The sequence below is a fragment of the Amblyomma americanum genome, chromosome 5 (assembly GCF_052857255.1).
Source record: "Amblyomma americanum isolate KBUSLIRL-KWMA chromosome 5, ASM5285725v1, whole genome shotgun sequence".
Classification (NCBI taxonomy): Eukaryota; Metazoa; Arthropoda; class Arachnida; order Ixodida; family Ixodidae; genus Amblyomma; species Amblyomma americanum.
In genome coordinates, this window is record NC_135501.1 from 167,302,026 (window position 1) to 167,374,114 (window position 72,089).

The 72,089-nt window shown below is 46.3% G+C and overlaps 2 protein-coding genes across 5 annotated transcripts in view; both read right to left on the reverse strand.

The window, feature by feature from the left end:
* Positions 1-6,563: 6,563 nt before the first annotated feature.
* LOC144132993 (long-chain-fatty-acid--CoA ligase 4-like) lies at positions 6,564-31,286 on the reverse strand. The gene is made up of 3 exons (XM_077665770.1): positions 30,549-31,286; positions 25,487-25,504; positions 6,564-8,181 (listed from the first exon to the last, which is right to left on the reverse strand). The coding sequence occupies exons 1-3, from the start codon at positions 31,269-31,271 to the stop codon at positions 6,742-6,744; spliced, it is 2,181 nt and encodes a 726-aa protein (XP_077521896.1). The 5' UTR covers positions 31,272-31,286; the 3' UTR covers positions 6,564-6,741.
* A 30,829-nt stretch (positions 31,287-62,115) lies between these two features.
* The window catches only part of LOC144132995 (long-chain-fatty-acid--CoA ligase 4-like), a 25,316-nt gene continuing 15,342 nt past the window's right edge, over positions 62,116-72,089 (reverse strand). For 3 of the 4 annotated variants that reach the window (XM_077665774.1, XM_077665775.1, XM_077665773.1), the window contains 2 exons: positions 64,619-65,470; positions 62,116-63,736 (listed from right to left, as the gene is read on the reverse strand). In XM_077665774.1, coding sequence (XP_077521900.1) covers positions 62,303-63,736; positions 64,619-65,335 — 2,151 coding nt within the window. In that variant the 5' untranslated portion in view covers positions 65,336-65,470 and the 3' untranslated portion in view covers positions 62,116-62,302. Of the gene's footprint in view, positions 63,737-64,618; positions 65,471-66,016; positions 66,304-72,089 lie in introns of those variants that run through there. The other variant, XM_077665776.1, reaches the window with a different exon arrangement.

Consider the following 72,089-nt stretch of genomic DNA (forward strand, 5'->3'; position numbering starts at 1 on the left):
TCAATTATCACACGGTAATTTCTCGCCGTTCCAACGACTACTTCCACAGCGTTTTCTTTACGTCAGAGCAATATGCTTTGAGTGCTACATGTGCTTACCTCTCTGAAGCGAATTTTATTTCAAACAAAGGTGTGTTTTCTAAGCTCCAGAACTTTGAAACTAAAACGACTTCCGGACCTGATGCATGATATTCCAAAAATGTTTCCAAGTTTCATGTCATTGTGTCTCATACATCTCTGTTATATGCTTAAGGCCAAAGTGAATGGATGACAGCCTGAATTGGGACTATTTTTAAACAAGGTTACCGAGTGGTATTAAAAGGCTGCCGCCCGATATCATTAATTTCGTCCTGTTACAAAATTGTGGAGCATGCATGTTATCGCCACTCGCATTCACGAATTTTTAGAGCACAATTTGGACCTAACAAATTACCTATACGGTTTCCAGTAAGGCTGCTCTGCTGTAGTTCACTCGTTGGATTTAGTAATCGACTGTTACGGTCAAACTGGCGCAATCGTTTTAGGTTTCAGCAAAACGTTTAATATTCTTCCTCACAGCAGCCCGATACTCAAACTAAAATATATTGGTCTCCTGCAGGCTCTTATTTCTTGGATAAGTGGTTATTGACGTCACTGAAAACAATACGTCGTTCTCGGCTGACAACAATCCGGCTCTCTTCCTGTCACGTCTGGTGTGGTAAGTGCCCAAGAAAGTGACCATTGCGGTTTTTGTTATATATTAATGACATTGTCCTAAAAAATTATCTGGCATCCAGATTAGATTGTACGCCGAATTTTGTGTATTATTTCGCTTAATAAGTGGTGCTCAACATCAAGGCGACCTTAATGCTACCCTGGCTAGCATAGTAAATTGGTGCAGTCATTGAGGCATTGTTCTAAGTGCGGATGAAACTGTTTCTGTCTGCGTCAGTAGTAAAAAGGATCCTACAAAAATGCATATAAGCTCGTGTCTTCACTCCTAAAACAAGTCTGTGTGGTGAAATGCTTATGTGGGACAATTACTCGTGATCTGGCTTAATTGAACTCACACATTGACAACGTCTGTTCATCAGCCTTCAGAAAACAGTGCTTCTTGAGGCACAAACTTCTTAATTATCCTCTAACGTAAAACTTCTAAGTTACTTTTCTTTGATCAGGCCAAAACTCGAGTAGCCGTCCATTATTTCGGATCCGCGAGACCAGCTCGAATATAAACAAGATTGAAAAAATACAAAGGAAAGCTGCCGGTTTGAGTAATGCAAGTTTTCAACACCTGACTCATCCTGCGAAATAATGCAAGCTAACAATATCCCACCCCTTGAGTGTCGACGAAAAAAATCCCGTTTAGATAATCTCTCCTTACTACTCAATCGATTCTCTCCATATTAAACTTCCTTATGTCGGCTACCTTGCGCTTATTTATTAAATTTGATAGCTCCGTTAGTTCTATTCTATCGGTAGTGTTAGATGCCTTCATGTTTTGGCGCTTCTTACAACAGCATAATCTTACCGGTACTCACCTATGGGGCAGAAACGTGGAGGCTAACGAAAAGAGTTCAGCTTAAGTTAAGGACAACGCAGCGAGCCATGGAAAGAAAAATGATAGGTGTAACGTTAAGAGATCGGAAGCGGGCAGAGTGGGTGAGGGAACAAACACGGGTTAATGACATGCTAGTCGAAATCAAGAGAAAGAAATGGGCTTGGGCAGGGCATGTAATGCGAAGGCAAGATAACCGCTGGTCTTTAAGGGTAACGGAGTGGGTTCCAAGAGAAAGTAAGCGTAGCAGGGGGCGGCAGAAGGTTAGATGGGCGGATGAGATTAAGAAGTTTGCAGGCAAAGGGTGGATGCAGCTGGCAAAGGATAGGGTTAATTGGAGAGACATGGGAGAGGCCTTTGCCCTGCAGTGGGTGTAGTAGGGCTGATGATGATGATGACTACTCAATCACAAGCTGGGACTTGATCTGTCTTTATATCTATTCCGTCAGTCTGCAAGAAGCACTCCACGTTACCGCGCCGGTTCATTATCACCGCATTTTGCACCCACGAGTGTATAATTTTTATAAGTACCCCACCCCTCTCTCTCTCAAACACACACACACACACACACACACACACACACACACACACACACACACACACACACACACACACACACACACACACACACACACACACACACACACACACACACACACACACACACACACACACGCACACGCACGCACACACACACACACACACACACACACACACACACACACACACACACACACGCACGCACGCACGCACGCACGCACGCACACGAACGAACTGGAACTGTTTGCCTAAACCAAATACCCTACCCTTCCCTCCCTACCGACTAAGACTGACTTACTTTGCATGTGACAGGTGTCACGGCTTGTAGCTCACTATATTACGTAACTGCCTTTTAAGTTGCAATAATAATAATAATAATAATAATAATAATAATAATAATAATAATTGGGGGAAGGAGATGGCGCAGTATCTGTCTCGTATATCGTTGGACGCCTGAACCGCGCCGTAAGGGAAGGGATAAAGGAGGGAGTGAAAGAATAAAGGAAGAAAGAGGTGCCGTAGTGGAGGGCTCCGGAATAATTTCGACCACCTGGGGATCTTTAACGTGCACTGACATCGCACAGCACACAGGCGCCTTAGCGTTTTTTTTTTCCATAGAAACGCAGCCGCCGCGATCGGGTTCGAACCCGGGAACTCCGGATCAGTAGCCGAGCGCCCTATCCAAGTTGCAACTTGCCATGCAGTTTTTGCGCACTCTTTCTTCACTATATTATAAAGTGCCCTTCGTGCTTGCTCCTAACCATGGCCTGCAGTAGGTACATAAGTAAAATAAAATAGGTGGAACATGCTACCGGAATCGTCACAACACCTATCTCCCCGAGAAAGGAGGGCGGTTTGAAAGAATATGAAAACTACACGGGTAAAGTATGGAGGAACTAGTTAACTGTGATTATATTTTTGCATACCCCTTCATCAGACCACACTGCATCAAACCGCACCAAAACACCAACTAGACGGGCAAGAAAACGCCATGACGGAGTGGTGGGTCCGCGACAGAAGGAGAAACAGTAAAGCAACAGCGCTCGCCATAGAAAACTGAAAACACGTACCTGGGCAGGCTTGTCTAAAAGCGCTGCAGCAGTGAGCGGGGAAAAGAACGGAGCTGAATCTGGCTGCAGCTGTTCTGTTTGGGGCCCAGTGTTCGTACGTACCTTTGTCGCTTCTACATCCATGCAGCTGCGTCCGAGAGCAAAAGCGCTGGGAGCGATACCAGGCACCTTCCTTTGCCACTCACGGCAGCGCTCGAGCGCTATGAACAAGCCTGCTGTCGTAACACAGCGGGATTACCCACTGCAGAGAGAAAGATGACAGCTGACGAGTATACGATCTAGGAGCGTGGAAACATTAATAATGCGAGCATTAATAGGCTATGTCGGCGCCGGAAGTGGGCGCAGAATGTGTCGCCGGATGTGACGTCACCAGCTGATGGCGTTATCAGTCATGGTCTGAAGGGTGGTGTGGTGAAGTATATAATTCAATTATTAAACAATATCGTGTCAGTGTCATTAGTCATCTGTCATTAACATTAGCGATTAATCAACGACAGTGACTAATTATCACAATTAATGACACTGACTACCTACTATAATTAGTGATGATAATTGATTAGAGCACCAATTTGTTACATCGATGGGGTTAATATTGATGAGACCATGTGACGTCATAAGAGTGTGACGTCATCCATGCGTCTGATGACGTCACGCCTAAAACCAACAGGAGTACAGCAACAAAAGGTGCACATCGCCGAGTGTTACCATCGGAGATCGAAGAGTGGCAGTCGATCTTAACGGAGTAAGTATAAGTATGCGTAAAAATGCGTAGGTAGGTACGTAAACTTTAATATTGATAAAATCGGAGGAATTTTTCTTGAGGCTTGTGGGTGGGGTGCTCATTCCAGGGCTCCACTGACTTGAGTTGTCGGACGGACCTGTTTCATGAGGGCTCCTAGGTCCTCGATACGATCGCTGATCAGCATCGCCTCCCACCGCTCAAATGACGTGTCCTGCGTCTGCAGTGGTTCGGTTTCGCCCCGCATCCCCACGAAATGTGGAAGAGTGTTGGGTGGGCCTGGCACCATGGGCAGGTGTCAGGGTAGAGTGTTGAGTGCATGAGGTGAAGTTTGTGGAGATTAGGGAAGTGTTCGTTTGGATCTGACGCCTGGAGATAGCGTCCCGGATGTCCAATTTTGTGTGAGGAGGAGGGTATTTTCGGCGCTGGGGACGCCGGAACTCTAATCGTTCGTTGTACGTGGAGGGAATAGGGATGAATTGGAATACGCTTGATGGCATCACTCGGTTGATTGCTGCTCGAGGTAAAGCGTGCGTCCTTTCATTTCCCTCTAGTCCTTCGTGACCAGGGGTCCACGTAATCTGGTGGGGTTTACTGAGGAGTTGGGCACCCATGAGTCGAGCGACGTGTCTTGGGACGCATGAGCGCTGCGCGCTTGCGTGTCGCAGTCGACTAGGAGCCACCAACGTCGCGGCAAACGCTAAAGCCTTCGCATTTCTCCAATGCATTCTCTGCAGTGATCTCTAAGCTTTTTTGAAGCCGAATTGAATATGAATAATTTAGCTATAAACCGAATCAAACACGATTCGAATAAGCGAAGTAATTGTTTACTCTTTCGAATGTTTGTACGAAACGATTATTCTTGCGAAACAGCGAGAAGCTAGCGGCGGTGGTGGTGTAATAACTATCGGAGTTAAAGCTGCAGCTGTTGAGAAACGCAACAGTGGTCTCTACTGGGAGACAGCATGATGTCCGCACATTATCTCTATGACCGTAACTTCCTGCGCCTCGGAAATTTACTTTTTTTTTACTACAGACGACGACGGAGAACGAACCAGTGCCATGCCTTAGTGAGAATGACGAGAATAAGGAACCATGGCCTACGTTAGACGTGAAGGCAGGGTTTGCCGGACCTGGCTGAATGCTGTCGCATCGCCCAGTCTTGAAGGCCACATGCTTGGACATCATGAACGCCGCCGTACGAATGGACCGCGTCTCGGCTCTGAACGTGCAGTCCAATAGCGACAACTTGACGGGCGACAACGGAGTGGGCCCCGTTTTTCAAACAGCCGTCGAAGAATAGTACAGCGTGCCCGATTTTAAAATTCGTGTCGGTTGTTCGAGAACTATTACAAAATCCTGAGATCGTATTCAAATCGTTTCGAATATTTTTCAATATGCACTATTTGGTTTTGTTTATGGGTGTTTAACGCCGCAAAGCGACTCAGGCTATGAGGGACACAGTAGTGAAGGGCTTCGTAAATTTCGACCACCTGGGGTTCTTCAACGTGCACTGACATCGCACAGTACACGGATTTCTAGAATTTCGCCTCCATCGAAATTCGGCCGCCACGGCCGGGATCGAAACCGCGTTTTTCGGGTCGGCAGCCGAACGCCATAACCACCGAGCCAGCACGGCGGCCCATATGCACTATTTGATTCGTTCAGCGAATCCGATTGGAGAATATTCGATTTGATATTTTAAACTTTCGAAAAGCCGCACACCCCTACTACTAAAACAAAACAACGATGTACCATTTAAAAAAAAAAAGGGGGAAAAGCGCGAATCCGCACTGCAAACGGAACGTGTGCTAAAGGAGCGATATGATTGGCTGATTAACGGCTTTGCCGAGGTAACTAAGGGCAGCCGTCGTTTTGCTCATTCGGTGTCCTGTGTGTATCTGAGCAGTGGACTTTGATCGCAGGTGCCGGGCTTTCGGAAAAACACGCTTTATGGCGAATCAGATGCCTTTGGCGGAAACAACAGCAGACAGCGCTTAGTCGATTTTCACGGCGTTCTGATATTCGCCTGCCTGCACCAGCTTCTTTAGCCGCAACGTTTTATGGCTCTACACACGTACATCACTGCTCTTTCGGCAGGCGAAGTTTATGGGTTTAATGGCGTTCCACGAAATCGCGTGGCCAATCCTGATATTTTTTTTTATCCTTCGTCGATGCTTTCGCGCCAAGTGGCTTGATGACGACTAGGAACTTTGTTCTACTTTTCTTCCCAGTGCGCTGAAAAAAGCAGTGGTATAATGTGAGTAAAAAGACACCCCTAGACTCACGCAGAGTAGCATTTCGGCGATTTTTACCCGTCGGCTATAAGATCTGTGCTCTTCATTAAAGGTTTCTCTCTACCTCTCTCTCTCTCTATGCGTATGGACAACGCGCACAGGGCTTGTCAGATGTTGGCCAGAGGGTGTGCTGTCAAGTCTTATAGTTGGACATTTACGACGGCACCAAAATCTGTGGAGCATGAGATAAAGTTTGCGTTAGCTCTGGCGTCCAATTGATAGACCTATCGGCAAAAGTGCCCTACTAAGCTGCTGAAAAGCATATCCTGCGGATTGGGGACTTTCGACCAGCCCTACACATGCAGCAAACTCAACTCCTGTTTCGAAAGAACGCAGCATCAAATATCAACATAATGTTTTGTTCTTGTTTTCTTCATTTAATCTGAGCTCACAGAGGGGACGTCCATGTTGTTGTAGCCGCGCTGTATTGAAAGATTCTGGTACTATATGTTCAGTGCATTCCGTTCACACTAAAATGTATTGTTTATTGAATGATGCGACGTGCTTTTCTTTTTTGTTTCAATTCGTCTCAAATACCGTTTCCTGCATGCTTTTTGTTTCACGCGCGTCGAAGTCTGTTTTCCTCTTCCGAGCTATATAGTGCGTCGATGTCCGTCTGGTAAAAACTCTGCAGCGGCTTTCTGCAGAGCTTAAGTGTCGCCGTAACCAGTCCCGAATCTGGCATCCACTCCTCCGTGCACAGTTTAACCTTGACGGGAACTTCGGCCTTCTGCAAGTCGCTGGAACGCGCGTACGCCAAGATGGACTCCGTGGCTGCCTTGGACACATCCGGGTCATCGCACAGCTCCTTAAGAGTAGCGAAGACTTGCCCCTTGCCGATGTCTCTGGCCACCAGCTGAAGTTGTTCGTAGTTGGGCACTACGAAGGCGACTAGGTACGCGTGAAGCGAGCTGCCGTACACAAACGTGTTGTCCACAAGATGGCAGGACTTGAGCACGGATTCGACGCGGCTCAGAGCAACGTACTCACCGTACTGAAGCTTGACTAAGTCCTTTTTCCTGTCGATCATCTTGAGAGTACCATCAGGAAAGATCTCGCCAATGTCTCCGGTGTAGAACCAGCGGATACCGTTTTCCTCGCGGAACAACTCCCTCGTCAGTTCCTCGTTCTTGAAGTAGCCTTTTGCGATGCCGGGGCCTCCAATGACGATCTCGCCACGAGGGTTTGGCGTGTCCGAGGTGCGGTAGTTGCCCTCGGGCCAGTCGACGAGCCGGAGGTAGCATCCGTTTAGTGGACCTCCCACCCGTCCCTCACTGGTGTCTTCGGGGTTCATCATTGTGGCCAGGCAGCTGGTTTCGGTAAGGCCGTAACCCTCTATGACGTGACAGTTACTCAGACAAGCCCTCAAGAAGCGGCGTGTTTGGCCGGATAGTGGTGCTGAACCACTCACGATTAATTTTGTTCGGCCCCCCAGAATGAGGCGCGTCTTGTTGAAAAGCATGCGGTCAAGGAGAGGCGTGTAGAAGCCGTGTTCCAGCCAGAAGCTTTTGTATTGGACAGCGTAGTCCAGCAGGGCTTTGTGGAGGGTTCCTCTGGAGGAGGAGTCCTCGGAGATCCATTTGCGGATTCGGTCTGCGATGAGGGGAACGCATATCATCATGGTAGGCTTGAGGAGAGTGGCGTCTCCGGGGCAACCCGAGGCGACTGCGCAGGATTCGTCGGTGAGGGTCAGCGGGGTGGAATACCCTATGCGGGCGCCGACGCAGAGCACGACCAGCTCGAATGAAAGCTCGAACATGTGAGCTAGCGGCAGGTAGGCTGCGTAGGTGTCCTCGCTGCTGGCGACGCCGAATCTCTGCGAGTGAATTCCGAACCCCCTCACCGTTGTCATGAGGTTTCTGTGTGTGGTCATGATGGCCTTTGGAATGCCCGTGGAACCGCTGGTGAACATGATGATGGCGACGTCTTCGGGCGTAGGCGGGCAGGCTTCCACATCAAACTCGGGTTTTCGCCGCTCAAGGCTGGAGAATGGTATGACCTGCAGTATAGAACACGAAGTGCGCTGTATATTCGATGAACAACGTATGCGCCTTCATTGTCATTCACATTTCTTTCTAGGAATCTCCATCGCTTCTCCCCAGAACTGCCATTTACCCTCTCATCGCCATTTGTGCGTATCATGCGGTTGTTGCGGTTGCTGGGCGCCAAATGTCCAACAGGTTATATGTATCTGAGTGGTGCCCAGAGGTGGGCGAATTCCCTCATTTTTACTTTTCCTCCCTCACCCTCACTTTTGAATCCATGGCCATCCCTCACCCTCGCCCTCATTCTGAAAACTTATCCGGCCCTTCCTCACCCTCACCCTCACTAACAGTGTCCTTAAAATTCGAGTTATATTTTCTAGTCTGCAACTTCTGGCGATATTACTGAGTAATAAACATACAAGACAAGCCCTCAATGCTCTATTCGACGAGAGGCTAGATGCTTATACTGCTGTGTGTGTGCGGGTACGTGTGTGTGAGCTGTTCGAGCTAACACGTGAGACAAAACCGAGACAGTTACGAGTTAGGTCCTAAAATATCACTCTGCCTTTCCTTCTGGCACACACTGCATGCATACATGTGCCCTGCACTTGTAACATTTCATTGTTATCTATATTTATTTTGCTTATACTGCAATCTCCAGTGGGGATTTTAGCAGGGTTGCATACAGATAAGTAAACACAACGTAATAACACAGGCAATGAGCACAAGAACAAAGTAGATTAAGGTAGCTTTATAATTTTGGAAAATAAGTATACATAACAGATTCTTAAATAACACTGGGAAGAAATGTCGACATAGATAATTTTGAAACGTGGTCATTGGTTAAGATATTCCGTTCAATTACTGTTCGTGGAAAGAAAGAATACTTAAATCGGTTATTGCGCTTGGTAAATGGCGCTACTGTGCGGCTATATCTTTGCCTAGTGGCGTAAATAGACGAAAAAAAAATTATTGTCGTGAGGTCTGTCTTATAGTGGCCGTCAATAAATTGAAAGAGGAATTTTAGTCGTGACACATGATTTCTTTGCATTATTGGGGGCAAGTCCGCTTTAGTTACGAGTTCGATCACTGACGTACGTCCAAATCTTTTATAAATGAAGCGAGCTGCTCTTCGTTGAAGCATTTATATTTATTAGTGTAATTTTTGGTGGAAGTCTCTCAAATAACGCATGCATAGTCTAGTATCGGCAGAATTACATTTTTGTATGCGAGCCGTCGGAGAGAAGGAGTACAAAGTCTCAAAGCTCCCCTCAGAAAGAACTTGCGATTAACATTAGCGATTATGTAGTCAATGTGCTTAGTTCAAGTGAAGTCATTAGTGATCAAGAGTCCGAGATACTTATAATGTATCTGGAGAAAAGCTCGAGAAAAGTTTCGATACGATGAATATTTAGGTTTCTTATCTAAAGCGGCGTCTGCAGTAGTGAACAGTACAGCTTTGTGGTCCGATATTCTATCTACTATCTGGCTATTTGTTTTGGCAGTAATTGATCCGCTAACAAAACAGTGGTCGAGCTTTGATTGAGAATTGCCCTGAATTGTGGTATTTTCTTCTGCAATTTGCAATAAGTCGAAGACGAGAGCAATGTCCAACATGACTCCATCAGGGGGTCATGCTTTTTAACTGAAAAATATGAACAGTTCACTTCACGCAAATTAAAATATCCTGACAGTATAATACGATTATCGGGTTTAACATTCGTGCAAAAAAATTGTTTCAGTTTGTCTAATATGGCAACGGTAGAGTTGGGGGGCCTGTACATTGCTCTAATAATATATGTAACGTTTCCATAGTACGTTGTGCAAAAAATGCACTCTACACTGTGTACATTAGGCATTGGTAAAATTCTCAGGGATCATTTAAACAGAATGCTGACATCTCCACCTCTACCATCAAGATCTTTTTGGTGCGAACTGTAGCTAGTGGTGACGAACTCACTGTCAAACACTGTATTGTTAAGCCAAGTTTCTGTCAAAACCGCTCTTTCAGGGTCTTGCAAAAGCAGATGAGAACTCATTTGCCTTGTTTATGACACTACTCCAATTAACATTTAGTATTTTCAGGGTCTGAGATTTCTTATTCCGGTGTCAGTTTGATTTATTTCTAAGCCTAAAGCTAGGAGCTCTTGTTTCATCCCAACCATACAGTACGCGATAACGCTTAGCTTATCATAGATTAGCTTTAAAGCTTGGCGCCCTCTTTCCAATCTTCTTCAGAGCTTTTCCTCTCTTGTTTCCGTATTTCCCTAACTCGTTTAGAAATGTCTTCAGCTAATGATTTCGAGCTTTTTGGTGCTTGGATTTTGAGCTGATTTTAGTCTTTTTGAGTTAATAGCATGATCGTAATATTGAAATTTTTTCACAGAATTCGATGAGTTTTGAAACGACTGGTCGCGCCTTATTTATTTCCTTTTTACCCACCCTGTGGCATCTATCGACACCACTCACTGTTAAAGACCTTGCTCCAGTAAAAAAAAAAAAACACTATGAATTACTTCCTTTTCCAGTTCCTCGCTAGTGTCCTCGCTAAGCTGTTCAATTCAGTAAATGATCAGATTATTTCTCCTCCCTCTGTTTTCTAAATCGTCTGTTCCTGACTGTACTAAGCTGCTCCTAAAGTTTCGATATTGCCTATTCCATGTATTTTACCTTCGTGGCTAAGAGATTTAGGCCCGACAATTGCTTCTCAATACTATCAATTCGCTCAGTGAAACCGGAAAGTTATTCTCAGTTATGTTTTGAGACGCCTGCATGCCCTCCACTGTTGAATTAATCTTGCGCTGGCCTTCTAGCAATTCCGATAGCATTTGTTTTTCAATCGGGCCAGGATTTGTTTCAACACCGCCACAAGACTACAGACCTTTTGATAATGCAATCACGCAAGAAAGGGAACGCTGAACACACAGTGGGCAGGGCAGCAGCACTAGAAAGTGCGCGTCACTCCTGTAGCAATGTGCAGATTTGAAATCACTAACCTGGATGGCAAAGCAAAAAGGATTGCTTAGGATGCTGCCTCGTTTGCTGCTGCCATGTCCACTGTGCTAAAATGGACTGCTAAAATCAGCCAGCACGTTGTTGTGCCTGTGTACAAAAACTAATGTGCGCCAAGATTATTTTAAAAAAATCATTAGCGTTTACCACGATAATTAAAACAAGTGTTAAGCACAGAATAGACTCAGAACGAGGAAATTTTGTAGGCCGCTTAATTATCATTACCCGGTGGCATTGCGATGGCACGGGGTCTTCTGAATTTCATTGTTTCTAATATTCCGCCATTTCGTTCGGTTTGCTACATGCTCCTCTGATGACGCTTCCCACGCACGGATGGAAGATGATGAAGACCACGCTTTTAAGCTACAGCGTGAGAGACTGGAACTTTCAACAACTACTCTCATGAACACTGCTACGTGACGAAGACGACGACATTGCAAACACAGCGCGAGAGCCTGGCAGTTCGTACGGACAGGATGTTAAGATTTCTCCCAACAGATTGTTCAAATTGAGGAAGTGTATGAACCGACCGACTTAAAACCGGAGTGGCACTCCTTCTTGGTGATGCGCTCAGCCTATACCTCACGTCTACTGCTCTGTTGCTGTCTTTTTGCGATGTGTTTCGTGGCGTATCCTAAAAGCGTTGTAAATAATTTAGTTGATGTCAATAGAATATATTTCAGTCTTATAAATGTCATAGTTAAAGAAAAGCTGTGGCGATGGCGTAGTGGTCCGAAGTAGCAGCCGGCGGAACTGATTTTCTAACGCCGTCGCGAGTTCGAATCCCGCTCACCCAGCTTTAAATTTTATATTTCTTTAGTGTCTTCCCCGAGTGTGGTGCCGGCTTTACACTGCAGTGAGACCGTTATGCGGTCGCTTAAAAGAGAACATTATTGAGGTCACTTGGAAATCAAACGGCTGGCTAAAATGCAGCATTTGGGCTGAATAATAGCAATCACTAACTCCCCGAATCTAGAGTGAACGATTCCTGTGGTTGCCATTTTAGTGCTCTAGCGCTTCCAATCCGCCGAAAAGTGGTTGTCCGTCTGCACGAAGCCTGCTTCTAGCACGTGGGCCACCTTGGTCGCGTGACGTTGTGACGTCATAACAAGCTGTACATCAGATTGTGAGTGAGCCCACCGTGGCCGTTCAATTTAATGATTACTTCGTGAGAGATTCCTCAGGAACAACATAAGTCTCGCAAGCCCCACTGATGGCAGCACCTGCCATCGCAGGGCAGTGGAGCGTAGCTTTACCGCTGCACCTCTGCGCCTGGAGCGGAACCAGGACTCTCAGGTATCTGTGAATTTAGAGAATGACCAATTCTACCGCAGTGCAAGTCTAAAATGATGCAATAACACGCAAACTTACATCATATTACATATCAACCAAAGTAAGCATGTTCAGGCCAAGCAACAGCATAAAAAGACAAGATAAACGACGCGAAACAGGACTAACGGTGCTAGCGCACGACAATTCATGGTTAGCCCCAAGCGAAACCGCCCGTGAATTTTTGCTTGCACGTCTACGCCTTACACAAATGCTGAGTGTCAGTTCCCTGTTATGCCTGCTAGAAATTTGGTTCATAAAAGCACGCGATTGCGTGGTCACAGGTCCTACCAGGTACAGAGATAAATCACGATATGTTGATGTTATTTGGAGAGCAGTGCAACTTTTCTTTTTTAGCACATCGTACCTTGCAAGGCGGAGCGAGCGATGATTCAGACCAAGGTGGTTAAGGCGCTGCTTTATTTTCATGGTAAGACTACAGTGGTCGCCTATGCCCACCATATTGCGTCACCGCTTTCCTTTACCGCAGTTCCAGAGAAAACAGAACATAGAAGATATGATTGTACTGCACTACTCACAGCGTGAATAAAAAAAAATTCCACACCAACGCCGCCAACAGGCTTTGATTTGACAGTGGAATCTCTCAAAAGCATTTTTGGCGCTGCAGCCCATTCTGTGAATCGTCAATGAGCTCATATAGGACTTCGTTCCGGCGAAGAAGGCCTAAAATTTGGAAATTCGACAGCCTTACTATAGGTATAGTTTCTACGTGTTTTACTCTACACTCTGATCACCCGACAGACTCGGGGCTGATAATGAAAACGTTGACTGCGGTACCATGGTTCCCGTTGGACTGGCGGATACCTGCACGGCCCGGTCAGTGCCCCCTTGTTAGCGCACTATACAGGGTGTTGCACCGAATACTTAACACAATTTAAAAAAAAAAGTTTTAAGTTAGAAGAGCGCTTTTTTCGGCGGTGTAGTACATCACGGCGACGTAGAAGGTATGCTGCACCCGCGTTTCGTGGTCGCCTCGTGTACCTCCAGAGTGTAGACACAACGTCTTCCTCAGGATTTTCACCCTAAGAAGTAGCGCCTTAAAACGGGAATTCATAACGGGCGGCACAGACAAAAGCGTTAGCCCGGAGTACGGTTCGGACCACCACCCTCACCCTTACCTATTCATGTTTTGCCTCCCTCGCCCTCACCTCGTCATGTCTTTCCTCCCTCACCCTCGTCCTCACGTATTTTAATCCGCCAATCCTCCCTCACCCTCACCTCACCGAGTGAAATCCTCATGAGGTGAGGGTGAGGACGCCCTCATGAGGGTTCGCCCTCGTGAGGATGACCATCTCTGGTCGTGCCTCTTTAAACAGATTATAAAGTCCAGTATACAGTGAGTTTAGATGAATAAATTACCTTTAAACCTATTAAACACGCAGGCCTCGAAGCAACCACAACGATTGTAGAGAATACCGTCAATTTTATTTACACCCATGACGACACAGCATACACTTTTCTGACCTACGTTACCTGACGGGGTCGGAACAAGTAGGCTGGTCGGCTGAACAACGCAATTCTGTTTTCAAGAAATTGTAAAACACTCAAAGCTTGATAAAACACAGCCATGATTACAGGAAGTTCGACTTAGGGCTTCAAGGCAAGGACTTCCTCTCCCTGTGGCTAAGAGCCGGCGCGTGCTCACGTTTCTGGCTGAAAATAGGCTCCACGACCTTGTATAATATATTGAAAGTCCCGTCTAACGCCACATGGAAAGCCCCCCCTCTGAAAAAAAAGCAACTGCAGCAAGAAGGAAACTTTCACAAATTAATGCACATCAGATAAGGACTTCCGCTACTATTTATGCAAACTATTTATTGCCCGAAACAGCGTTCAACCTCAACCAGGTGACGTTACGAGAGTTGCTGAGAGTTAGGCTGCCTCGGCGGCCAGCGACGCTTTCAGGGTGAAACACAGATCCCTACGGTGGTATGTTTAGTCCCACTCTCTTTCGGCTGCATTAAGCGTAATGCGGTGGCGGGCTATTTCGAACAGAAAACCGCCGCTATACCACGTGGAATTCCGCAAATTTGGTGTCCTCCCGAGACAGGGTGGTACCATAGATTGTTTAAACAGTGAATCGTAGTTAGAAGCACTTATGTGTATCGCGTCTCGCAGCTGATCTGCCGAGAAACTCGGTGCCTTATGAACAGTCGTTGCATTCTCACAACGGGCGTAGCATATTACAGCGCAATCTCTTGACCCGGGTACTCTGCATTTCGATTACATTTCCAACAATCAGGATTGCTTATTTGGAGCTGCAGTTGCATATTCGCCAAAGAGTGCCGTTCAGGTAGCTCGTCCGTCAAGAAATCAAGAAATAAAGTGTGAAAAGTCGCCTTTGACGGCTGCTATAATTTCGGTAATTATGAGGATGCAAATTTAAAGTTGTGTCTTATACCTCCGCCCTTAGAAAAAATTACTCTGGAATGCAAATGTGTGGCATGTCTTACTTCGCATACTTAGTCTGTTGGTTTCCAGCCGTCTCACTGCACCTGTGATTCCCAATTTTCTTCTGGGCCCGCTTTCAATTCAATTCAATTCAAGGATTTTATTTATGTTTCTTTCAAAATACAAAACAGTTGCTGGACCCATACCCATTGGCTAGTAAAGGGTCCAAAGATGAAATACGATACAAATACTAACACAGCAGAGGAGGAATGTAATTAGCAAATACAAAATTTATTCTTGACGCACACATCATAGGCAATGCAATAATATTGTGTCACAATTTGATTTAAACATTACAATAGGTTTCAAAAAGGTTTTTCTTTAGAACAGTTCTGAAGTTATTGGCTTGCTTGATGTGTACTGGCAAAGAATTCCAGATCAAGGCCGCGTTAAATTCTATGAGCCTTTTCCCGTCCACATTATGAGATGGGGGCAGGTTAAAGTTATGATTAGTTGCAGCTCTTGTATTTCGTAATGGGAGTTTAAACAAATTTATGGGGAGAGGATCATTAGTCTCTAAGATACTATGTATAGTTTGTGCAATTTTTAATTCGTACAATGCATTGAATGGCAGCACATGGACAAAATTATACAAAGATCTACTGGATTGACCACGACTTGAAAATGTAATAATTCGTAATGCACGTTTTTGCAGACGGATTACAGGTTCGAGATAAGTTGTGAAAGTGGCAACTGAGCAAAGCGAAATATCCGCTGTCCTTTTCTTGTGTGGGCGCAGCTCCCCCGAACACAACAGCCCCCTCATAGCTTCATCTCTGACTGCTGCTTCACACACACACAACACAAGCTCACTTCAAACAAAGGGGCGTGGCCCGATGGGCGCAATTTCCCGCTTTCGCCTCGGTTTTGCATGTTTCGAGCGTTCCCAGCCGTCTTTCTTCACCCGATTTACAGCCGCCTTGGTATACACATCACACGTTCTGCACCACGCGTGTCAAAAGTCGCGTGTTTTGTAGACCACACCAGACGCACGTGAGGTGATGACGTAAGCCGGCAAAGCTGAAAGGCCCGGCCACATCAAAATCTGCCAAGCGCTTTCTTCAGCACCTGGCTAAAGATACGCTTCCCAGTAGGGCAGCCGTGTTATGTACGCTCTTTTGCTGGTAAGCGAGTATGCAAAGCTCTCGTCGCTACATTTTGATCAGTTTATGTACTTTATCTTCATGCCGCAAAGACATTCTAGTCCCCCGCTATAGTTTAGTTTATGGGTGTTTAACGCCCCAATGCGACTCAGGCTATGAGGGACGCCGTAGTGAAGAGCTCCGGAAATTTTGACCACCAGGGGTTCTTTAACGTGCACTGACATCGCACAGTACACGGGCCTCTAGAATTTCGCCTGCAAAATTCCTCTCTTCCTGTCCCCTCACCTCTTTCATTTCATTTCTCCATTCTGCCTGCTGTCCTTTATTTCCGCTGCCCCAGCTCAAGTGCTTCAGTATCGATGGCAGATGCCGGCGCTAGCAAAAATCTTTTCCTTCCTTTTTACTATTATTTTTAATAAAACCACTACCACCACCACCAAATTCGACCGCCACTGCCGGTATTGAACCAGCGTCTTTCGGGCCAGCAGTCGAGCGCCATAACCACTCAGCCACCGCGGCGGCTAATCCCTCGCTATATTTCTTTGCGCTAGCTCGTTACGTTACGTTACCGTGTCTACATTCTGCGCATCAGTAAGCAAGGAAGTGGCTTCGAACGAAAGGAGGCTTTTTCCTCATTAGTGGTTTATTTTCGTTCCTTCTCGTGTAGCTTGTAAATAAATCGCTACAGGAGGAAAAAAGCTCCTTTCGTGGGCGTCACGCAGCCACGTCAGTAAAATTCGTCATGTCTCTTTCGGGGCAGGCACGTTCTTGTGCTTACTTTTTTTGCCTCTCTTGATCACAGCAGCGCGGATGAGGGCTAGCTTGTCTGTCGTGCTTACTCGTCAGTGTCTCTAGATGCGCGCTTGACGTCAAAGGTGGTTTTGCTACTAGCCCAGACCCATACTGTAATGAGAGACCTATTGCCTTGCCCACTGACTATCGAGCGAGGCGGTAAGTCAGCGTATGTTGGCAACTGAAGCAGCAGGTTCTGCGGAACCGACGAAGTCGGTCTGTGTTGCTCCGACTCCCCTTTGTTAGTTTAGCCTGGCGAGGATAATGGGATTTCAACGAAATGGTTATCAAAGGCTGATTTTGTGAGGTTTCTGTGTGAACCGGTCGCTTTTTAATGGTCTCTTCTTCATGCTTCGAGAATACAAAAATTGTACGTTTTATTTAAATTTTCCCTCGAATAAGGCTAAAAATCAGCACGTAGTCGCATCGTACTATCAATCTGCGTGTAGTCTGCGCCGCCCAGTGGGAAACTCAGTCGTCTGCATGATTTGGTTGCGGAACAAGTGACTAAGGGAAACAGTTGAGGAAGTATGAACATTTGGTTTCAGACTTGTCAAGACGCCCTGACCGACCTTCAAAGAGTAGGGCACTGCCTCTTCAGTTGTCGTAGAACAACTCCTTCCTGATCTGCCTTGTCCAACCCTTACAAAAACGGTCTACAGACAGTCTATAGACTTCTTACATGATTTATTGCCTTCCTATAGATATTTATTCTTGTCTATTCAAAGTCTATAGACTGTCAATAGACAAAGTCTACTAAAAGTGTATGGCCATAAATCTATAGAGTTTCTATGACTGTCTATAGGATTTGTATTGACTGTAGACTGCTATCAAGGGTGTGTCTATAGATAGTCTATAGACTTTTTAGACAGACGCCTATGGACAGTCGATAGACTGTCTAAAAAAATTTTTGTAAGGGAGTATCGATATAGTTCTACACTCTACTTCTTTTCTATTGAATCAATCTAGTTTTTAACTTCCGTGTTTCTAACCTGTCGTTTAAAGCTCTCTTTCTCCGTCCTCGTGTCCGGCATACATACTGGTTAGCTTCCTATTTTTTTTTTCCGCTAGTGTGAGTCAACGCTATTTCTGTATAATTATTTAAAAACCTTAACTGCCCACCTGTTGTCGTTCAGTTTCCTCATGCGTTCTTCACATGATATTTTAATCTGGGGAATTCCCGTGCTTCGAACGATGCCCAGCCCATATCCTCGTGTACTGCCTAATTTGTGGTTTTTCCGTGGGCACCTTGTACTAATCTTCCAACACCTCTCTGATACCGAGAGTGAGCGCCCTCTACGGCTGGGATTTAATATGCCGGTTCGTCGTCTTCTATAGTGGGCACACACTCCCTTCCGTGATTTGAAAAATATTATTCGCGCAGCCGGCCTTTTTTAGAAGCTGGCATGCGTCGTTCACCACGCCGCTTCGCCATTTTTACAGTTAATTTCGTTTCATTTCATGTTATTTATTGAAGCATTAAGGGCCCGTAGTCATTGCGCTTCCCTTTACTGGCATCACGTGGAAGCAAATTCGCGATTACAACAGAGCTGATTACGACAATGTTAACAAGAAGAGTTTTCCGACAAAGTGCTACCGGCTTTTCTATGATAGGTCAATCAGCGATAACTAAGTTCTTTTTAAAGAAAAGCCTGTCAGAACTGGTAGCAAAACACGTCTCACTTATCACTATAACTAGTGATAAGCCCAAGCCTTGGTTCACGAAAAATCGTCAGCGGATGGAAAAAAAAAACAACGGCTAGCTGTACAAAAATGCAAAGCGCGTGAGTTCTCCAAGCGCAATTTCTGCTATATGTTCTGCTATTTTTAGCGCTAAGGATAAATATTATTCACAAGACTTTCCTGCATGCTCAAAGCAACCCGATCAAGTTATGGAAGATAATAGGTCGGTGTAGCGGGAATAACTGTGTTTTGATACATGGCATCAAGGATATTTCCTGCTCTGATGCTGACTATCCAATAGTGTTTAATTAACTCATTTTTCACATTAGTATTCACGAGAGAAGTTAGTTGTAACATTTTTTGAGCACCCGATTTGCACTACCGATACATGGTCGTGACTGACATTACATTCGACGGCATTGCCCGGTAGGTAACTAACCTTAAGGTATCCTCTTCATGTGACGTCGATGAAATTAATTCCTAAATACTGGAGAACACCGTTTCTGTGTCTATAGTACCATCTAACTAAATGTCTTTCGGCAACCATTATTAACAGTTATGCTTCCTTGTGATTTAAAGATAGCAAAAGTGGTACCAGTTTACAAAAGTAGCTGTAAACATTCGCGCGAAAATTGCAGTCCTATCTGGTCAAACGTTTAGGGGAATCACCCAAGGTGGAGTAGACTTGTAAAAGCTGTATAGCTGTATAGTTGTATAGCTTTATGGCTATATATATCCTATATATATATATACATATATACATCATATAACATATACAGCTATATATACATAGCTGTATATATATGCCAGGTGCTTCAGGAAAGGTGATCACTCGTGTTTAAAAATATTGTTTTTGAGGTAAAAAGAAGCTTTTTTCGGCATAGTAATGCCAGCGTCGGCGGACGTCAAAAAACAGGCGAATCATCTTAACTAGCTATGTGATTAACTAAATTTTAATAGGTAACTTTTTAACTATTACCAGTGGGCACCTGATTGCAGTTAGAGATTAGTAGCCGGCCGTTAACAATAGCCATAGCAGTTTTTAGAATTTCGAGAACGCCATTACTCTCGCCGCTGTGGCTCGACAAAATTTGGCTGCATCGTGCGAAAATACATGCGCTTTCGAAATGGTCAAATTTTGTCGTGCGTTCTCGAAATTCTAAAAACTGATATGACTATGACTAACGGCGGGCTACAAATCTCTAATTTCTATCAGGTGCCCATTGTTAATAGTTAAAAGTTAACTATTAGAATTTAGTTAATTACATAGCTAGTTAAGATGATTCGCCTGCTTTTGACGTCCGCCAACACTCATATTACTATGCCGCAAATTGCTTCTCGTTATCTCAAAAACCTTATCTTTGAAAACTAGTGATCACCTTCCCTGAAACATCTGGTATATTTCCTGTATAGCTATATAGCTTTCCCGTATAGCTATATAGCTATACAGGAAAGCTGTATAGCTTTCCTTTGTATCCGTGTGGCAGCGCTTGGGTGGATGCCATTGAGTAATTACTCCCTTATTACAATCATATCTCACAAACATGCATCTGTTACAAGACACTTAAACACACTATCTATCATATTTACGGTCACCAGGAATCCAATCATTTCTTTTTTCACAACCAACACGGCTTTAGAAAAGGCTTTTCCTCTGAGTCAATTTTTCGAATTCACTATGGACAGTTATTCCAAAATGAGTAGAAACTTACAAACTGATTGGACCTTCTTTGATTTCGTTTAAAAATTTGATCGCTTCGCACATTGTCGCTTAGCATCGAAGCTTTCTTCGCTCAAATTAGACTCTTCCACTTTGTCATGCCTCCGTAATTTGATTTCAGATCGGCAGCAGTTCCCACTTGTTAATGATCACTTATCTCCACTGTCTGGTGTTACGTCACGTGTGCCGCAAGGGGGCGTCCTTGGTCCCCTACTCTCTTTAATTTACATTAATGGCTTACTGAATAACATTTCATTCAGTGTGCGAATATTTTCTTATGATTGCATCCTTAACAGGTCAATAAAGAGTACTAACGACCATATTTCACTCCATAGTGACCTGAACATTGTTGAAGATTGGTTTAAAACACGGCTGATGTCCCTAAACGTTTCGAAGTGTAGAATAACCTATTTCACTGGAGAATCTTACATAGTGTATATTATCCCCTACCCATATCCTTTCTCACTATCACTTTCCCCTTCCTTTCCCTTTCCCTGTCCTTTTATTCCCGCTAGTCGCACCTCAGGTGCTTCAGGTTTCGATGGCCGCGGCTCGCAAAGTCTTTTCCTTAAACTGTTATTTTATTGATAAACAACAACAACAACAACAACAACAACAACAACGAATTGATGCTTTCCTTAGCACATTAAAAACAACATATTGGATCAAGCTACTCAATAAAAATACTTAGGCGTTCACCTCACACCAAATATCTCGTGTTCAGATCACATAACCACCATTTCTGTTAATGCTTTAAAGTAATTAGGTTTCCTGCGCCGTAACTTACAACGTACTACGGCTGACGTGCTTAAACAAGCCTATGAAACTTTAAATAAATATCAGCTTGCGTATACGCTTCTGTCGTTTGGTCTCATCATCAGAAATACTTAATCGACTTGTTAGAAACAATCCAAAAATAACGCTAGTCGCTTTATTTCACGCAACTGTAGCTGTCAGTCAAGCGTGACCCAAATAAAGCTGAACCGTTGACATCATCTAAATGGGGACTCTCTGCCGTGCGACTGCGTCTCGTTGCAAGCTCCGCGAGGGGTGCGAAAGTAACTACGTGAAGTTAACGAGGGCGACCGCAGTCTGCTGATTGCGCTCACGCGCATGTATACATTGGCGACGATAACGCGAGCGTGTGTCCTTTGGTGCATTGTGTGTCGTCGTAAGTGTGCAAATTTGCTCCGAGGGACCCTCAAAAGCATGCGAGCAGCATTATCGCTCTAACGTATTCATTCAACACCACATCTGAGTGAAAAATTGCACGTGCATTTCTCACCAAACGGTGCACTGTGTTTGTTGGCTAACTATGCAGTAAATACGATCGCAGACAACCCTCGTAATTGACTCTGCGGTGGTCGTTGCGATTTCTACGTTTGTGAATTGGTTCCTGTCGGTTGTAAGCGGAAAAAAATCGGGTGCCTTCCGCCGAACTGTATTCTGCAAGCATAATCTTGACGAACACGCGTCTGTTGGCTGAACGTTTTTCTAGCGGAAATCCCTGCCTCGGGTGCCGGTGCCTCATGTATACTGCGTGCATGATGACCCGCGCTGGGAAACTTCTGTAGCGATAGCTACATTACAGTAGCATTTCGATCCTTCAGCGTGGCTGCGCCATCATGCTGTCACGTGGTTGGCCACCTGGTACGGAGCAGCTGCCGGCGGCGCGGGGCCGTGACTGATCACGTGGTTGGTCACGCGACCAGCCACGTGGTGCGGAGCAGCAGCTGCTGCCGGCGGCGCGGCGCGCCGGCGAAACCGAGCTGCCACAGCTGTGCGCATGCGCCGTGTCAAGTGGGACGAAGATAAAGAAGGAACGCCCAGCGAAACGGAGCGGCGAGTTCCAGCTGTAGCTATCGCGTCACTCCAGGTTTAAGCAAAGCTTAGCCGCCGGCAATTTTTTTCTTTATTTAGCCAAATCAGAGATGATGGTGCATACACGTAGTACTTCTCAGATATTTTTGAGCACGTCTAAAAGCATATTCAGCTTTCCGCTGCGCAGAAAACATGAAACACCGTGCGCTTGCATAGCGCTTCGCGCGTTGGCGACATGCATGCATGCGCGTGTCTGTATGAGCGCGTACTAAGAGCAGAGAAGAAACACTTTACAATTTCATAACGTTCACAGCCTGCACAAAGGAGCCGATTCGACTGCTGAGGTGAGTACGAAACCGCTTCGCCGGCTGCGTAGCTTGCAAACGCAGCGCGAATGCCGTTGAGAGCTCGCGGTTCTGAACTTGCTGCGTAGTACAACGGCTACACGCAGCCGATTGCGCAGAATTCGAGGAGAAAGCTTCAGCGCTCGTGTTTGCGAATGACCTTTCTCTCAGCCGTCTGTTTTGTGCTGTTTAAATTAGGTGACCCTTCGCACTGTCGGCTATGCTCGTCGCGCTGCCTTGCTCGTATTTCGACGGTTATTGTCCATCGACACGGCGATATAGCGTTCGTTCATGAATACTTCACTAGTCGCCGCTGCATGAACCTGCCAATCGCGGCGCAACATGTAGCTCGCTTTTACGCAATATTCGGGCCCCCAAAAAGGGTTGTTTTCGGTAAAAATGACATATTTACTATGAGGTGAGCTTACCCGATTAATCTACCCTGACTTAATGTCCCTGTGATTAGCTGACGCCGCCTCGCTCACCGCAGACTCTTACAACGTAGATAGCAAATTATTTTTAGAAGCGAAAACATGATGGCGTACCAGATACAGCCACACCCTGAGCACTCGCGAAGTTCTTTAAAGGGACAGTGAGGTCAGTCTCTTCGAAGTATTCTTCTCGGTAAAAAAAAAAGAGTTAGCAGTGGCTAAGCTCGGCTATGCCAGGATATACGTAGCGTGAGCTACGCTGAGCCGCTGAGCATCAATTGTGACGTCACTGCACCTCGCACATGCGCAGCACGGCTCTCCAGGAGCCACGCGAAACTTCTGAACCTCGGCCAGTGTAACTCACGCCATAAAAAAAAAACGAATCTGAATTGCCGTGGAGGAAGAAACGCTAGGGAGAGGCCCTCGGTATGCGAGCTGCATGACAAAAAAATGTGCCGGAAGTCGTATTCTTGCAAAGGCCACTGGGAGCCTTTGGCCGACGGCGCAGCCTATAGTAACGTTGGGCGCAGCGCGTCGTCTGCTTCACTGTCTGCTGCGCATGCGTAAACGCGCTGAGACTGCTGCCAACTAGGGGGGGGGGGGGGGGCAGAAGAAGAGCCCTTCCACCTGGCTTCAAAAAATGAAAAAATAGACATAACGGCCCTTAATTGTTTCATGTCTCCATGTCTGATGCTTTCTTGGTGCGTTAACGTTTGTCCGGCTGCAGTATAGACTCAATATGACTGAGAAAATTGAAATTAAAAATTTTCCCGCCACTCGCTTCAAACTCGTGACGTCACAGGTGAAGCATCATCTCTGGGATATGCACACGACGAGTTCATTTTCTATACCTTTGTCCGCACTATCAGCATTACTGAAATGTGCCACACAAGTGTACGCCTCACAACGCTGTGATGTGCGTAGTGGCATTTTTGATTGTTTTGTACGCGCTCCGTTATCCGGTCATTGACAGAAAGACATAATTGGCCGAGGTAGGGTTTACAACACGAGAGTGGAGTCCTGTACGCCACTCTTGATTCTCATTTCACGAAGTTCCTGCCATGTTGTTTCTTTTTTTAGCCGTGTCTTCTATTTTGCTCTTTATAGAAACGAGGAAATAGCTGAGCTGCTTTGCGTACCAAACAATTCTGGATAAAAGCAATATTGAACGGGGAAAAATTTATGGACGAAATCGTTCCATATATTCACAAGATTTAACTATAAAAATTAATATATCCACACATCCCCCGTCGATCGACAGGCTTTCATTTTTTTTTTGCTATTGACGTTTTCGCTATCTTCAAAAACGTTCCCCATTGCTTTTCTATGTCAGTCTTAACTGCTAGATGCGAGCGACAGAAAAAAATTAAGAGAAAGATTTTGCTGCACGTCAGAAGAATGGACCATTGCCTTCAATATTTCGATAGCAGTACCTATAAATTTTTCAATGTTCAAATTTTTTTTCTAGGAATGTTGGACACGAAGGAGCTGACAAAACTCGAGGAACTTTGCGCTTGGCAATTTTCTTGAAGTTGAATTGCGATATGTAGACAGGAAACCGCATTCAGGACCGGATGCTCAGTCGTTCGCCCCGATCTTTTTCTTTTTAACTTCTTGTAGAGCATGGTTATATGAAACAACTTTACCATTCTGGCACCTTCTCTGTCCTCACTTCTTTGTCTTTAAAGAAGGTTAAGCAACGAACAAATCTAGCCTGACTGCTCAAAGACACAACATACATTGCATACGCAAGACTATTCACCGATGGCCACAACATGCCTGCTCACTGAAAATGCCGTGTTATGTCTGAGCTCGTGTACGACAATATATATATATATATATATATATATATATATATATATATATATATATATATATATATATATATATATATATATATATATATATATATATATATATATATATATATATATATATTTGTATTCTATATATATATATATATATATATATATATATATATATATATATATATATATATATATATATATATATATATATATATATATATATATATATATATATATATATATATATTTGTATTCTATATATATATATATATATATATATATATATATATATATATATATTTATATATATATATATATATATATATATATATATATATATATGGGCATGTTCAGATAAGAACGGTAATCGAGGTCCCATGACCATTTTTTGTTTTCAATTAAATTTTTATATGTGATGGGTAAATGTGTCCACACAAAGGAATGAACCTTAGTTTTGCAAGGAACTTCATGGTTTTCTCGGAAAAAAATTGTATGTCACAAGAAAGAGGTGGAGTATGTCGTTTTGCCACTTCTCAAAGTTGCAAGTTTGGAGCATCACTGTATGCACAATAAGTTGTTTTCGCGCATAATTATTTTTTCAGCACTTGATTACAACTTGCACTATACGATTAATATAAAAAACGTTTTCGTGCTGTGTCATTCTTCTGAGTAAAAAATCGCAAACTTCGCTTCCGGAGCTGTGCGGTGCCAAAAAGGCACTTTTCAGGGCAGCCTTAGGGCAAGATGCGTAAAGATCTCCCGACTGAATCTTTTTCTCTGTATTTTTCAGCTACTTTTAATCACTTCAGGCAAGTTTTGTAGCTGTACACTTGACCTATATTTTTCAATATGGCCTCAAAATTGGCAGAAGTTCAAAAACTTCAAAAAAGTGACAACTTTGACTTGAATTTAAAAAAAACATCATCATCGAATTTTATTAAAAAATGCCCTAATAATACTCAATACTCGATAATTTTAAAACACCAAAAAAGTGTTGCATTATTTTGTTTTAAAGTATAAAAATAAATGCAAAACTGAGTTCATGTTTTTGTTACCTAGAATTGCTTATTACTGCCTCTTAGAAATAGTAACTGTCAGAAATTTGATTTAGCACTCACTGAACGTGGTTACATTTCAATTACCACAATATGCGAACCAACCTGAATGTTTGTACAGCTTCTACTCGCTTGTTAGCGGCGTTCTTAATGCGTCAAAATGGGAATAAATTCGTTATTTCACCTGATGAACTGACTGCTGGCGGTCAAACGTTTTTTTTGTATTCTCTAATTTATCATCGTAAGGCACATTGGTATGTAATCGATTTTTTAAAAATATTAGATAATGTGTGGGTTCCTAGAAAAAAGTTTATATATAAAAATTTATATTAATGTATTTCTGAAGCCGACGTTTCCGTACCTCCATCTGTTTACCTCTGTGTTCAAAGGTTCTACAGGGCAATGTCAGGAGACAGCACGTCGTCTTCTGAGAGGAACAATTTATCTGCGAGATTTTTAATCAGGAGGAGTTTTAATAGGAACGCAATTTACAAATGGGATGCCGCTTTATATGCAGATTGCAATTCAGAAAATCGTAACAAGAAATTAACGGCAGCAGTTGAAGTCGGTATGCGCACAGTATATTGTCCAGCACGAAGCACAAACCAGATCACAGTCTCTTCCATTCCGAAGCAGCGGTGGAGGCCACGTAGGATGCACTGCCTTCATTCGTTTGAACGTACTTCCACATATGGAGCGTCTGAACTCCAGGCACTTTCTTTGCCATTTTCCATTCTTCCTTCTTCGTTTCGCGAAAGTCTGCAAGCTCCCTCTGTGGGAGCTCCAGAATGGTGATGTTCTTTAGCGTTCCTTTAATTGCGTCTACGAAGCCGCTGGCTGTTTGTATGGACTCACTTGCAGGCTTCCGCAAGTTGTGGTGTGATGCTCGATGTTTGACAAGCCCACCAACGCCGTCGCAAGCATTTTTGCTGTGTCCAGTGGCCGAAAACATCCATTTCGTCTCTCGACATTCACTGCGTTGTAGCTCATGAAACTGATATTTATTCTTGAAGTGAGCGGGAGCCCCGTCGCTCACATATGTTATCTTGGTGTAGATTGGCGCGTTGTCTTCGAGGTGTGCTTTGATTTTTGACAGAGCCAAGCATGCATGAGCTGAATCATGAGACATATCGTCGGAAATTACGGCGTAGTTCCGAGTCGATTTTCTTGACGTGACAACGCAGGTAAACACGGTCACCTGCTTTTTCTGCCAATGGTAAGCTTGTACTGCGTCTGGAAGCACAACTGTCCAGTTTTCGGCGAAATCAAAATGCAAAACAATTGCACCTCTCTTGCAGCTGTGTTTTTCTTCATGTATTGCTCTTGCTTGCACAGATCTAATATAGTTGTGGGGAATCCATTTCATGGTCATTCTTAGACATTCTCTCATAAATGATGAAGCGGTCAGAGTCTTTTTAACGAGCTCACCGTATTCCCATGAAGCAATCAACACCTCGTCCTCGCTGCTCATTTCAAAATTTTCCGAAGTGAAAATGCCATCTTGTGGACAGTGCTCACAATTCCTAAGGAAACACGACGCAGTAGGTTCCTGGCATACGCAGAGGCTCTGCATATCTTCGGGAGAAAGCGACCTTCCGGACACGTTCTGCAGTCCCACGAGGCACAACTGAAAGTTTGCACAGCACACACAAACACACACTTGCCACTGTGGCGAGCATTTCACCCACTTAGGACGCAAGGATATGAATTTTGTGAGGCCAACCTGGGAGGCAGGGTGAGCTTGCTTGTAGAGGCGGAATGCTTCTCGCAAGGACCGCGTCATGAAGCGTTTAGGTATCCATTCTTTCTCTCCTTCCTTCTCGATTCTCACAACATCCTTTTTGTTCGGAGTCTGTCTAGAGCAATCGAGTTCATCCATGGTGTAATATTCTAAAACGGTGGTAGTGTCTTCCTGTTGTAGTTTACATCTTGTATATCTCTCCTGTGTTGACCATACGCCTTCCTCATCCACCATCTTCTTCGATTTTTGGATAACGTACCTCGTTGCCTCTGGAATAACTTCCTGCACATATTTCACGGTTAGGTTGCGTGGTAGCAGTGTCAGCAGCTGGCAACGCTCTTGAAAGGACGTGCACCTATTGTAGGCAGCATGTAGGTTGTCCTCCCAACTGCTGCATTGCGCACACTTTTCTTCTGACGCACGCGAAGTCTCTGGGACATTATATGCTGCCTGTATCCCCGATCGTATTTTCTTCACCATAGCTCTTGCCACCTCTTCCTGCTTTCGCTTTGCATAGGAAAGTCTGAGGCGTTTTTTTAGAGCGCTCGGTGGTTTTAGGGGCGAGATTTCGGAGGTAAGGCTGACACTTGAATTTAAATTTTCTACGATTTCTTCCCCAGGGCGGAATTCTTCTAATGTTTCGGTTGACTCTGCCTGCATATTATCTATGTCTTCCTTGAACCGACGGTAACAATTCTGACAGATGAAGTCACTTTCTCGTACTCGGAGAGCTTCTTCGGGAAGTAGGACTTTTTTGAGAGCAGCGACATTGAGTGTCTTTACACTGCGAAAATTACGTCCTTTTTCAATTCTCTGTTTGTGCCTTTTTGAGTAGTCGGCACAAAACGTTCGCCGCGGAAATCTCTTCATGAATGCAAAAGCTCACCGCTTCCGGAGATTATCGCGAGACAGAAGAGCAGGTGACGGATGCAGGGCCCAGAGCTGCTTTTCCAAAAAGAGGAGATGGACAGATGAATGGATTTTTAACACAGGCTGCCCACCGTCGACACTGATGTTCTTTCGGTCTGGCGTACGAGCTGAGACTGATATACCAAGTATGCTTGTCGAGGGAGCGCTCCAGCGCAGAGAAAACACGTGAGTACAGAAAACGACCCCACCGGGTCTACCAGGCCTGGAAAACGACACACAAAATTCGAGATCCGAACAACATCCGCTCACAAGGGTTATCTCGGTCGAAGGTCGAAGGCTGAGGCATAACTGCTAGGCGTTCGGTGCGTTGCGATGAAAAGATGATAGCGGCGGCTAAAGCCTCGGTGCGGCGGCGGCACACATGATGCTGTGAATTTCAGGGTCGCGCCGGGCGTTATATAGCTATAGGAGCGGCTGCAAAGCGCGGTTCATCCCTGGAGCGGCGGTAGCAGTTAAAGTCACCTTGAAAGTGCGACGGGTGCATTAATTGTTTGCATAAACTACTCCTACACACACGTCACTCCAAAATAACGTGTTGGAATATGCTTACAGTAATTTAGGTCCCACCGTTAGAACAGTACGAAAGCGAATAGGAGCTTTAGACCTTTGATTGTAATAGAAAAAAATGCTTACAAATTACACTTATGAACTCAGCAACTGTAGCGTTTAAAATTTACTTACAAAATACCAATACTAAAACCAGCTTCTGACGATTGCGCATTCTAAGAGGGAATACTGAGCAGTCGTAGGGATTGAAATCATAAAGTCCGTTTTGTATTTATTTCCATACTTTAAAACAATATAATGCAATACTTTTTTAAAGCCTTAGAATTATGAAATGTTGAGTATTATTAGGGCAAATTTTAATAAAATTCGATGATGATGTTTTTTTTTTAAATTCAAGTCAAAGTTGTCACTTTTTTGACGTTTTTGAACTTCTGCCAATTTTGAGGCCATATTGAAAAACATAGGTCAAGTGTAGAGCTACAAAACTTGCCTGAAGTGATTAAAAGTAGCTTAAAAATACAGAGAAAAAGATTCAGCCGGGAGATCTTTACGCATCTTGCCCTAAGGCTGCCCTGAAAAGTGCCTTTTTGGCACCGCACAGCTCCGGAAGCGAAATTTGCGATTTTTTACTCAGAAGATTGACAAAGAAAGAAAACGTTTTTTTATTTCTTCGTATAGTACAAGTTGTAATAAAGTACTGAAAAAATAATTATGCGCGAAAACAACTTATTGTGCATGCAGTGATGCTCCAAACTTGCAACTTTGAGAAGTGGCAAAAACGACATTCTCCACCTCTTGTGACATACGATTTTTTTCCGAGAAAACTACAAAGTTCCTTGCAAAACTAAGGTTCATTCCTTTGTGTGGACACATTTACCCATCACATATAAAAATATAATTGAAAACAAAAAATGGTCATGGGACCTCGATTACCGTTCTTATCTGAACATGCCCATATATATATATATATATATATATATATATATATATATATATATATATATATATATATATATATATATATATATATATATATATATATATATATATATCAGCCACTGTTTTTAAGAATGAATGGTGAACGCAGATTATTATGCGTCCCCCTTTATGAACGTTTCCTTTGCGCTGAAGCCATTTCCGAGAAAGCAAGCCAACTATCTTAAACAATTCTATTATTTATTTGATAAAAGAAAATACTTCGCGGCGTACACGAAGACATTTATCAAGGGGATACGTGAATAATAGTACGGACGGCGTGAAAAGCGTGAAAACTCAGAAAAGTTAATCCCACTGCCACACTCGGCCGAGGCAGTCATGATGGACCCACTGTCTAACTCTGCAAGATTCCTAAGGTCAAGCCTTTGGAGCATTGGCGAAGCCCCAGCTATGACAGATCAGCTTTACTCACACTATACTGTTCGCCCTCATCTGCAACTTCTGGTAGCACTGTCTTCTGCGGCGTCACTTAAGCATTTCGCTCCAGCCTTAATCCTTTCCATGACTCTCTTCAGCCATGGTCACCAATACTTTTTTGAATACAAGCGCTGTTTTTGACACACTCAGGAGTAACAATGCCGATGTAGCTTCGAATAGCTTCGGAGACGTGTACCGTACTTACCTGACATCCTTGTACCGGTGACACTGGGGGCTTGCAGTTAGTGCTCTCCAGGTAGACCATGTGCGTGAGCGATGGCATTTTGTCAACGATTTCAAGCACCCGGGGCAGAAGGTCCGCAGAGATAACCAAGTGCGTCACTTCCGTCTCGTTGATGGCGCTCACGATGCCGTCGTTGCTGAGTGTCGCGTACAGGGTCACCAGCGGCACGTTGGCACGGAAGCAAGCCTGCGCCGTCAGCATCCATTCCAATCGCGTCTCGGCCAGGATGGCTAGGTACTGGCGGGGCTTGACGCCTATGGACAGCAAGCCTCGAGCAGTGAGGTCTATCTTGCGGTCTACCTCTTCGTACGTCAGCCACTCGTAGTCCCCCAGGACGAGCTTCTTGAAGCATTTCCCGTTGGGCTGCCTCGTTTCGGCGCTACTTAAAACGGGTCGCTTGCCAAGGGCAGGTCGACGAGGGTGACGGCGAATGGCAGAGCGGAGCATTTCATCCAGGGTCTCGACTCCTTTCAAGCATTCAAACTCTACGTCTTGAAGCCTCTTGTATGGAGAAGATGGGTCGCCCTCGATGGTGGGCTTGGCGAAGCAAATACGCTTTCTCTTCCAGTAAACCCAGGGCCTCTGGAATACGACGTAGACTGGAAGTGTGATGACATCGTAAGCGGTCACCAGTAATTTGATGATGCCGAGGAGGGCTGCTTGAATTGCGAACAATGCAGTTTCTCGGTGGGTTGTCATCTGAGCGTGCTAGCACTTAAGAAAAAAGAAAAGACGCCAAAATTCGCCTAAGCCGAAGTTTCGTACAGGGTTTTGAGCGAAAAAACACACACAAGTACTTTATATTTTTTCTAAATGCACTACAGGGGACCCGTCGACAGGTGTAGCGTTGATCGGTGCTTCTACGATGTGCTGTTCCGTCTTTGAGCTGCTAAAGCAGATATGGCTGATTTATATCCTCTGGCTGAGTTTGTCTCTCGCCATCGTTTCTGAACCTGCACAGAGGAAGAGAGATGCGAAAATCTATTTAGAGTGCTACTATTGGCGGCCGAATGCAATTAATACAGAATTATGTGCGGTATGAGTGTTATATTATACTTTCTTGACTGCGATTGGCGTCTTATTGACACTACTTTGAGGTTATAAGACATAGTATTTCAGTTATTTGTGTTGGGAGCTTTGAAAAGGAAGAAAGCTCTAGTAAAGAGGAACTACTTCATTAGAGAATCATGTTTGATACCGAGAAGTTACGGGATGATCCAAACAGTCATGATAAGAATTAAGTGACTCAAGAAATGCTCTCCTTCGAGCATTTGCCGTTTTGGTTTGTTATGAGGAGTTAAGCACGCCTCAACTGGCACTACATCAGTGTGGCTAAGGTATACAAGTGTTCTCCTCCGACTCGATTTCCTGCTACTTAATAAGTGAACACAGACTTCAAGCCTAATCATTTACAAATACAGTCTCTGACTTGCGAGTTATTCCCCTGCAGTCTGCTTTGGACGAATTAAAATAGCTTCTTTCAATTTATTTGGGTAGCGTCGGGCTGTGCGGTGATGCTACTCTGAGTTTTACGTTGTGAAATGAAATTCATTAGCTGCTTTCCTAAATTACCAGCCTACCCTTTTTGTACGTTCTATTCATATATATTTTTTACCAATACATTTTAACTGTTGCAAATGTAAAAACAGCACCGCCGTACAAAGTGCATCCTGGGTGTTCCAGTTCTGTAAATATTTCAAATAATTTGTAAATATTTTTGGCTAATGGTCTGCTAGTAAGAGCCCAGTTAAAATCACTGAACTGCTTGTAACTCAGATTATAATTTTGGTATTCAAACTGCAATTGCATGCTTGTACCCTACATAAAAACAACACTTACAAAGTAATATATTAGCAAGAATTCTAGCATAAATGAAAGAAAAATAGTTTTAAGACCCACATAACCATTTAATGGGTATCAACTAGGTGCGTGGAATATCGTGTAGCAGCACTAATAATTACGGTGGGCACTTCAGGTCTTTACGTGCTGTGAATGCGAACGCATTCTTTGACCTAAAGGCATTTACACCAAACGCCGTAACCAAAAAACCAACCACAAATGCATTTGTTTCGAAGGCAGTTACCACGAAGGCCTTTACCACAGAGGCCTTTGACCTAAAGGTTTTTACCCTGAAGGCAGTTACCTTGAAGGTTTTCATGTGGGTGAAGGGCCTGCCGGGTGCACCACACACACCTGGCAGGTTTCCCACAACTCGGTGGGCAGGTGGGGCGAAATCGGAAAATGCGTCTAGTAATCAAAAGGCCATAGGACGCACACAGCAAGCCGAGCTCCGCAATTCCGCGTTTGAAACCGGTTACGGCGGCTGCGTTTAGATGGAGGCGAAACGCAAAAAGGCGCCCGTGTGTGGAAACAACTTTTATTAGACGAAAAAAATCTTCCAGGGTGGTCCCCTACTGTTCCAGGAGTCCACGGGCTTGTGGTTCTCATAAATCTCGATCCACCAGCTATTTCTGGCCGGCGGGCTGAGCGGTCCGTAAAGCAGCCTCCCAGGAAGAATGAGTGGCATTGGGGAGGGGGGTACTGCCTGTAGGGAAGGACATTCCCAAAGGTAGTGGAAAAGTGTGCATCTGGGCACGCTACAGGTGTTACAATGTGGAGGAAAGGTGGGGTGAAAGCATGAGAGACGGTAGGGGGAAATAAAGTAGGCCGTCTGTAATTGTCGCCATGTGGCGCTTGATAAGGGCGACAAGGTACTAGGGGGTGGTGGTAATGTCATGCGGCTGAGTTTGTAGAATTGGGTGATTTGGTGATATGTATAAAGGACCGATGGGGCCTCTTGCGCAGGGTTGGGTGCCTGTTCGTCCGGGGTCCGGGAGGAGAGTTCTCGGGCCAGCGCATGAACGTGCTCTTTACCAGGGATCGAGGCATGCCCAAAGATCCACGACAGAGTAATCGTTCGGTCGAGAGAGGTGTCTGAGGCAAGAATACGTTGTGTGGCCGGCGTCGCCACGCCCTTTGGATAGTGACGGTATGCGGCCTGGGAATCTGTGTAAATTTCGGTTATGTTTTTGTCAATGGTGGAGTGGGAAAACGCAAGTGCGATGGCGGTTCCTTCCGCCTCAGCAGGTGAATTAATTCGGATAGTGGCGGCGGCCCCCACTGCACTGGGGGTGGTGAACACCTATCGGGAGCTGCTCGAGACGCATCTCACTAATCAATACGCGCGTCTTTGCCCAGACCGTGTCCGGTCGTCGCCTCCTGGGCCGGCTACATATACAACATGACCATCACATTGAGGAAAGGGTGCCAGAACTATGGAGAGGCGCCCTCCGTGTTCGACCCCTTCCTACTGAAATGGACAGAGAGAACCACAATGGACGCAGTCAGGCGCGGGCGAATGCCCTACACCGCCATTATGGCTCCAAACACAGCGTTGTATATGTAGACGTTGCGGGCCCACATCATTCCAGGGGAGGATGGTACACGGCCGCAGTCGTTCACGAGGGAAGACAGGTGAACGGTCTCACTTTTAAGGCACTTAGCACAACCCATGCGGAGGAGGTAGCAATCGCCCTAGCCGCCTCCCACGCTGAATCTAAATTCATCATATCTGACTCGCGAGGGGCTTGCCAGAATTATGAACTGGGCTGGATAACGCCAACAGCGCAACGAATACTTCGGAGAGCAGCTCGTGATCAGGACCCCACGACCCGATTTGTCATTTGGACTCCAGGCCACCAGGGCCTACCAGGGAATGAGGCCGCCAACTCGGTCGCCCGCGCACTCACTAACAGGGCCCCCGACGTAGACCCTACCGATCTGGACCAGGACTCTTATCCTCTGCTAACTTTCAAAGGTATCTCCGCTTATTACCGGGACTCGTACCGTCAGTACCCGGCTCCTCTCAAGGGGCTAGGGAAAGCGGACGAGAGAATACTGCTTAGACTTTTACTAACACTCCACTGTGCCCGGCAGTGCTCAAACATTTCGACACTTCTTTCTCTGGACTCTGCTCTTTTTGTGGGGAGGTGGCTGACACGTTGCACATGGTCTGGGCATGTCAACACAATCCTTCTCTTCCGCCCCTAACCCCTTCCCCTACCCGAGAGTACTGGGAGGCGGCCCTGCTCAGCTGCCTGGACCTACCGGCCCAACAAGCCCTAGTTCAGCGAACTCGAGTGGCGGCCCAGACCAATGGGGTCCCTGAATAAGGGACTCTACCTAGTACTGTAAGGTTAGCGGCCCACTAGGGATTGCTCCCCACGCAACCTGTCTGCAATTTTCAAATAAATGCGTTCACCACCACCACCCACTGCGCCGCCCTCATAGGCTGTGACTGTCGTGAAAAATCCTACTTTAGAATTTTCTGCCGCGTCGACATAAAGGATATCGGAGCGGTTGCTGTATGTTTTGGTGTAATAGCTCGTTCGAGCCTGCCGCCTACCCTGAATGAGGCTAGCACTCATATTGCGCGGTAGGGGCTTCTGATATATGTGATCGTGCGTGCACAGAGAAATCATGTAAGGTGTAGGACTTGTTGGGGTGGGAATGGGTGGATTGAGGCGGAGCTGTCGCAGTAGGCATTGTTCTGTTTCAGTGCGACTCCGGCGGACTAATTGGTTGGTGCCTCGAGCCTCTATTATTTTGATCACGGTGTTGTGGATAGCAGTGGCCAGGAGACGTTTCGTGCTAACCGTCCGTGGAAGACGTAGGGCGGAGGTGACAGCCGTGCGTATTGGGATTTCTGCCTGTTGTGTTTGGCGCTGAGTGAGTATGTGGTATGGGAGGCGGTACGTAATGCGGCCAATGATTGATGCGTTTGTCATATTGAGAGTCTCGCGTTCAGACAGCCCATGATTGCGTGCTGCCACCCGCCTGAATAGTGCAGCGACCTGTTTGGCCTGTCTTTGGAAGATCTGAAGGGTGGCCGGTTGCATCGAATGTGTTGTTAATGAGAAGGCCGAGAATCTTCACCTGAGACACAATGGGCAATGAATTCCCGTACAATGGGGGGTGAGGTGGGGGGGGGTTACTGGGGAGGGGTTTCAGCTGCAAGAGTTCCGATTTATTTGGAGAGCAACGGAGGCCTGTGTTTGCTAAATGGGTGGCGGTGATGTCTATAGCAGATTTCAGGATATCCTGGGCTGTTTCAATGGATCCTCCCGTTGTCCAGAGGGTTACATCATCTGCGTATATGGCTGTTTGGAGCCCGGGATAGCAGCAAGGGCCTTTGCCAGTGGCGCTAGGGAAATATTAAAAAGTAAAGGTGAAAGGACCGCCCCTTGTGGGGTTCCCCGGATAGGCAGGGGGAAAGGCTGGGAGGCGACATCCCCAAGGTGGAATTCTGCCGTGCGTCCCTGAAGGAAGGCCCGAACATATTGCTATATGCCGGTGCCGCAGCCCGTGGTGGCTAATGTCACCAGGATATGGTCATGGCTTATTGTGTCGAAAGCCTTATGAATATCCAGGACCAGTATGGCTGGCGCAGTGGCTGTACGGCGCTTAGCGTAAGACTCTTTAATGGCGAGAAGTACGTCTTTCGCCGAGATGTTTGGACGTAAGCCAAATTGAACGTTGGAGAGAAAGCCTGTTGTTTCTAGGAACGGTTGCAGGCGATTGAGAATGACATGCTCGGAGAGCTTGCCGACACAGCTCGTTAAGGAGATGGTGCGCAAATTTTGAAAGGTGAGGGGTTTTCCCGGTTTGAGAATAAATCGCATGCTGGCATGGGTCCAGGCTTATGGGAGCGATATGTTTGCGATATGTGCTGCTAGGTGCGCTTGTTTCCGGCGTATTCTGCGAGAGTTCAATTGCCATATACTTGTTTCTGTTGGTGTAGTGGGCCGGCGTCGCCGCCGACCTTTTCGCGTACTATTGTTCTGTGCCATGGTGTTGGTCTGGGGATACTGGATGAGGACAGGCAGCGGGTTTAACTGCGCGCTGCTTGCGAGGTAATTCCTGATTTGGTACAAGTTCGAAAAGCTTTTTAATGCCGGCTTCATGTTTTTCCAAGCGTGTGTTGATCGTAGCTTCTATCCTGTCAGTCATGGACTGTATCAGCTGTGCCTGGGCTTGTATGAGCTGTTGCTTCATCGCTTCGAGTTGTTCAGAAGCTATAGTGTTGATTATTCGAGTTATTTCTGAGCGAAATTCAGCGGAACTTATGTATTTATTTACCGCCTCTTGAGGTGTAATAGGGAGGTCAGGGATTGGATAAGGGGTACTAGTGGAGGCTGCTTGGATGGACCACTCACCCTTTTCAGCAGGGCCGGCTCCTTTCTCGGGTGTAGCCTTCCGGAGTGGCTGCGTCTCCTGGGTCTCCTGGATGCGGGCTGTGGATTCACTGGCTTTCGAGGTAGAGGCCCGTGGCTCGGTAGCGTCCGTCTTGGTAAAATTGCGCTCCAAAGTTTAATGTCCGGCGTTCACGGTTTCCACACTGTGCTTTTTGTTATCTTGTTTGTGCGACGGTTCCGGGTTCTCGGTCTCAATGGGCTGCTCCAAAGGTGTCCGGGCGACCGTGGTGACCACTGGGTTCTCCTTTCTCGGCGGTGGGAGGGGTGGCCATTCTTCTGTGCTTCGGTTCCAAGGTTTCTTTGGATGGACGGTGAGTGCCTTGCTTGGACCGTTTGTCTGATTAACTTTCAGGGGCAGTGTTGTGCTGTTGTGATATGTTTGCGGTTCTCCCGGCCGGTCGACTTGGGTTTGGTTCAATTTGGGCCGATGGTCATTCCTGGGTCGATGCTCAGTCTTGTGCTCCTGCTCAGTCTTTTGCTTCTTCTGCACATCTAGAAGATTGCTCTGTGCAGCAATGTCTCCATAAGGATGGCGTCGGATTGCGGCTTCATCAGTTTTGCCTGCCTTTTGCCCTCTTTAGGTGTAACTCCTCTGTCTTGCCGGACAGGTCGTGTCAATGGTGGAGGGGTTGGATGTGTCGCAGACGATGCAGTGCTTTTTGCAATCGACATGTCCTGGTGGACGATTGCGTATTCCGCAATTCTAGCACGTTTTCTCCTGCGGAGTGGGGCAAATGTCAGCACGTTGTCCTGTTTTCAGGCAGCATCCGCAGACCTGCATCACTGATCGGAATCGGAATGTTTTGCACCTGTATTCTATGCCGCTGCGGTAGACAAACCGTGGTACTGCTTTGCCTTCAAAGGTATATAGACATGTCCCCTTTGTGAAGAAAGGTGTCGCTTGAACGTTGTTTATTTGTTAGGGATATGTGTTTAGCAATTCTTATTCTGTCGGTATCGATGCATGGGTAAGGCACCGGTAATGATGCCTTTACATGAGTTGTCTGGTGAGGCTGCATATAAGCATTAATTGAATATCCCATTGAATATAGCTTGATTGCCTGGATGTTGCATATCTGTTCAGTGAGGCCGGGATCCGGGGTGCTCAGAATAGCGATGTTTTCCTCCGTGTTGACTCGGACCTTGGCATCGTGGGTTAATTGGCGGTTGAGCTTGAATTGCAAAGCAGCAAGTAGTGACCTACCGAAGTTGTTATGCAGCGTCACCCCTCCGTGTAGACGTATTACCACCTTGTAATCATCATGCGGTAGCCTCGGTAATAGACGGGGCGTGGGGGTCGTGATCTCTCCGCAGGTGTGTGTGCTTCTGCCTCCGTTACAGGTTTCAATCGTTTCTTCCGTGCATGTATCATCCTGAACCATGGCGTGGCCTTCGGGCAGGCCTCAGTCATGTCTCGTGTCGTCCAGTTGGAATACGAGTTGGAGTACGGGTTCTCCTGCGGCGCCCCGTGCGGTAGCCCCCCTCCGGTGTGTGGGTGTTAGAAATTCTGGGTGTGGGGTCCTGCGTTTCCATGTCGGCAAGTTCGTGGGCTCCCTCCGGTGCCGTGGGCAGCGATCACGACCCGCGGTGGCTCGATGGGAAGGTAGCGGCGTCGGCCATATGATGCGTTGACGTGGAACGCCCCACCGCCGTGCGCCGTCGAGGGGGATTAGGCTTAGTGCGGCGACTCCGCCTCGGAGGTCCTCGTAAGCTGCTTGCGCAAAATACAGCATATTCACGGGTAAAGAAGTCCTTGGATATTCACAAAGGCCTGAGGTAGGAATCTCGGGCACTATATGAACGGTAATCGGGAGAATAAAGCAGGAAGTTCGCAGAGCCTATGTGAAGCGCGTCCGCTCCGCTCGGCTCCTTCGGCGTTCCCCCCGTGTGCTGTGCGATGTCAGTGCACGTTAAAGATCCCCAGGTGGCCGAACTTATTTCGAAGTGCTCCACTAAAGCACCTCTTTCTTCCTTTCTTCTTTCACTCCCTCTTTTGTCCCTTCCCTTACGGCGCAGTTCAGGTGTCCGCCGCTACGTGAGACAGATACTGTGCCATTTCCTTTGGTCAAGAGCCAGGACACCATGTGCTAGTGTCCCGGCTAGGGTCACCCGCTACGAGCCATGGTATTGGGCTCTTGCGTATGCACGGAATTTTTAATTTCTACAAGGGTGAGGAGGAGGGCTCGCCTCACCTTCAAGATCTTTGGAACTGTAGCGCGCCATATCGAGCCACACAGAGCCTGTCTCAGAAGCAAACCGCTCGGGATATTTTCCTTTGACGAAAGGCTCTACAAATAACTTGAAGGGGAGCTCGAAACCCACGTTTACTCTGCAGAGACTACTGAAATACGATACTTTCTGCAGCATATATGGCGTCAGCGTTGCTGATGTAGCACGTCGTAACAAAAGACTCCCCTGCTAACCTCTTTGCTCAGCCACACAGTCTGTCTCAGAACCAAACCGCTCGGGATATTTGGCTTTGACGAAAGGCTCTACAAATAACTTGAAGGAGAGCTCGAGACCCACGTTTACTCTGCAGAGACTACTGAAATACGAGACTTTCTGCGGCATATATGGCGTCAGCGTTGCTGATGTAGCACGTCGTAACAGAAAACTCCCCCTCTAACCTCCTTGCTCAGCCATAAAGAAGATGTGGGTCCAGCCACGGGCGGTCTCTACAATTCTCCACCTGTGGTTACGTGGTTCAGATCTGCCAATAACTGGGTGCACTCATGGGGAAATGAAAATAGTTGGGGCGTTACACTCATAGTTATCGCTCCTTCACGGCGAAGAGCAAGGGGTATGGGGAATGTTTCTGCTGCCCCGAACTTTAAAATATAATATGAGAATTCATCCCAAGCGGCACTCTACTTGAAAACCTAACATGATGATCATTCACGCAAAGTTACATTGAGACTGAAAGCTCATTGTAGCAATCATCGGTGCAGAGAAGCTCTAACAGTGAAAACGCTAATATCAGGACCGTTTATCTATCTCAGCCCCGAAAGATAAGACGTTACATGGGTAGCACCCATGCACAGTCAAAATGGCCTTGAAAACATGGCTCAGAGGAAGTCTACTGTCTACCGTTCATTTGGTCACGAGGAAAACACTTTGGAAGAGAGAGAAGCCGTGCTTGTAAGTCTTGGAGTTCGCATGATGATCGTGATGTACCTTTCTTGCTTGATTGGATCGTATTGCCTGTACATGTTGCTGAGGCTAGCCAGGCCAGTAATCAACTGGCTTTTTGCGCTTACATCTCCCACGATGTGCCTACGAGTTCCCTTCAGCTCGGATCAGTGCCGATTGAAGTGTCAGCCCTGTCGCATGCTCTCGATGGCCCCGAGTACGGTGTCAAAAAAATATTTTCAATCGCGTCCCGCTTGAGATGCGCCGGACGATGATGACAGCACGCCGTTTAGCCACCTGTCCAAGGTAGGTGTGAGTGGTAGCGCTGTTTGCATAAAAGCCTGTACGTTCAAAATGTGGCGGCTTATGGTGCAGAGTAAGCGCTGTCTTCGAAGGGTGAGGCGAACTAAACGTTGACGCCATAACTATAAAAAAAAAATCCGTGACGTCATAAATATGTGTTTCTGGGTGGTAAGCATAAATATTGGAATGCCTCGAGGTTTCTTTGAGACACATGAGATAAGGACGAAGAAAGAAGACACGAGGAGTGCCGACTACAAAAGCCATTTTTCGGTAGCCAGGTCTCGTGTCTTTTTTCTTTGCCCTCGCCTTGTTTGTCACGCTGAATTGCAAGGTGTTGACGTGCGTACTAACAGGCCCAGAGATGTGCCTTAATGACCGAGAGGTAAATATTTAGGTATATGTATAGCTTCTTGTTTGGGAGCTGTTTTTCTGCACTCAAGTGTGAGATCAATGCGTTGTGAAAGCATTATGTTGACGAAGTTTTGCTCACATAAAGAGACAAGAGTGCATTTTTTTATAGAAGTTCGCTTATTTGTTGAAAACCACAGCACAAACTCACACTCTGATTAGTGATGCAATAGAAAGTGGCTGAACTAACTCATGAGGCAACTTGCATGTGCAGAGAATAGGCTAATTGCCTGCTGTGCATAAAAGGCGTAAGAGTGCTATAAATAGCACTGAACTTTCCCAGTGGAATTACTAGCTGCTTCTTTTTAGAACATATGAATGACAGATGTTTCCATAAATGCGACAAAAAATTACAGGAATGCTCTTAAGACTGCTTATGAGCGGAAATGTGAAAGCCTTTTCCTGTCCTCTTTTTTCTCCCCCCGCCCCCATTTTTAATTTCTGCTTAATTTTTGTTATTTTTGTTTTCTTTTATTTTGACCTTCCTTGTATTTTTATTTTCTTATATTTATTATTTGCTTTTGTTTTGTGATTTTATTTTTTATTTTTTCTGTATTTCTGTTTTTTATTTCGTTACATATCTGTTGGTTACTAACTGCTGCTTTACATTTTATTTTATTTGCTATACAAGTGATGATTGACAGTTCGCGCGGACAATTCCCGTCCACAAACTTCCGTCCGCAACCTCCGTCCACGCCACTCATGAGCCAAGAAAGGCTTACGGCTTAAAACCTACTCAGACCAGTTGAAATCTACAATCAAGCGATCACACAGTGAGAAAGCGAGGGGAAATACGAGAAAATGAGCAAATACGAATAGTGACCTCGCAGTCGCAGGAAACGTTCAAGCATCCACATTCTACTGGAGACTACACGAAGGAAGATTTCAATGAACAAGTTACCGAATTACAGATTGCTGGGTGCATAACATACAAATATAAATAGCAGCTGAGCATCCAAGATTTTGTAAATGGCCACGACATGCGTCATAAAACGCTCTCTTCTTTGATCTATGATACTAAATCAGTATAAAAAGGCAGCATCCCATAAACATAACGCTGCCATTTCAACGTGATGTCAGTGGAGCAGTTCTCACTTTGACACTTTCCTACGTAGCACCAGTTGTCCGCGTGCTGTGTGCTCTTCGACTAGAACCACACCGTCTTTACGAAGGAAGCAGCTTCAAAACCGTGTGACTGGATCAGTGGCTGGCATGGCAAAAAACAAGCGCGCACACGTAGCTGACTAGAACGTACGTAGCATGAGGAGTGAGAGTTTGAGCTTTAGTTTGGTTACACTGAACTGGTAACTATATAATTTCGCGAGATGAAATGACAAGCTCTGCTCTGGATAGCTTCCAGCTTGTCAATTAAGTATTTCTGCTGAGTTGACCACAAGGACGAAGCGTACTCTAACTGGGGTCTGACATACGTCATGTTAGCTAGTTTACGCAAGTGCGGCGATGGAATCCTAATGACCTGCAAGCATTAGCGAAAACGGTGGTTATGAGCATTTTGCTTGCGCCGTAACGAGAAGGGTCTTCACGGGACCCAAGAGAGGTCGCCATCCCGAAGTGGAATCAGCACTCGCGGCGGCTGCGTTTTTATGGAGGAAAAACGCTAAGGCACCCGTGTGCTGTGCGATGTCAGTGCACGTTAAAGATCCCCAGGTGGTCGAAATTATTCCGGAGCCCTCCACTACGGCATCTCTTTCTTCGTTTCTTCTTTCACTCCCTCCTTTATTCCTTTCCTTACGGCGCGGTTCAGGTGTCCAACGATATATGAGACAGATACTGCGCCATTTCCTTTCCCCAAAAACCAATTAGTATTATTGCAGAGCTCGTGAATTCTCGGAGGTCAGTGACACTTTCCGTGACCGCAGAAGGACTACAGGCCAAAGCGAGACAGCTGGAAAGAGGGCGAGGCCTTCCACGGGACCAGTGAAACGCGCGTGACAACTCCGACAGGCCTCATCAAGAGCGCGTCACTATAGAGTTGCAGCTAGCCGGATCGCTGGAGCCTTAGATGACATCCCGGAAAGCTTGGTTGCAGACTCTTTCCGAAAGTGCAGTATTTCCAACGCACTTGTTGGCACAGAAGGTTTAGCACTGTACGAAGAGGACAGTGATAAGAAGGTCAGCGATGACGAGTGAAGGGGAGCAGGTTCCTGGAAATAAATTCCGTTTCCGTGCTGTCCCTACTGTTGTTCTCAATAGTTTTTCAAGAATTAAGTTGGGCTAGTTGGTGCTTTTGATTCACAAACGGCGACATATTACTAGCGTTAATAAACACAAAGGACAGAGAGCAGAAACACTAGCGTCTGTTCTGAATAGTTTTTCGACCGGCTTACGTTCGAGGAAATTTTTTTTTTATATCTCCAACTCTCGAGTGTAGGCTTAGAATCGGGGAGAGCCGAGGTTCGAGTGACTACGGTAATCCTATATACTAGGCTTCAGTAGCGTAATAATCTTCTTTCGCCTGAAATGAGACCTAATTAAGGAAAATTTACTACCACGTTTACCGGCATATCCTATTGCAATGCTTTACCAAGTGAAACTCAAGGGTCCTCTACTGTTCACTCTTTCCATCATCGTATTAAAGCATATTTAATCGACTTGCTGCGTAGTTTACGCGCTTAAACAGTATTAATCCATGTTTAAAGTTTTATTTTGTATTATGCCTTCAAGTTGACACTGTATATACTTTTTTCTCTTTTTACTGGCAGTTATTGTTACCTTTGCTTTTTTTTCTAGGTTGATTTTTTATATTAGTTACTTGATACACTGCTTCCCATTGTTCGTGATTTTACCCCACTTGCTTGGATCTCGAAGACAGTCATGTGCTATTGGACCTCTTTCTGTGCTAATTTTATTTATTTAGTATTAATGTATACTTTAATGATTGAATTTGAAGAAACTTGAACTGAAGTAACTTGAAATTGATGTCAAGAAAAAGAAATTGGCTGGGGCAGGGCATGTAATGCGAAGGCAAGATAACTGATGGTTGTTAAGGGCAACAGAATGAGTTCCAAAAGAAGGCAAGCGTAGCAGAGGAGGCAGATAATTAGGTGGGCGGATGATGTTTAGAAGTTGGCTGGGATAGCATGGCTAATTGGAGATGCACGGGAAAAGCTTTTGTCGTGCAGTGAGCGTAGTTAGGATAATGATGATGATAGTTTCAATGATGATAATTTGACTTGATTCACTCCAAAGCGTTCTACGAGTACATTCACTCTCTGTGCTTGAACACAAAGATTTTTTTTTGTTGAAGTAAATTCCATTTCTTTCAGCCAAGCGATGCACCAGCACACCGAAACACTTCTTTGGACTTTTTTTTTCAATTTCTAAATCAGAGTCAGTTTATTATAGTTCAGAGATGTCCTTTGAGGAGCCATGTTATAAATAAACGAAACAATTCAGAACAAATTTTGGCGGTTTGCTGCGTTGCCATAGCAAAAGCTTTGTCTTTGATGGGCGATCCTTTTGAAAAGAATGCGCACGAGCTGGTATGCTTCCGTTGTAATAATAATAATAATAATAATTTTTCCCGGCTCTTTTCGTCAAACTAATTATTTTCGTAGCATGTGCTTCACCTGCCCCTTCCTTCTCCCTCCTAAGTGTATCCTCATAAAAATGCTCCAAAGACTGTCGGTTGACTTCTTATAGACTCTATTGCCTTCCTATAAATATTTCCTTCTGTCCGTTTTTAGTTATAGACGGTCTATAGAAAAAGTCCACTAAAAGTGGATGGCTATAAATCTATAGGTTGCCTATAGACTGTCTACAGGATTTGTATTGCAAAACGCTAAGGCGCCCGTGTGCTGTGCGATGCCAGTGCACATTAAAGGTCCCCAGGTGGTCGAAATTATTCCGGAGCCCTCCACTACGACATCTCTTTCTTCCTTTATTCTTTCACTCCTTCCTTTATTCCTTCCCTTAAGGCGCGGTTCAGGTGTCCAACGATATATGAGACAGATACTGCGCCATTTCCTTTCCCCAAAAAACAATTATTATTATTATACAGACCAGTCTGTACGATCTGCTATAGAAAGTCTAAAGACTTTGTGGACAAAAGTCTGTAGACAGTCAACAGACAAATTCTATTTACTGTCGAAAGAAATTTTTGTAAGGGATAGCGCTCCGTGTTGTTGCTTTGCCCCGAGGTTGTTGCTTCTGTTATTATTAGCTTTGTGACTGATTCGCAAGACTTTTTCGACAGCCATACTAGACGATGATCACCTAAAATCGAAAAGCTGGGACAGTGGCTTTCACGTACAGCTAGCTGACAAAGCAATGTGTAAGTAAATACAGTCCATGCAGTTGTCTTGCAATCTTTATCGCACTAGAGTAGAGTATGTTCGTTTGTCATAGTCTATACCGTTTTGAATTTTTTTGAAACAACGCCCCGCGCTGTCGTCCGGCACCGATTCTTTGGAATTCGCCACTCACGTTGACAGCCGGTGTATTGCCATCAAAACTCACGGAATATTTACCGAATTCTTAAGAACCGTTGGTGAGGTATCAATTGAACAGATTGCCTTAAGACAACGGGCCATGGGAAAATAGACGATATTCATAAGATGGGTAGACCTCTTTTTACAACTTCGCCGGGGTTATACTTGGTTAACGGTGAAGTTTTCCTTCAGCAAAAGTTGAACCTGTGTTGACTCTCATAAATAAATTATGGCGTAGGAGACACATGCGGTCTATTTTTGGAAACACGACGACGGCCTCGGAAATCGAGTCTTGCGTGTATGGGATGAACGTGTGGCCCTTTGGCTATCGTGTCTGAGCTATCCGATTCTTCAGACAAAAGTGGGACGAAATGACTTCCTATAAAACGCATGTTCCGTAAATTGGAACATACTATTCGTTGTCAACTCTGTCATTTACCGCCTAGGGTACACGTTCTCTGAAAGTCGTACATTCATTAGATGAGGTGAAAAGTCACCGACTTGAGTGACTTTCAGTGATCACTGAGAGCAGTGACGCACCACAAGTGGCAAGTGAAAATGAATGTTGTACACGGCACTTCCCATTGGGCAAGACTTTTGTCGCTACTAATGTCGTTTTCGCACATTCCGCACTAAACATGCTTGTCATCATGCCCAACATTCCGGGACAAAAATACTGAAAATTGGAAAACTGCAAGACACTGGCATAGAAACATTGCAGCAAAATCTTTCTATTATAGTGTTTCAATCACTCGCATCGAGCACTTTAGCCGCCGCGGTGGCTGAGTGGTTATGGCAGTCGGCTGCTGGCCCGAAAGACGCGGGTTCGATCCCGGCCGCGGCGTTCGAATTTCTATGGAGGCGAAATTCTAGAGGCCCGTGTACTGTGCGATGTCAGTGCACGTTAATGAACCCCAGCTGGTAGAAATTTCCGGAGCCCTTCACTACGACGTCTCTCATAGCTTAGTCGCTTTGGGACGTTAAACTCCTTAAACCAAACCAAACCATGGAGCACTTAAGAATGCCATAAAAAACCAACGGGGAACGCTTTTGATAATAGAAATAATGTTTATAGCAAAAAATCCAAGCTTGTCGACGGGCGATCAGCGGATATACTGATTGTTGTAGTGAAAGCTTAAAATATGTGAAAAAATTGCGCTCAAAAACTTTTTCTCGTTCAATGATACTTTGTCGAGAATTGTTGGGCATGGTCGTGTGAGAGGCTGGCATGTCCGATTGTGGCAACTTAAGTAACGAATGCACCCTAACTACAGTCAAACTTCGCGGACATAAATACAATCTTTGATTTAGCACTTTCTTCCTAACCAACTCTCTTCTTCTCCCGTGTGTGAAGTTCTTCCGTCGTGGGAAGTTTAAAATGCATGAAATGAAGTAGAGGAGAAAACTCACTACACGGTCAGTCTGTCGAGCTCGGCCCTGTCGCACTTGTCTGCGCAAGAATGCCGCTTAACAGCCTGTATTGTACTGCGCGCACTCGATACAGGTGGGCCAGCGACGTTCATTCCGCTGCAACAAATCACAGACCGTATGCTCGACCAGTTTGCGTGTTAAACGTTTCACATTACCCTTCGCAGAATCAGTACGTTTGGTGCATCGTCACCCATCATGACCTATTTCTTCTCCTTCTCCCCTTCTCCAGTGCACAGCAGAAGGTCAAATGTCCATCTTTCCTGCCGACCCCTTTTTTCTTCTATTATATTAATTAAACTTATCTCTCGCTCTCATTACATTTGGGGGATGTTGCCGACGTGGCACTGCTGTGTGTTTTTTTTTCTAATAAAAGCATTTTTTTTTTCAGTGAAGCTTTCATGAGCTTCTACTTCTATTAAAAAAAAAGCCGGCCCATGAGAGATTGTTCCTTTTTTTCTAAATATTTCAGGAGCTTTTTTTTTTCTAAATGGGTCGGATACAGACAGAACTTAAATGAAGTTCAGCTATAACTATAAGTTCACTCGTAGACATTTCCTTTGAAAAAACTATCAAAATAAATGGTGTATATAACAAGCATTTTAAAGTGCATCGCGTAAGAACTTTCATTGCGTTGCTGCGGATAAAAAGGACTTCCGCGTTTCTCTCAGTTTCTGTCCAGGTGGATTTGGCTCATTTGAAAAAAAAAACCTTCTAATTTATATCGTCGCATTTAGTTTTCAGTGATGGACCCGTCGCGTTGTTAGGGTGCTCGGCTACTGATCCGGAGTTCCCGGGTTCGAACCCGACCGCGGCGGCCGCGTTTCGATGGAGGCGAAACGCAAAGGCTCCCGTGTGCTGTGCGATGTCAGTGCACGTTAAAGATCCCCAGGTGGTCGAAATTATTCCGGAGCCCTCCACTACGGCACCTCCTTCTTCCTTTCTTCTTTCACGCCCTCCCTTATCCCTTCCCTTACGGCGCGGTTCAGGTGTCCAACGATATATGAGACAGATACTGCGCCATTTCCTTTCCCCAAAAACCAATTATATACGCTACGAGAAACGCAATTGGAGAAGAGTATATTGGTTTAGGGCATTTCGGGTCTTCAAACGCACACTGAGCAATAAACAGGTGCTTTTATTACTTTTCGCCTGCGTAGAGACGCAGCTAGTGCGGCCAGGATTTCAACCCGCGAAATCGTGCTCATAAAAAAAGTAATAGTCACTGCTACGGCTTCGAGGACGTTCAAATACTTCGACATCGCGTGCCCTAGAAAAAATGACTGCTTAAAAACCTAAACACAACGCAAAGTTTATTGCGCCTTTATGCAACCATTTTCAGTTGGCTGTCAGAAGTTAGGGGCTATTCACAACACGATCGCAGTTCAAAAAGGCAGGCAGGCGATGTGCCTCGAACCCGACCGTGGCGGCTGCGTTTTTATGGAGGCAAAACGCTAAGGCGCCCGTGTGCTGTGCGATGTCAGTGCACGTTAAAGATCCCCAGGTGGTCGAAATTATTCCGGAGACCTCTACTACGGCACCTCCTCCTTCAATTCTTCTTTCACTCCCTCCTTTATCCCTTCCCTTACGGCGCGGTTCAGGTGTCCAACGATATATGAAACAGAGCACTTCCTTTCCCCCAAAACCAATGAATAATAAAATGTGCCTCCTATTGTCTTCTTTTTGTATTTCCCAAACCAATTTTTTCTAGCGTTATTGCGATTTGAGCGCCATTGCAGGCCAAATCGTGTGTAACCTTAGACTATACTTTCAGTGAACAATTTACCTCTTGAGTTGCTGCGGAAACGGGCCCGGGCCGGGCCGGGATTCACCTCGAGCTTGGTGGGCCTGGCCCGAGCTCAGTAAAGGGATCATGTAGCGGGCCCAGCCTCAGGCCGAGCTCGGGCCTCAGATGCGGCCCGTGCAGTGCATGCTCTAAATGCGATAGCAGTGCGGATACCGAGTTTTAGAGCGCTAGCTCCACTGGCCGCGTTTCGAGCCGCCGAGTTGTGCTGGTTCCACGGATAGAATCCAAGATGGCGGCCTCCATAGCAACGACATTGCATCAGAGCGTTGCCATGGTAACCGAGGTGGTTACATAATGGAATAAAATAACAACAGGCGGCAGCGTGATTCCCGAGCACCACAACTAGAAAATAAACTATGCCGAACGCCGCCTCAGCGTCGGCTCGTTTTTGTCTCCTCCTTTCGATGATGATGATTATGGATTTTTATGGCGCAAGGGCAGCTGAGGCCAAAGCGCGCCATGGCACAAGGTACTTTCAACTTCTCAAGGTGGGGTCAAAGACACACTTCCCAAGCATTTCACCCTTTATAAGCCGAGCACCAGACCAGGGGGGAAAGCTTGTACCCATTGTATCACCGGTGGGTATATACCCGGCGGCACTGGGGATCGAATCCCGCACCTCCCGCATGCGAGGCGGATGCTCAGACCAAGACCACGGACGCAATAAGATACATCGAAACGTAAATTTAGCTCTCACCTACGGTCCTCGGGATTAGGTGACCAACGAAACGATTTTTTAAGCCGCGGTGGCTCAGTGGTTAGGGCGCTCGACTACTGATCCGGAGTTTTCGGGTTCGAACCCGACCGCGGCGGCTGCGTTTTTATGGAGGAAAAACGTTAAGGCGCCCGTGTGCTGTGCGATGTCAGTGCACGTTAAAGATCCCCAGGTGGTCGAAATTATTCCGGAGCCCTCCATTACGGCATCTCTCTCTCTTCCTTTCTTCTTTCACTCCCTCCTCTATCCCTTCCCTTACGGCGCGGTTCAGGTGTCCGCCGATATATGAGACAGATACTGCGCCATTTCCTTTCCCCCAAACCAATTATTATTATTATTAAGATGCGAAAGCCTTATATCGCCCATTAGCAATGAAACACAGCGCCGTCGGCGTCCGGGATAAGTGGTCCGCAAAACCCCCAATACCGCAATCAGCAAAGAAAAAAATTCTTCCTAAGCTGCGGGGAGTCGAACGAAGGTCCTTCACATTTTTATCCAGGCGCGATACCTATAGGCATCACAACCAATTTGCTTCTTGGCGAATCAAGGTGAACTTAGTGTATGCATTGTCTTACGAATGTATGCTAATCAGTAGGTGTGTCACGAAATGAATGAAAAAAAAAACAGAAATTTAAAATTAGTGCTTTCGCCTTCAAAGCTAATAAAAAGCCTTATGTGCCCTCCATTATTTTTTTCTCGATGCGACTTCTAATCCTGTCGCATTGAAGTCTTAATTCTGGGCGTCTCTCCGGCCTCCTATCCGGCGCACGACATGATGATGAAGAGCACATCGGGCAGCTCGTATGCACGTGCCGCTGATGACAGTTGTGATAGCGGAAATACTTTATTAGGTAACAATCAAAATGTAAATCAAAGGCCCGCTAGATGGTATTTGCGCAGTTCGTGCTTCTTGAAACAAGCACACCTGGCTTTTGGCGTGTCCGCATGCATTATTTGCGTCGGCCTTTTTGTCGTGTTGAGTGTACCGTGCTCTCCAGGAAAACTGAGAATCGAAGTGCGGCCGGTGGGAGCGGTTGTTTGTTTACCGGCCGCGTTTGTTTACCAGCGATGTTCGTGACGTCCGCATCCTTGCAAGGCATTGTGGAAGCGAAAGCTCCATGCATGCGGGAGAAGAACATCGGCTGGAGCGTGCGGCCATTAATCGAAGTGCGCTATTGTCAGTTTGACGGCACTATTTGCGGGGTGAATGCGTGAAGGAAGGGGCGCACTTTCGCCACGTGTGCTCAGGTGTCCCTGAATGCTTTGGCAAAAGATTGACGGCGTGTGTTTTTCCTTACCTACCTTAGAGCCTACACCTTGTGGCATCAAGCTTTCTGGATGTTTCCTCACAGTAAAGGAACTATAGTCGGAAACAACTCAAGGACGAAGCTGCTTTTCCCCGTCAAAGGAATCCCATTCCAGCCAATGGCGTCGGCCGATTCTCATGACCCTGCTAGCGTGACAATGCAGGGATAGGACTATCGCCGAACATGGAGCGAGAGGACTATCCCCTTTCATCTGCCATTCCCTGCATTGTCACGCTAGCTGGGTCATGAGAATCGGCCGACGCCATTGGCTGGAATGGGATTCCTTTGACGGGGAAAAGCAGCTTCGTCCTTGAGTTGTTTCCGAGTTTAGAGCAATGCTTGGGCTTCACTGTGAGGCCCGAGCCCGAGGCACAAATCTCGGCCCAGACCCACGGCTTCAAGCCCGGGCAAACTACATTACCGCTTTACTGAGCCCGGACCCGGCCCGCCAAATTCTGTGTGAGGCCTGAGCCCGGGCCTGGTCCGGGCCATCTCTGGCAGCAGTTGAAGAGGGCAATTACTCACTTTGTGCAAGTAGATTTATACTGCACGGATAAAGATGCGACCGACAAAGGCATTCAAATCGCGAAAACGCTTGAAAATGTTTTGGTAAACGCACACAAAAGAGAAGCTAAGGCGGGTTGTTTTTTTTTTATGGGGGTTTAACATCCCAAAGAGACTCAGGCTATGAGGGACGCCGTAGTGAAGGGCTCCGGAAATTTCGACCACCTGGGGTTCACTAACGTGCACTGACATCGCACAGTACACGGGCCTCTAGAATTTCGCCTCCACCGAAATTCGACCGCCGCGGCCGGGACCGAACCCGCGTCTTCCGGGTCGGCAGCCGAGCGCCATAACCACTCAGCCACCGCGGCGGCTGCTAAGGCGGGCTCGCCCGCTCAGCTTTTTGAAGAGTGAACTCGTCTGTGAGTTGCTCTGAAATTCAAAGCAAACTGAAAAGCGTTGTGCGCATGCGTAATAAACTACTTTGCATTGCCTCTAAATTTTTAATCATTCAGTTTTTACGGTCCGCAGTGTGCAAATTTTAAGACTTCCTCGCAACCGTAGCTATGACATTTCGTTTTTATTTTTTGATGTGCATAATTTCGTGCGTTGAACTCATGGCCGCATTGGCCGCGTTTCAGGAACAGAAAGCGAAAACGTCTGTTTACTGTCAGACCCGAAGGGGCCTAAACCAACGCTCTCTTCCCCAATATGGCATGCATTCCTCATAGCGCAGTAGTAGTAGTAGTAGTAGTAGTAGTAGTAGTAGTAGTAGTAGTAGTAGTAGTAGTAGTAGTAGTAGTAGTAGCTAGTAGTAGCAGTAGTAGTAGTAGTAGTAGTATTATTATTATTAGTAGTAGTAGTAGTAAGTGGTTTATTCAAATAATAATAAAAAGGAAGGAAAAGATTTTTGCTAGCCCCGGCATCTGCCGTCGATACTGAAGCACCTGAGCTTGGGGAAGCGGAAATAATTGATAGCAGGCAGATAGTCCAAATGAAGTGAAAGAGGTGAGGGGACAGGAAGAGAGGATGGGGGGGGGGAGGGGAGAGGTAATATACACAAAAACTATTTACACTATAATAAGTATGTACAGGTTTCGCGCGTGATTAGTTCATGATGAAGCAAGAGATATGGTTTTGGGAGGAAGGCGCCCAATCAAAGACATATTTGAAACAGAGCAGCTGTTTTTCCCCTTTGCACTGCTCCTAAGGCTTTCTGTACTTCCTCTTTCGTTACTGGTGGGATGACGCATTGCTCGGCGCTACTGACTCTATCATTAACGTTGTGATTACATTGGCTACTGTATAGATTTGCGTAGAACTCTTTGGCTACTTTAACTATCATAACCATACTGCTAATGGCATTGCCCTCCTTGTCTCTTAACGCATACATCTAGTTTTTACCTATGCCTAGCTTCCTCTTCATCGCTTTTAGGCTGCCTCCGTTCTTTAGAGCATGCACGATTCTTCCCATATTAAACTTCCTTATGTCGGCTACCCCTCCCTGGCGCTTATTTATTAACTTCGATAGCTCTGCTAGTTCTGTTCTGTCTGTAGGGTTAGACGCCCTTATGCTTTGGCGTTTCTTAATTAGATCTTTCATCTCCTGAGACAACTTGCCGGTATTCTGTCGAACTGTCCTACCGCCTACTTCTACTGCGCACTCCGTAATGATAGTTGTTAGGTTATCGTTCGCTACATGAACATTAAGACCGTCTTCCTCAGTTAATGCTGAATATCTGTTCAGCAGCGATATCCTGGATTCCTCTATTTTCCCTGTTGCCGCTAGTTCGTTAATGGAGTTCCTTTAACTAGCTTATTCTGTTCCCTCTTCAAGTCTAAGCTAATTCGAGATCTTACCATTCTGTGGTCGCTACAGCGCACCTTTCCGAGTACGGCCACATCCTGCGCGATACCAGGTTTAGAAGTCGATTTCATCTTGAGTCTCACCATTGGGACTCTTCCAGGTCCACTTTCTGTTCTCTCGTTTGCGGAAGAAGGTGTTCATGATCCGTAAATTATTTCTATCTGCGAACTATACCACTAACTCTCCCCTGCTATTCCTGGAACCTATCTCCCATAGTCGCCTACCGCCTGGTCGCCAGCCTGCTTTTTGCCCACCGTCGCATTGAAGTCGCCCAGGGAAAGCAGCTGGTGAAGGGGAAAAGCAGCTGGTGAGGATCAGGTAACTGCAGATTTGTTGAAGGACGGAGGGGAGATTGTGCTAGAGAAACTAGCCGCCCTGTATACGCAATGCCTTATGACCTCGACTGTACCAGAAGCTTGGAAGAATGCAAACATTATCTTAATTCATTAGAAAGGAGACGCCAAAGACTTGAAAATTACAGACCAATAAGCTTACTCTCCGTTGCCTACAACGTACTTACTAAGGTAATCGCTAATGGAGTCAGGGCAACCTTACAACCAAATGATCAGGCAGGCTTTCGTAAAGAATATTCCACAATTGACCATATTCACACTATCAATCAGGAGGGAGACAAATGCGCAGAATATAACCAACCCCCGTATATAGCCGTCATTGATTACGAGAAAGCATTTGACTCAGTGGAAACCTCCGCATTCATACAGGCATTGCGGAATCAGGTCGTAGAAGAGCCTTATGTCAAAATACCGGAAGAATTGTATAGCAACTGCACAGCTACCATAGTCTTCCGTAAAGTCAGCAATAAAATTCCATTAAGGAAGGGCGTCAGGCAAGGAGACACGATCTCGCCAAAGATATTCACCGCATGTTTACAGGAGGTATTTCGAGGCCTGAATTGGGAACAGTTGGGGATAAGAGTTAATGGAGAATACCTAAATGATCTGCGATTCGCTGATGACATTGTCATGCTGAGTCACTCAGGAGGTGAACTGCAAATCATGGTCAATGAGTTAGCCAGGCAGAGCAGAAAGGCGGGTCTAAATATTGACGTGCAGAAAACCAAAGTAACGCTCAACAGTCTAGAAAGGGAACTGCAGTTCACAATTGGCAACGAGGTGCTGGAAGTGGTAAATGAATACGTCTACTTAGGGCAGATAGTGACAGCTGGCCCGGATCACGAGAGGTAAATAACTAGGAGAATAGGAATGGTGTGGAGAACATACGGCAGGTTGTGCCTGATCATGAATGGCAGTTTACCAATATCCCTCAAGAGAAAAGTATACAGCAGCTGTATTTTACCGGTACTCAACTCCGGGCCAGAAACATGGAGGCTAACAAAAAGGGTTCAGCTTAAGTTAAGGACAATGCAGCGAGCTATGGAAAGAAAAATTATAGGTGTAATGTTAAGAGACCGGAAGCGGGCAGAGTAAGTAAGGGAACACGAGTTAATGACATCCAAGTCGAAATAAAGAGGGTGAAATGGGCTTGGGCAGGGCATGCAATGCGAAGGCAAGACAACCGCTGGTCCTGAAGGGTAACGGAGTGGATTCCAAGAGAAGGCAAGCGTAGCAGGGGGCGGAAGAAGGTTAAGTGGGCGGATAAGATTAGAAAGTTTGCAGGCATAGGGTGGGCGCAGCTGGCAGAAAACAGGGTTAATTGGAGGGACATGGGAGAGGCCTTTGCCCTGCAGTGGGCGTAGTGAGGCTGATGACGATGATGATGATATATGAGCTTAGTGTCTAATGCAAGTGCGTCACTGAAGATATGGTTTCTTCATCCCTGAATGTTTTACTTTGTTGCTGTTTGACGAGACAACGGTGGTTTGATTGAGCTTTGATTTGTGATATGTGCGCAGCTCACATCCAGGCAGGCCCAACTTAATTGAAGCAAGGACCCAAAGAAGTACTTTAGCAGGCAGGGCAGAATTGCGACCAATCCCATTTTGATCGCCGGAGATGCCTATGTAATTTCAAAGTTACAGGTCAGAATAGTGACGTAGATTTACAGTTTTTTTTAAAAAGCAATTGTTCTGAGCATTTTAGTTCCTTCTCGCGTTTGGAGCGAACCGCGCGAAATCCCCTCCCGCTGGCTCTGCCTGACAGCGACTGCGTCCATGCCGCGGTTTTTTTCCCTTCATGACAACATTTGTTGCGAATTTCATGCACTCTATTCAGAGCGATGTCACAGTAAAACCGCCGCTAGAAAAGCTGCGACTCTAGCCACACACGACAAGTCCCTGATCGAAAAAGTTTCACAAATCTTCATCCGACGCGAAGTAAGCTAAAATCAATTATTGTTGTAATTAGGAACAAAAAACTCTACGCCATAAGAGAGCGGTAACAAAAATTTTTCGATATGACCGTTGCTATCATGAGGCGTAGTTTTGTCTTTGAATAATTTTTCCTCCGGCAACTTTTGCATGCATGTAGGTAAGGTACGGAGATGTTTACTTCCTCTTGCAGCGCATTCGCATGCCATACCCTGTCCGTGACGTGCCCCCATTCCGTTCTGTCTACCAACTTTTACTCTTGCCCTCCTAATGTGAGCGAATTGTGTTTTTTTTCCTTATTTAGAGCACGTTGTTGCACGACGTCGCTGTTAACTCTTCCTCCGGCATTTGTCCCGGTGGTTATGCAGCCTGTCTGACTTCTTTCTACGCGTGGGTTAGAACTAAAGCTTCAAAACACGTAGGGGTTTTGAATGAAAGTTTTTGTGAGTCTCACTCTCAACTTTTTTTTCTATCCATGCTTCATTTGAATGCGACCGGACTTCACTGGATTCAAGGAAAAAATCAGGCTTCTGCATCAGAATAATATGTTACCGTTCCCATAAAACAGCTATAAATTTTAGTACAAAGATTTACTTTTCTCATTGCTTTTGCTGAGATGGTTTTTTCAGGCCTCAAGTTGCTTTTTTGTGTGTGGTTCTTATTTATATTTCATTACTTCTCCTGTGCCCCGAAGATTTCTTCATTCCTGCATGAACGTTGTTATGAACACAGTGATCTAAAAAGAGTGTTAGTGCTTTAACGTATTTGAACCGAGTAGACGTGTGAAAGCATCTGTTTAGCCTGATTGGTTCATGGTTATGCTTTGCTTCGTCGTTGGCACCTCTGGCGACGATATTAGTTCGATAGTTGTATTAGTTGATGAAGACGACAACGTGCAATGCACAGCGCGAGAATGTTTATATCATAACTTATAACTCACTTATAACACCCTTGTAAAACCTGTAATTGAATATGGCAAAATTGTTTGGGATCCTTACACCGCGACTAACAAAATAAAAGTTGAGAAAGTTCAGAAATTTGCTTCCCGTTTTATCTTCAATAAATATCACCGAACTGATTCACCAACCGAATTATGTAAATTAGTAAACCTTAAAAGTTTAGAATACTGCACTAAGGTAGATAGGCTGAAGTTTCTTTACCTTTTAATTCATGGCCACTTGAATATCAACACATCACCATATTTTACAATACACCCTAATGAGACATCAAGACATCGCCATTCCTTGTACATTCCTGTGCCGCGTTCTTATAATGATTGTTTTAAGTACAGCTTTTTTCCTCGTGTTACTAAAGAATGGAACAAGCTGCCTGATTCCGTTGTAAATATTAACTCCCTCGATGCCTTTCTAGAATGCCTGAAATCTTACCTGAACCGTAGTGCACTAATGTAATAGTTCTGCCTCAGCACATGCGTTTTCTTTACTGTTTCATTTTTCCTTAATGTCTTTTGTGTCGATGTCGTAGTTGTTTAATGTACCTTGTTTTGAATATGTATTTATTACCTTTTCCACTCTTGAATAGCCTTAGAAAGGCTGACAGTATCAATAAATAAATGAATGAATGAATATTAGTTTGATAGTAGTATTAGTTGAAGGAGATGACGATGGGCACTGCACAGCGCGAGAGTGTGTTGCATTTTAACACGAAGCGTGATCCACTGCGGCGATAGCCGAGTGCCCTCGCGCAGTGGCCAGTGAGGCTGACTTGTTCGAGCTGTCGCGGGTTCGAATTTCAGTCGCGGCAATAGTTTAGTCGTTTGGTTTACGGTTTATGGGGATTTAATGTCCCAAAGCGACTCAGGCTATGAGGGACGCCGTAGTGAAGGACTACGGATTGATTGATTTCTGGATAGAAAACGTGCCCTTTTAAGACAGAAAACGGCACTCATCTCTACTTGTAGTGCGCTTTTTGGCATTGCGAGTGATCAGTGGGCATTGCTTGGCTTGTGTTATCCAGGAAATAATGCAACAAAGCGAAGCAATCAGCGCAAACTGAAGGCTAAGACTCAGAGTGACGAATGTGTGTAGCGTGTGCCATAAATTCAACGCCCACAATAGATTAGCCCCCACTCAGACCGGTACCGATTTGAACAGAGAAGACACCGTTCTCGAACAGCTCTATAAGAAGAGTTGCCTATGCTCAGCGTTCTCGAATACGGGTGTTAACATTCATGGTGAGGGGCATGGCCTTCGTCGTAATATGTCGTAACAGGGAACTAGCAACGTTCACGTGCTGGTAAGCGACAAAAGATTGGAGGGAACACTTAAGCTTTACATTATGGGAGCTTCTTGTTGGGCTAGTTGGTAATTGATCATTGCAATTTAAAGGACTCACAACTGGTTAAATTTGCATAAACCTCATACATACATATACATACAGTCTGCCAGCGCCTGCGCAAAGAACATATTCACACATCAAGTCGTACACGATAAGCAACGCTCAAAAAACTTTTATTTCCGCCTTATACAAAGGTATTGATGTTTCGCTGACTCACAAACTGCCTTTCTTGTTGATATAGTTTACTCACAACTGGTTAATTCTCTGTCCCGTTCTCTTCTATCGTGCGTGCGTGCGTGCGTGCGTGCGTGCGTGCGTGTGTGCGTGCGTGTGTGCGTGTGTGTGTGTGTGTGTGTGTGTGTGTGTGTGTGTGTGTGTGTGTGTGTGTGCGTGTGTGTGTGTGTGTGTGCGTGTGCGTGTGTGTGTGTGTGTGTTTTAGCGCCTCTAAATTACAATGGTCCACATTAAGGGTACGACGCGATAGTGTTAATGGGTAATGCTCATATATGCGGAATTGGTTATTCTCTATTTTACATTCGTAGATCACTGGTAGTCGTCATACCGCTCCTGCTGCAGTGGTGAAGCGTTTAAGCGATGCGCCAGGGGCGATGACGAAGGCTTGTGGGACCCAGGTTTCCCTTCCCGAGCGACCTCTCGCGGCCAATCATTATTTAACTGCCACCTGCCGCGATGGGCAGTTTGCTCACAATTCAGTGGGCTGATTGTGATGACGTCGCATAGCCATGTGACATAGGTGGCCCACCTGACCCCTAGGTGCTCCTTTGGGGATTTTTCGTGGATTTTGATCATGTCTGCAAAAGATATTATTGCATTGTATCTTCGTTTTTAATCTATCTTTGTTATACATGCCCTCCATTGCACATTTCTACTGAACAGAACCTCTGTATAATGGCCTTGCATTTTATTGTGCATATTGGTGTCATGCCGTATAGTATGAATGTTGTGGTTACATTAGCATTACTTTCTCTTTTTTTCTTACCTTCATTACCTTCTCGTTATGCCGAAATATTATTGCACTTTCGTCGACTGCGGAAGGACAGAGGTCTTCGTCAGGTGCCTTAGCCTTTAGCCTCTGCCCCTGCAGCAGACGCTGCATCTCCTATGCTCTGCTCAAATAAATCTTTTCAATTTTCAAAAAAAAAATGCTAACGCCGCCTTCACATAAACACTACCACAACCGCTCCTTCAATTACTTTTTCTCTCTCTATCTTAGTGCGTGTCCCTTGGCCTCCGTGCGGGTTGCCGAAGCTCTAAGTGGCCCTTCACCATGCAGTTCTTTTCCACTCTGCCTCAGCGCCGTGACCTTTGCGTCGGTCGGCACCTTTTCACGCGTCTCCGTCTGCTTTGAGATGAATACGATAACGTGCCGCTACGCGCCATTGTAGCCGGGATGCTTACGGGATATCAGCGTGTTTATTTGTTCGCAGTATCGAAGCCCAAATATAGCCCCATTGCGTCGACAAGGGAACACACCACTCCTTACGTGCCCCGGAGTACGGTGTACTCGGCTGAGTGTTGACTCTCCGTCTGGTCACAATAGCCACCGGTGAGACGGGGACCAGGGTCACCCCCGGCGGTGATAAAAGAGTTCAGCTCCCTCGCAAGCTACGGCGCGTTGAGGTCGATAGCTGCTGGGTACCAGGTGGGTAACACGCCCGTCACGTCGATAATCGACGAGTTGGAGTTCTTGATTGGCCCGCGATCTAGACCAGTAGTCCGCCCAGTTAAACACACATAGAGAGAGAGAGAGAGAGAGAGAGAGAGAGAGAGAGAGAGAGAGAGAGAGAGAGAGAGAGAGAGATGGAGAAAGAAGAAAGGAAAGGCGCCCAAATGCAAAAGAAGGCGTCCGTGTGCTTTGCGATGTTTGCGATGTCAGTTTGCGATGTCAGGGCACGTTAAAGATCCCGAGGTGGTCGAAATTATTCCGGAGCCCTCCCGTACGGCACCTCTTTCTTCCTTTCTTCTTTCACTCCCTCCTTTATCCCTTCCCTTACGGCGTGGTTCAGGTGTCCAACGATATATGAGACAGATACTGCGCCATTTCCTTTCCTGAAACCAATATTCGATTTGCATTTTTTTTTTCAGTTTCTACTAAGCCGACGACGAAATCCGTGCACGTGGCCTAAAGCTGAGCGCGTTGTCTGGCACTCAAAAATCGACAAACGCAGTCTCCGCTGTCCAGGTTCTCGTCAGTTCCGTAGAACTGCCGCCGCCTTTGAATCAAACAAACACACCTGCCTGTTTCTGTTTCCGGAAGTTTTATTATAAGTACGCATGACAAAAGTTTTTCCCCGCCGCGGTGGCTCAGTGGTTAGCGTGCTCGGCTACTGATCCGGAGTTCCCGGGTTCGAACTCGACCGCGGCGGCTGCGTTTCGATGGAGGCAAAACGCTAAGGCGCCCGTGTGCTGTGCGATGTCAGTGCACGTTAAAGATCCCCAGGTGGTCGAAATTATTCCGGAGCCCTCTACTACGGCACCTCTTTCTTTTCTTCTTTCACTCCCTCCTTTATCCCTTCCCTTACGGCGCGGATCAGGTGTCCAACGATACATGAGACAGATACTGCGCCATTTCCTTTCCCCAAAAACCAATTATTCTTATTATTACCGGCTAGTCAACGAAATCACTACAATGTGAACTTGGTAGAGCTGACTCATAAAGGCGTGGGGGGGGGGGGAGGGGGGGGGGGAGAGGGGGGGTTAATAGGGGATATGTTCAACGTTCTTGGATAAAAATTTTTGTATGGTATGGTATGTTACGTGTTGTCGTTTGCTATGCTATGGCGTGGTATGGTATGCTATGGTATGTGGGGCTTCGCGTCTCAAGGCTGGCTGCTTACAGGCTATGAGCGAATCTGTAATGAAGGGTTCGCAAATTATTTTTATCATGTGCTGTTCTTTAAAGTGTATTGACAGCGCACAAGCATTTTCGCATTTCGCCCACGTTATAATGCGGCCGTCGAGACCAGGAATCAATCCCGCGGCCTTGGGCGCCGCATCCGAACTCCACAGCCACTCGCCATGACCACGTGTTCGTATAACTTCTGATAGTAAGTCTCTAACAATATTTATATGCGAAAGAAGCTAACAGTCAGTCAAACAAATGAAAACACGGGAGAACATTAATTTTTATTGTGAGGGTATTGGTCATAGGGGCAATAAGTGCGCAATCATTTTAGAGAAGCAATTTTTTAAATAAAAATTTGAAATTATTTTAATCTATTTTGTGCAAAAATTATATCCCATGTAAAATGGTTACGCAGCTAATTTCCTCCTCTTAAAACGCCACTATAAAGTAAACAGTATTATCATTGCTTACCTTGGTTTCAGTGGTTGTTAGTCTGTTTCATATTGACATATATCTTGACCAGCCCTTCGTTCCTGTATGCTTGTCTGCTCTTTCAAGCCTCATCATCCATAGCGTGGCCTAACAACACTGTCACATCTATTCGCATTCTCAGATTTAAAAATGAAGAATGAAGGCAAGTCTTTCCTTCTAGGTTTCGAGGAAGGTTGCCAAAACTCAAAAACTCCCTCCCCACCCTCCCCTTTTCTAAACAAAAGTAACTTGTGTCATGACGCTTTTTAAACAAAGCAGCCTTTGTTCGATAAAAACTCATAAAAAATTGGAGGAGTCACTTAAGCTACGCCTTAAGGGTATGACGATGTACCTCTAGTCTGTTAACGACCATAAAATGAACTAATCACGCGCACAACCTGGACACATTTCTTATTGTTTAAATAGTTTGTACATATTACTTCTCCCCCTGTCCTCTATTCCTGTCCCCTCACCTCTTTCATTTCATTTCTCCATTCTGCCTGCTGTCCTTTATTTCCGCTGCCCCAGCTCAGGTGCTTCAGTATCGATGGCAGATGCCGGGGCTAGCAAAAATCTTTTCCTTCCTTTTTACTATTATTTTTAATAAAACCACTACCACCACCAAACAAAACCCCGCTGAAAGAAGCCATACAACCACGCCTGCGTGGCCTAGGGGGAGCATGTTGTACAATTCGGAATGGAAGGGTGCTTGAGGGCTCAATTACCCTCAGCATCGCATATGTTTTTAAAAGACAGAGTTGGCAGCTCCACCCAAATCGGCCATGTCACGTGACATCGCACAACCCTACAATCAATTTGTGCCCGGCCATGTCAGCTGCCAGGCTACCACCTGCCAGAACCATGCTCGTGATTTTTCGCTCACAACACCGACGCCCAGGCCAACGCCAGATTTTAATGGGGCCTTCACACTAGCACTCTAAGACTCTAAGTTGTTATGAATACGTCAATGGCCCCAGGGAATTTCTTCCGTCGGGTATACTTGTGATGCTAACTGGCATGATATATTTGTGTTAAAAAGTAGAAAGCAAAACTAGGAACGTATACGTAAAACAGCAGCGCGCTTACCTTGAAGAAGGTAGTTTGTTACCCTCAAGTGCAGTCTATGTTGTGAGAAATCTACTCGAAGCCCACGTTAAATGTTGAGGCAATCTGGAGGAAGTGCGCTTTTGTGCCCGCTCCAGTAATTGTGTGCTGTTTCCAAACATGCTATAGTTTCATCACAGACGAAAGAAAGCTAATTACCGCACAGAGGTCAGCGCACTGAAGGTAATTGGTTTTTCGTTTAAAACTCTGACAGACGTCAGTCCACTCACTTAGCTTCACTGAAATTCCACGGCTGTCACGTTACTTAATTGCACCGACCAGCCTCCCATAGAATCGCCGTAAGATCAGTACTAGGCCTCCATCTTGTTCACATAAAGGCAACATCAAGGCTTGAAATTTTATTAATTCCATCGTCCGGTATAGGTAACGCTTTCGACAGAACATGGTGGGTGAATATCATACATTATCGCTCATTGCATAAAAAGAAAGTTGTTCAACCAATGAAACACGTCTTTGAACACTGCTTTTCTAAAAGCACTCGAATCACTCCCGGCTCCGAAGCCGCGCACCTCACACCCGACGCAGTCTGATGTCCTCTCCCGACCCGTACAGCGCGTCAATGTCCCGCTGGTAGAAGGTCTGCAGCGGTCTCCGACGAAGCTTCAAAGTGGGTGTCACAAGTCCGGAGTCCGGCATCCACTCCTCGGAGCACAGTTTCACCTTGAGGGGCACCTCGGTCTTGTGCAAGTCGCTCGACCTCGCGTACGCCAAGATCAAGTCGCCGGCGGCTTTCGCCACCTCCTCGTCTTCGCACAGTTCTTTCAGCGTGGCCGCCGGCTCTCTGCCGAGCTCCTGAGCGATGCGCTGGAGCTGCTTTAAGTTTGGAGCTACAAGCGCCACGAGGTACGTGTGCAGCGAGCTGCCGTACGCGAACACGTTGTCCACGAGTGGGCACGTCTTCAGCACCGTTTCTACGCGGCCGAGCGAGACGTACTCGCCGTACTGAAGCTTGACGAGGTCCTTCTTGCGGTCGATGATCTTGATCGTGCCGTTGGGGAACATCTCACCAATGTCTCCGGTGTAGAACCACCGGACGCCGCCTTCCTCGCGGAACGACTCCTTCGTCAATTCCTCGTTCTTGAAGTAGCCCTTGGCGACGGCGTTGCCACCGATGACGATTTCGCCGCGAGGGTTGGGCTTGTCCGTGATGCAGTAATTGCCCTCGGGCCAGTCCACGAGTCGGATGTAACCTTCGGTAAGCGGAGCTCCAACGCAACCCTCGCTCACGTCTTCGGCGTCCACAATAGTAGATGCACCTCCTGTCTCGGTCAGGCCGTACCCTTCGGCGATGGGAGCGCAGAAGCAGGCTCGCAGGAAGCGACGTGTGTGCCCGGACAACGGCGCCGAGCCGCATGCGATGACTTTGAAGTTCCCGCCGAGTAGGTGGCGGGTTTTCTTGAACAGGAGCTGGTTGAGGACGGGCGTGTCGAAGCCGAGGTCGAGCCAGAAGTTCTTGTACTGCACGGCGTAGTCAAAGAAGGCCTTGAAGAAAGGCCCCTTGGAGGCAACGACCTCACAGATGCCCTTGCGCAGCCTGTCGCAGATGAGCGGCACGCAAGCGATCTGAGTCGGCCGGACCAGGGACACGTCGCCGGGACATCCTCGGGCCAAGGCGGTGCCGTTGTCGGTGAGGGTCTGCGCTGAGGAGTAGCCTATGCGTGCGCCGACGGCGAACAGGTGTAGCTCGGCGGCCAGTTCGAACATGTGCGCCAGAGGCAGGTAGGCGATGAAGGTGTCCCCGCTGTCGGAGACGCCGTAAGTCTGCGAGGCGACGGCGAAGGCGTTCAACTCCACCACGAGGCTTCTGTGCGTGGACACGACACCTTTGGGCACCCCGGAGGAACCACTGGTGAACATGATGATGGCGACGTCGTCACCCGTCGGGGCGCACTCCGGCAGCTCGTAGTCTGCGGCGTACTTTGCTAGACTGGAGAACGGGATGACCTGCAGCGAGGGAACGAAAAGAGACCGGTCGAGAAGTGAACATGTATAAAAGATTTAGATGGGTTGTGGTCTCAAACCTTAGTGCAGCTCCAGTAACGCGCACTTTACCAATAGTTTCATGCTAGGAATAAAAAAAAGTCGTCTGGTGGAGCCGCCGGTACGGCAGTTCATCTATCATGGCAACCATGAAACGTAAATGTACATTCTTTATCAAAGCCCAAGGGGTCTGCTGCTGAGCCCTGCAGCGCGGCTCCTTTTGCATATTCAGGGACCCTAATCTCACGAAGGCAGGACGAACTTCAGTCGGGGGCCAGGGGCTCCTCAAGCCGTCGAAGAACGACTTTTTTCTTTAGCCTCCTGTACACCCTGGTGTACGAATAAAAAAGTGTGAATGAATAACCCTCCCAAGCTAAGGACTGTCAAATGGGCTTAAGAGCCCCCCTACACTGCTTGGAAGCAGACCCTTTGGGCTGTACATTTTTGACAGACTGCATTAACAGGGGTAGTTATGAACGCACTTTGTGGGCTTATATATTCAGACTAAATTTTAAGTTTTCATTTTAGTGTCAATTTTTAACAATAGAATATTTGGCCTATAGTACATATTCTCCATTTCTTTCCTGCATGCAAAGGTTGAAAGAGGTCTCTGTGCAGAAAAAAGAGCGCCAGCGCAGGTCATATATACAAGGCACAATCTCAGCTTCACTCTTTGCTTACTCCTCCTACGTTACAAGTGTGTACTCACACTCTGCATGGTCTGCACCTTTATCTATTATCACATGCTCCGCATACGGAGAAGGAACTTCTTGCCTTATGGTTTTCGCTCTCAGATATTTGTTTTTGTTTGGCTCCCTTAAATGAGACGTTGTATACGGCACTAACCTGTGGACCACGAGACAGCGTCGCCGGAGACCTCGTGCAAGCGTTCTCCATATAGACAACGTGCGTCAGCGATGGCATCTTGTCCGCCACACTGAGCACCCGCGGTAGGAGGTCCGCAGAGGTGACCAAGTGCGTCACTTCTGTCTCGTTGATGGCGCTCACGATGCCGTCGTTGCTGAGTGTCGCGTACAGGGTCACCAGCGGCACGTTAGTGCGGAAGCAAGCCTGCGCCGTCAGCATCCATTCGACTCGCGTCTCTGCCAGGATGGCCAAGTACTGGCGGGGCTTAGCGCCAATGGCCAGCAAGCCGCGAGCCGTGAGGTCAATCTGGTGGTCCACCTCTTCGAACGTTTGCCACTCGTAGTCTCCTAGAACGAGCTTCTTGAAGACCTTGCCGTCGGGCTGCTTCTCCTCTCGGATTTCCAGCACCTCTCGGGTTCCGACCGCGTGCTGCTTAGCGTGTAAGCGGATGGAATTGCGAGCCACTTCGTCCAGAGTTTGGGCGCCTTTCATGGATTCGACCCAGGCGCTCTTGACGCCCTTGTACGGAGAGGAGGGGTCACCCTTGATGAGGGGCTTGGCGAAACACATTCGCTTTCGCTTCCAGTAGACCCACGGCTTCGCGAAGATGGCGTAGATTGGCAGCGTGACGATGTCGTAGATGGTCCAGAGGACCTTTATCAATCCGAGGATTCCCTGAATTGCGAGTGGATGCATGTTTTTTTTCGTTGATGGACTGGTTAGGAGGTCACAGGAACGAAGCACGGGTCTTGGCCGCCTTGCCAGGCAACCCAACGGACACTTCCGGTCCCGCTTTATGCGACTGTCCCGTCTCCGCAGAAGCCTGTGGTCCTGAAAAATGGAAATACGGTGCACATTGTTAACTGGAGCTCTGGAATCGCGTTTCGGGCAAACAACTGTCACAAGAGTTTGATACTTTAACATTTGGTCCTCAAGCTCTTGTGCAAATGCTGGGTGCCGGAATGCACAGTGTATGATGCTGCAAGTTCCTTACCGGAGGAGGTTACAAGAAAGGCTAAAAATGACGCTCAAGTGTAGAGATACCACAGCGGCAAGGAACCACTGACTCTCGGTGCATTGCACCAATATTCGCGATTACGTGTACATTACTTTGCACGTACTCGACGCTCACCTGCCATTAGACCACCGAGGACCAAGCTTGAACGCTACAAAGTGTCGTATTCACGGCACATTCGTACATCATGCGGTCGTTTACGGCGCGTACACCAATCAACGTATAGTATTCGCGACGGTGTACCAGGAGAAAAATCAATTTAGCAAGCGGATTCATAGCGGTCTAGATCGTGAAACAACGCGCTCAACGAGCGCTTAATTAACGCATAGGATTCATCGCGGTCGCCGTCTGCTTCTGCTCACCGTCTTCTTCGTCTGCTCTTCATAACATGCGGATGGAGGTAGAAACTGTATCAGGAAGAGACACACACTAGACTAGTTGGTCTTTAAAGCACATGTCCATGTGGGCGTAAAAAAAAAAAGACTACAGAACACGAGTTGGAGTGGGGAGCACAAATGAAAAATGAGAGAACGCGACAGAGCAGATGGTATCGCTTCACAGCAAAAGAAAAAAAAGAAGAACGAGTTTTCTGGGAAAGCAGCGCTGAACAAACGAGGACAGAGACGAGGCGACAAGGACGGGCGCTGCTTTCCCAGAAAACTATGTACCAACACGCCCAACTCGCCGCATTAAGAACGAGTTGTTTTTTTGCATACCGCGCTCTAGATTGCGGTCACGCTGATTACCCTCCGTCCGCCTCTTAACTCTTGGCCGATCCCCTGTAGTGTGGCTGCGTGCCACTGGACGCTGCGATAACGTCAAAAACAACAGAACTCCGGTGTCGTCTGTCGACTGCTGCAGCGAGTGCTCCAGTTACCCGTCTGGCGCCCTTGTACCGTTTTTTTCGTCATATAGCTTGGGAAGACAAGCGTCCGCTATGTCGCCGTCGCAACAATGGCGGCGATATCGTGCGTTCGTCCCGTTGTCAAAGTACGTTCGAACGATGCACTCCGACCTGTAAAGACACGTGCCTGTCGTCTGGACGTTTTCTCCGGAGTAGTCATGAAAGGAGGAAAGAGCGGAGACAGCATTCAAACTATAGGGCTCGCGATTCATGGCATTGGCGTCTATCGCAACCGCACGCTGCCGACAGGAAAAAAAAAGGTATTGTTACGAGCGACACACTGCTTACGAAACACCGTGAGGAACAAAGTGTCCCGTATTCCACTGCGTATAATCTTCGTTAATCGGGTAGTTGACCCCATCTTTGTCTAAGTACTTAGTAAGATAACTCGACGCACCAAAGTGTTTTTTGTTCTTTCAACCCTTCGTGAGTCTGCTTAAAGAGAGATGGCATATGTTTTAGAAACCGATGAGCTTAAAAAAGTTGAATGTGTAAAACTTGCTCGTTAGGCACGCGAAGTTCCTTTGGTCTAGCATTTGAAATGGTGACGTAATCGCCGATTAAAATCGCGACGGACTTCAAGCTTCTCCGCAGCGCACAATGCCAAGCGCATAAACGCCTGCCTTGGTGGAAAAAATGAACACTACAGAAAGAAAAGCCCGCCGAGTGTTGTTTGGCAGCATCCAACCAGGCGCGGCGGAGTGTGGGTGACTACAGCGGTATTTTGAAAGCATACCTTCCGGGACGTCACACTGAACTTCCCCGCACTTCTCCAGTGCTTTGAGAAGAAGCACAAAAACTCAATCGTTGATTACGTCAATATTTTAAATGCTAGTGAAAAAACAGTTGGCATGATTTACCTACGGCCTATATAGATTTGAATCCTTGAATATCCCGAAATTCTCAAAAAAAGTGGTGCAGTTGCCTTTTAAACAATAACAGGACATAAATCCCCCAAGGGAATCCCTAACGGGGAATTCACTTTGGACATTCCCCTAAAGATTTGACCAACACTGTTCCCACTTCGAGTTGTTCAATTCGCTCTCGCTATACCATATGCCAGCCATCCAGGGTAGCTCACTTGGCAGAGCGACTGCTCCGGTGAAGCAGTGGTTCCGGGTTCGAACCCCGGACCAGAACGAATTTTTCTTTAACTACAGGGTTTGTGTGGAAACTGTATACAGCTTTCCTTTGTAGCCGTATGGCCACGATTGGATGGGCGCCAAGGAATATTTACTCCTTTATTACAAATCTACTCCACTTTGGGGGATTGTCCTAAAGGTTTGACCAATACCGTCACGTAGACGCCGGAAAATGTATTCAGCTGTACGCAGCCAAATGTCACACTATTCCGCTTCCCAAAAGTTGCCTTTAAAGTGTTCACAGAGCTGTAACTAGAAAAAAGAAAAAGCTTTGCGCAATCGCTATGCCTGGCATCCAGACATGACACCTTTGGCAACGCAAACGAACTTACTCGCAAGTCAGGTGCTTCTAAGCAGAACGCTGGACTCGGGAAGAAAGTACAAACAAGACATGCCAAGTACAGCCCCCAAGAAAAACAGCTAAAGCACCGCAAAAATTTTGTGAATTAGGGCAAAACAGGAAGGATAGTTATGTTCCGCCTTATGGATATAACGCGATTTAATGCCCATATACGCGGAAGTGGTCATTCTCAACTTTACATTCATATGTCCCTGAGAGTCCTCATACCACTCCTTGCGCAATGGTGCAGCGGTTAATAAGGGATGCACCACTTCCCTGCGGTGGCAGGGGCTGCCGCCTGTGGAGCTTGTGAGACCAAGGTTGCTCTTCCCGAACAACCTCTCGCGATCAACCATTCATTTAACTGACACCTGCCAGTGCGGTTCTCGTTTTCTCACAATCCGGTGGGTAGGTTGTGATGACCCTGCAATACCAGGTGACCTAACTTGCCCACCTAGGCTGCTTCTCTATGGGTGGCTGCTTGAGCCACCCTAGGCCACCCTATTTATCGCTCACAACGCCGACAGACGCTGAAATCGGATTTTCTGCGTAACGGGGCCTTTAACGCTATCGCGTTAGTATAGCAGTCTATAGACAGCAGTATACGGCCTAGAGACCAGTGTAGGCAACACATAGACAGTAAGACAATTCCTCCACGTGGCGGTGCTCCATCACCGATGCGGCCTAACCGGATCCCTCTTGTATGCAATCGTTGAAGGCAGTCGACTGCAATCTGAGCCATTTATCGGTTTCGAGCATCCCGTTCAATGGACTTCGTACTCGTGCTCCCGCAAGCTCCCGCCCTCTTCTGATTTCCGAAGGTTGCTGCATCCTCTCCACACCGTATCTCTCAAATGAGTGTCTCGTGTGAGTGAACGGTTCGAGTGCCGTTGGCGTCAAGATGCAGATAAGGCCGTGCTTATTTACTCATCACTGAGCCCCTTTGAGTAGCACGGCGGCTTGGAGAAAGCGGACCTTCCTTGAGGACGAAAGCTCTTGAATACCTGGAATCCCAAGGACACGTGTACACGGAGGTGAAGCGGTTGTCAGGGGAAAGAAGCGGTTGCTCCCTTGAGGCTTCCTGCAGGCCCGCTTTTGTTTTGAAGGCGCTATTGTTTTTGGGCCACTGTGTGAAGTGTTTTCAGCGGGGTAACCTCCCTTAAGTGCCTCTGTGCATCGAACTGCACGCTTAGACTTTGTAGGATAACAGTGATACAGCACGCAGTCGATTGTACAGTTCTTCGCTACATCCGAAATCAGAGCCGATGTCGTTCGATATGTGAGCCGAGTTGGAGTTTCTTTTTTAACGATGCTTCTCCGTCGTACGAAGAAAAAACCGAGGAAAAAATCTATGCGGCAATGTGGCGGCTCGAGCTCTTACAAGTGTGAAAACTTAGCTGCAGCACCGCCAAGAAAATACAGCAAGTATAAAGAAAATACCCGTCCCTGATTTAGACTATGATATTCGATATCTAAAAGAAAGCAGAAAAAAATGTAGAACGCTTAAGCTTTGCATTTAATAGTGGAACGCGACAGCATGTTGCAGCGCTGTCAGGGTATTACTCATGTACGCATCCGTACACAAATACATTTCATGAAGTCAAAGACCACAACGCATTCACTAGGTCCACATTTATTTAGTTCGAACTAACGAGCCTTTCTACGGCATCCGTTATTTGTCTGTGTAGAAAAACTGTGTTGTGCCATCTGATCTATTTATGTTGCTCGGACTATTTAGTATCTGGAGGAGCCGCATGATGGACCGCCACGCCGAATCACCACGGTCGGTGCCGCCGCGGTGGCTGAGTGGTTATGGCGTTCGACTGCTGGCCCGAAAGACGCGGGTTCGATCCCGGCCGCGGCGGTCGAATTTCGATGGAGGCGAAATTCTAGAGGCCCGTGTTCTGTGCGATGTTAGTGCACATTAAAGAACCCCACGTGGTCGAAATTTCCGGAGCCCTTCACTACGGCGTCCTTCATAGCCTGAGTGGCTTTGGAACGATAAACCCCGTAAACCAAACCACACCGAATCACCACGGTCGTCGAAATCCTTGTTTCGTGAGCAATGCGCTGCCCTGCAAGAGTCGTCTAGCTGGCTCCTCTGTCGAGATGCATGTGTGTGCTTTGCAGACTTTTGATGTTTTGGAAGGAGCGGTCATGCAGGGGTATAGTGTCCTAGCGTTTTGTGGCGCAAGCATGCTGATTTTTTTTTCGGTGCTCGCTTCGCAGCTTGAAAAACTTGGGTTTTCAATTCCCCGTATCTCCACAAGGTTTTTTTTTATTATTTGGAGGTTCCCATGTTACAACAACAACAACGCCGACAGCGGCTTTTCTGCGACACGAGCTTCTTCTTCTTCTGTTGTTTCCAGGAAAAATTAAAAGGAAAGTGCACAGGCCTGCCCACTGGCTCACGCTGAGCCACAATCGCTACCACGTGCAGAAAGTAGGGGAGTTTAAAGATATGATAGAAAGATAGGATAGAAAAGACGTGCGCTGTAATGACCCAGGCCGATCCCGGAGGCAGTGCAATACCGGGCCAACCGGTATCGCACGCTGTCGCATTAAAATGCCACAATGAATCAAAACAATCTGAGAAGCACAAGTGTTTAGCACAAAAGAACACCGGTACTGAATAATTTCCTGTGTTCGAAGATAAGCGGAGGATCGAAGAGATGCAATATCAGTGTAACAACATCTGACTTATAGTTCAGCGGAAACCGCAGACAAAATGCGCCGGAGCATTTGCTGTCGCGAAATTGGTGCATTGCCCCGGAAACTTTCCATTCATCTGGATGATGGGTTGAGCAGGAAATTTCGCCAGATTCGACTCTGCGCGGCTTTGTAGTCTAGGTTTCCTTTTTCCTCTCGGAAATACAGAACAGGAGGAAACGCGCCGTAATTGCAGCAGTTATCATGTGCGGCGTTCAGAACAACCGCGCAGTCAACAGATCCCCAGTGACAAAAGTGAGCCGGGGCCGTACGACATATGCATGTATATCTATGCTGCACATACGCCCAACAACAGCCGCTAACAACGGGCATGTCCCATCAATACTTCAAACAATTAACGTAACTGTAGTAGTCGTAGTAGTATATAGCACTATTAATATACAGCATATTGCTCATAATGGCCGATACTCATGGCAGCAATCGTGTATTAGCAATGGCGGCTATTCCAGTAACGCTAAAGTAGTAATACGCATTTCCTTATAGTGCATGCAGTGAGGACCGGATCCAGCCTTCGCTGCATTAGTAACAGCCATCATCATCATCATCATCATCCTAGATACGTAATCGCAGGGCAAATTCTATCTCCCACTGGTCTCCGTTTAACCCTGTCCTGCATCGGCCGCGGCCAAACCTGTGCTACGAATTTCGTAATCTCATCTCTCCATCTGACTCTATGCCGCCACCGGGAACGTTTTCCTTCCCTTGGCGTTCCCTGCAGTGTTGCAAAAGACTATGCGTTATCTGTTTTCCATGATATATACTACTGCCAAGTCCATTTCCTGTTCTTGAATTCGACAATACGATGTAATGAAGTCTAGTTTCTTGCTTAATCCATGCGACGTTCTCTCAGTCTCCCAAGGCTACCCCTGTACAATTTATTTTCCTTTCCATCTCTCTCTGCAGTGCCATGATTCTCTCTCAGCCTTCTTAGGTTACCCCTGTTGATATCAATTTCGTTTCCATATCTCTATCTCTGTGCAGTGCGTTTAATTGGTTTAATCTAAAGTGAAGCTTTTTCAAAGCCCTTTACTTAGCGTCGTCATAGGCGAATGTCGGCAGGATATACGACCTTCATATTTCTTGATATTTCTTTATAACGATATCGATAAGCTATTGCTCATAACTTGAGAGTACCTGGTCAAATGCGCTCCAACCCATTCTTATTCCCCTGACGATTACTTTAGTACTATCTTTACAATCACAGTACGTAGCCATTCTGCTTTTACCACCTCCAAGGAATTCCTTCTAAGCACACCCCTTAGCGTCCGACTGAAAGCCATAACGTAATCTCCTGCAGGCTCTCACAACTGATACTGTAG

Coding starts and splice junctions, on each gene's coding strand:
- LOC144132993 (XM_077665770.1), bottom strand. CDS start 31,271: ATGACAACCCACCGAGAAACTGCATTGTTCGCAATTCAAGCAGCCCTC.